Source organism: Taurulus bubalis (assembly GCF_910589615.1).
Source record: "Taurulus bubalis genome assembly, chromosome: 19".
NCBI classification, from domain to species: domain Eukaryota; kingdom Metazoa; phylum Chordata; class Actinopteri; order Perciformes; family Cottidae; genus Taurulus; species Taurulus bubalis.
The window spans coordinates 19,942,853-20,003,800 of NC_136607.1; the positions used below are offsets into that span (position 1 = coordinate 19,942,853).

Here is a 60,948-nt window from a genome sequence, read left to right on the forward strand (position 1 = left end):
CAGACACACACACACACCACAAACTACTGGCTTATTGCTTACTACTTTAATGGACCACAATGCACCTGAAGCTAGATTTGCTGTTCTCTGATAGGACCAGCATCCTGTCAGAAGAGGCCATTTTGCTGCCGCCTCCAGGTCATCTGTGCCGTTCCAACTCATCCTCCCCCAGACACGGTCGCCTCACTAACCTCCTGGATGCCATGTAACGGCTTCTCCCACGAGGAATGGCTGCCAGATCCACGTGTGTGTGTGTGTGTGTGTGTGTGTGTGTGTGTGTGTGTGTGACCCGTGTGCATGTGTTTCCTACATGAATGTGTTTTCTACGTGTGTATGTTTTCCTACCTGCGTGTGTTTCCTACGTGTGTGTTTCCTACCTGCGTTTGTTTCCTACCTGTATGTGTTTCCTACGTGTGTATGTTTTCCTACCTGCATGTATTTCCTACATGCGTGTGTTTCCTACGTGTGTGTTTCCTACCTGCGTGTGTTTCCTACATGTGTATGTTTTCCTACCTGCGTGTATTTCCTACCTGTGTGTATTTCCTACCTGCGTGTGTTTCCTACATGTGTATGTTTTCCTACCTGCGTGTATTTCCTACATGCATGTGTTTCCTACATGCATGTGATTCCTACCTGCGTGTGTTTCCTACATGTGTGTGCTTTCCTACCTGCGTGTATTTCCTACATGCATATGTTTCCTACATGCGTGTATTTCCTACCTGTGTGTGTTTCCTACCTGCGTGTGTTTCCTACATGTGTGTGTTTTCCTACCTGCGTGTATTTCCTACATGCATATGTTTCCTACATGCGTGTATTTCCTACCTGCGTGTGTTTCCTACCTGCATGTGTTTCCTACCTGCATGTGTTTCCTACCTGTGTGAGTTTCATACCTGTGTGTCTTTCCTACCTGCGTGTGTTTCCTACATGTGTGTGTTTCCTACATGTGTGTGTTTCCTACCTGTGTGTGTTTCATACGTGTGTATGTGTTTCCTACCTGTGTGTGTTTCCTACGTGTGTATGTTTCCTACATGTATGTGTTTCCTACCTGCTTGTGTTTCCTACGTGTGTGTGTTTCCTACCTGTGTATGTTTCCTACGTGTGTGTTTCCTACCTGTGTGTTTCCTACGTGTGTGTGTTTCTTGCATGTGTGTGTGTTTCCTATGTGCGTGTGTTTCCTTCATGCGTGTTTTCCTACCTGCGTGTGTTTTCCTACATGCATGTGTTTCCTACATGCATGTGTTTCCTACATGTGTGTGTTTCCTACATGCATGTGTTTCCTACATGTGTGTGTTTCCTACATGCGTGTGTTTCCTACATGCGTGTGTTTCCTACATGTGTGTGTTTCCTACATGTGTGTGTTTCCTACATGCATGTGTTTCCTACATGTGTGTGTTTCCTACATGCGTGTGTTTCCTACATGCGTGTGTTTCCTACATGTGTGTGTTTCCTACATGCATGTGTTTCCTACATGTGTGTGTTTCCTATATGCATGTGTTTTCCTTCATGTGTGTGTTTCCTACATGCGTGTGTTTCCTACATGCATGTGTTTCCTACATGTGTGTGTTTCCTACATGCATGTGTTTCCTACATGCGTGTGTTTCCTACATGCATGTGTTTCCTACATGTGTGTGTTTCCTACATACATGTGTTTCCTACATGCGTGTGTTTCCTACATGCATGTGTTTCCTACATGTGTGTGTTTCCTACATGCGTGTGTTTCCTACATGCGTGTGTTTCCTACATGTGTGTGTTTCCTACATGCATGTGTTTCCTACATGTGTGTGTTTCCTATATGCATGTGTTTTCCTTCATGTGTGTGTTTCCTACATGCGTGTGTTTCCTACATGCATGTGTTTCCTACATGCATGTGTTTCCTACATGTGTGTGTTTCCTACAAACATGTGTTTCCTACATGCATGTGTTTCCTACATGCGTGTGTTTCCTACATGCATGTGTTTCCTACATGTGTGTGTTTCCTACATACATGTGTTTCCTACATGCGTGTGTTTCCTACATGCGTGTGTTTCCTACATGTGTGTGTTTCCTACATGCGTGTGTTTCCTACATGTGTGTGTTTCCTACATACATGTGTTTCCTACATGCGTGTGTTTCCTACATGCATGTGTTTTCCTACATGTGTGTGTTTTCTACATGCATGTGTTTCCTACATGTGTATGTTTCTTACATGTGTGTGTTTCCTACATGCATGTGTTTTCCTACATGCGTGTGTTTCCTACCTGCGTGTGTTTCCTACATGCGTGTGTTTCCTACATGCGTGTGTTTCTTACATGCATGTGTTTCTACATGCGTGTAGTGTGGTGGTTGGCGAATGCGTTCAGAGCAGAGATGCACATAACAGTACAGCTGAGCTCTTTTTTTCATAGAGAATATTGGAATTATTTCAAGTATTACATTATATATGACTCTGTCTGTCTGTCTGTCTGCACCAAATCTAATCAGCCGTTATTGTAACCCTTCCCATGTTTAGACTCACATTGATCATAGCGATGCCGAGGTACTCCAGATGCTATAATGCATGCACTTCACCACCACTTCTGACTTCAAAGAGAGGCGCTTCACACCCTCTGAAACCTCTCAATAATGGACCAGGGCCCCTTAAGTGATCTCTAATGGAAGCTCTTAGGGGAGGAGGCACTCATTCATATTCCATATTCCCTCCCGCAATACCACCGCCACTGCTGCAAATTGGTAACACAAAAAAAAGAAAAGGGAACGCCGTCACACACAGGCTTTTGACTCTCCAGGGAATAGCCGCGGCCAGAGGGGATGAGGCTGCTGGTAATCCAGATTATATTGGGATTCTTCCCCTCCACCCCTTTCCTGATCTGCATTAATCCAAAACAAGCAGCGTGAGGCATTAGAACATGCCAGGGCATATGTGATAGTGTCGAGGAATATAGTTGCACGCCTCATGCCCAGACGGGCTGAGGGAACCGGAGTCGTTTGACATTTGAAAATATGCTTTTTCAAATCGTTCCTTATGTTCGTTCACGGCCGTGCGGTCGCTCCGCCAACTCCAATCCGCTCATGTGGGCGACTCCGAAATGCTCTCTGCAATTTGTGCATTAAGCCGTCATTTCAGACCAAATGAATCAACGCAGCAGTTACAAGGAACTCATTGAGAATTTTGACATGCTGGAATGAAGGATCCCTGGGGGAAATGTATATATATATATATATATATATATATATATATATATATATATATATATATATATATGCATTGCTAATTGGCCACCTGCAAACAGGCACACTGATTATCCCGCTATCGCTCGCACAATGTTGTGACTTGTTTCCTCCATTAAGCGGCGGCTCAAGCCTAATGCCTCATAATAGACACGAGCACAGTGGCTGTTAGGCCGACATGAACGCCAGCCGCCAATGTCACCCGAATACAAAATATCATAAAGGGAGACAGAGAGTGCATCAAATATTGATGTGCTTTACAACGACATCTGCTGTGTGCCATTTATGAAATATTCAGGGATACACACAGAGAAAGGGAGATACATGGTGGTTTGCCATGATCTGGGTGCTCCGTATTTTACAGAATATATATGTGTGTGTGTGTGTGTGTGTGTGTGTGTGTGTGTGTGTGTGTGTGTGTGCAACAGACACAGTGAACTCTCCGAGGTATTTTACGTCTTGAGTGTCGGTATTCTCATCTGCACTTTTATCCTCTAACAGCAACATAAGTGTGCTAGAAAAAACAACAACATTTATGTTGTGTTACAGCCGTCAGCTGTTGTAGCGAGAGCAGTGCTGCAGGAGACCAGAGAGGATCATGGGACGGCGCATCGTGATCTTCCAGTAGAAGCTTTTCTCATCGACACCGACAGCATCCATCTATCCATCCGTCTCTCAACCCTTCTCTTCTCCACCGTTTCCCTCACTGCCTCCTCTCCCTCGCTTCTCATGTCTCCTCTCTCCTTCCTTCCTTCCTTCCTTCCCCTCCGACTGTGTTCTGGGACCCGCTAATTCAAAGACCGAGCAGCACCTCATATCTGCCATCAGTCGGGTTTAACCGAACTCCCATAGCCTGTCGACTCATCCGAGTTCAAAGGAGACAAAGGGAAGAGAGGCTGTGGGAAGAGTCGCCCCTCCCCTTCTACTCCCCTAAATCTTTTAATCATGACACTGACGGAAACTATTTCCCCCCTTCTATCTCCCTTGATATGCCAGCATTGTCTTGTTCTCCTTCTCTTTCTTCTCATATATTTCACATCCCCTTTGCATCTCTCTCTCTCTCCATTTGACAGCCCTCCCTCTTCCCTTCCTACTGTAGAGCCTTAATGAGTAAGCAGGCATGATCTGTAAATTATTCAATAACTGGGAGAATAATCTCTGATTCTGTCTCCCTCCCCTTTTTGTTATTCTGAAAATAGCCTGTGTGTTGGGAGCGGATCACACGCAGCTGCTACACATGGAGGCGCTGGTCGTTCCATCCTGACGGAGCGGCACTTTGATTTGAAATATCGGGACGATTACCGATCCATATCGCTTTGCATTTCCGCAGCCGGCAGGAAGAGCGCCTGTGTCTTCGCTCCAAACAGATCAGAAAATATAACTCTCGTGACGTCATCAGGATAAATGATGATGTCATTCATCTGGGTGAAGCCAAACGTGCAACAGTGGACGTCCTTGCAGCCTCAACTGTAACGTCTGATGAAAGTAACGTCCACCGATTCACATATATTAGTTTTTTGGGACGGCAATGTCCGGCTTTATATTTCTGAAAACCACAAATAATCCAAGTGTTTTGCATTCGGTCAGAACAGGGAAAGAGAAAGAGACGCAGTACAAAGTACCTGCTACAATATTCATAAAGTATAATCAGTGGGATAGTTAGGTGCTAATGGCTGCTGGATGGGTCACAAACACAGGACTTTCACCCAGGAGGCTGCTGTTCATGTTCCGTGTTGAAACCCCCAAAAAAAGTGTTTTGCACAACGACTTTTTTTTTCTAGCAACATGAGGGACATTTTTTGAAGGTTGACTATACTATTCATGATAAAAATGACGCAAAAATGAGCACGTAGTAAACACTACAACTGGATCGCATGTGGGTTTTGAATATGCAAGGAAATTCCTGGGTGTATATTGTATTAGAAAAGCATTATGTGAACTTTCTGGACCCCAAAATACATCGTGGCTCTTCAGACGCTTTAAATAATAAACTGACGGATTAAATAATGATGAATGGCGGTGTTAAGGTACAGCTGGTGGAACAGCGCTGGAGCTGGAAAACATGTTTTAACACTTCAATATTTAGTCATTTGAATTTGCCTTAAAATAATTCTGGAAAATAACAAACTGTAAAAGGTGATGCATGTTTGTGATAAGCGATGTCTGGGAGGAGAAATGTGATGCAGAGAAAATGTACTTTAGTGTGAACAGTCTTGTGGTAATGGCATACTTAATTATTCATTTAGCAGACAGTAGAGAGTATAAGAATGAATATGTCGCATGCCGTATGTTAATATGGGAACGCGAACACAGCCGCGGTCTCGTGATGAAACATGAGTCAGGATATCTCGTCCTCTGCTGCAAGAGAACAATCCTGTTTCCAAACTGCATCCAGAGTTTTATTAAAATCTTTGTTTGTAATGTAGAATGTGTGAGCGATGTGAGATGTTTGTCTCCATACATAATACATTACAATCTCTGCTAAATGCTCCGTAATATAAGCCGGGCTGAAGCTATTTATTACTCCAAAAGTAATCAATAAAACCCTCTGGACTCCACAGCTGGCCATAATAAGGCCTTGAAAGTGGGAGATATGACCCCTTCATTTACAGATATAAGTCTGCTGCTCACGTTCATGGTCAAAGTAGTTCACACGAATACACGTGGATGTATACATATATATATATATATATATATATATATATATATATATATATATATATATATATATATATATATATATATATATATATATATATATAGCACATATACATATTTATAGTTGGCATCCTCCTGTAATTAAGATGTAGAATTGATTGATGTCCCATTGCAGGAACATATAACTCTCTCCCTCCCTTTAAACCTTGCTTAAGGGGGGTAAAGACACTGCATTGGCCCTGAACTATGATTAGTTTTATCATCATCATCATCATCATTGATCATTTTTATATGAAGAACGATGACTCCATACATTTTTTTCTCATGCAATATAGTCAGAAATATTATTTTTAACCCGATCATGATTGTAGGCCGATGCACTTGTAGTTACACACTCTTGTTAGATAAAAAGAGTTTAACAAAGACATGACATGTAGTTCCGCTCCAGCGGCTCTCCTGTGCAACTGACTTGAAGGCAACTGTCTCCCTTTATAAACATCTGCAACTTAGGCTCAGATAATTGGGCTCTTTTGGAGAGTTCCTGTCTCGTTTCGCCTCCCTAATTTCCCTCGTGGGGGCCCAATTCTAATCACTGTAATTTGTTTAAAAAGTCATCTGTGTTCTCTTTAGTTGAGATGTGCATTGGACAGGCCTCTGGATCAGGTGGTTGTCTACTTAATGACATAATGTAAAACCATAAGCATTTAAAGTTATAATCCTAAAGAGTTCCGTCCTGGTTGGTTTAGCGCCCTCTGTGGCCACTACAGGTAACAGCAAGTGTACTTGTATATCTGTGCAGCCAAATAGACTATAGTTGTTCTTAGGAGGTCAGACCATAATTGACCTTTCAATTCAGTGAGAGGAGCTGCAGCTTTCATCCAACAGCTTCTTGTTCCACTGAACCCTGCAATGCTTCAAACCGAAGCCATACACAGCCGGTGCTAACCTCAAACTGTCAAAACTGGGTTTCCAAATGTGGTTTTATACCATGAAATATGGAACTTTTCCTCCTGTATTGTCGTCTTCTCCTGGAAATGAGACGGTCAACTCAGATCATCAAAGAAATGCCAGAATCCACCGTGCCGAAGATCACCAAATGAATTGGCATTTGTTCAGGCGCAGCATATTCATCTCAACCATGATTGTATATACACACACACACACACACACACACACACACACACACACACACACACACACACACCTCCCCCCCCAGAAGCAACCACTCCATCATATGAGGTGTCAGAAGCGGATCAAGTATTGATGAAACAGCTTCTTGTGCCGTATATAAGACGCCGTGCTTTTTTGATCAGATCCCCCTCCTCCCCCCCCCCCCCCCCCCCCCCCCCCTCACCCCGCCTCCCCTTTTCCCGCCTGCTGCGACGCTCCTTTCACTTCAGCTGAAAATGTGCCTTCGAGAAAATGAAACAGAACAAACAAATGAGATTGGGTGTGTTGACCTCACTTTGTAATCCCCTCGTGAAATGTGACTGCGGATGCAGGCGGGCGCAGAGCTAAAGCAGGAGCAGCGCTTGGCGTGTGCGCCGGGAAAGAACATTCTTTTGTTGCAAGAAAGAAATTCATAATTCATGATTCTGGGATAAAATGTATGACCTGATTAATTAGTGGAGATACGGTGTGAGCTCAGAGAGGAGAGGAAGACGGAGACGTAGAGGGAGGGAGAACAAAGAAGATGGATGATCCTCCTTGGATGTGTGCAGACGGCGGCATCTTTATTTGATGTACTTTCCACTTTGTTTTACGTGTATATTTACACGTGTGTGTGTGTGTGTGTGTGTGTGTGTGTGTGTGTGTGTGTGTGTGTGTGTGTGTGTGTGTGTGTGTGTAACATCACCATTATGCACAGGAAACATCTCCCACTGCAAAAATTGTGATCAACTGCTTGACTTTTCTATTTCGCTGCTTTTTATTCCACACTTTCTTTTTCTTTGTCTGGCGCATATATTACCCACAATGCAACTCGAACCGTTGACAGCTAGGTCAGAGATTCGGGTGTGTCGTGCTAGTGGGAGGCTAACGTAGCCTCAAACCGCCGACCTCCAGTAGACCTCCAGTCTTCAGCTCCAGCCGCCATCTGACATCGTTTGAGGCCGTTCATTTGCATTTGGCTCGATTTTATTTTTTAATTTGTATTTGCTTTAAGCAAATTTTGGTGCACTCCAAAGTCTGAGACGAAATCTCAGAATCCAAGAAAATTAAAAAATGAAAGTTACGCCATGATGAGAAATATGTTTCGTTGTAATTTTAATAGACAGACACTTTTTAAAAGACCAGGAAAACATATTTCCTTAACAATAATTTCCTTTGAGAGATAAAAACCCAATATATAAATATATATATTTCACGTTTTTCCTTTTTGTAATTGCTCTTCTGAGCTCGTTAAGAAAACAGTGCCTTCTCTGAGCCAATCAGAATTGAGCAATAGCGTGATAAATTAATACAACACCTGAGGATGTCTTTTTCTAAACGTTGGCTTAGATTGTAACATTTTTAAAATGGTATTTTCAAGTAAGGTATTAAGAGGTGAATATATATATATATATTTTAAACCCACAATACCCCAGATATTTCTCTTATTAAACTTTGATTGCCTTTTTAGATATGAATATTTAATGATATTTGAAGCCAGGTTTTCAGGGGCTTTATTGTGAGGGGAGACAACAGAGACTTAAAATAAAACAAAGTTCTTGAGGTTGTTGTTTTCAAATAGAATCACCATCTAATCAGCTTCGCTCCTCTAACAATACATTTGACATTCACGTTGATTATTAAGAGTAAATAATAAAAAAAAGTGCAGCCTCAGTTCTGCTTCAAGACAAACAATCAGAGGAACAGATTTCTCTCTCTGAGCAAAGAGACGGAGACGTCGTGTCTCCGGACAGAAAACACAACCTCGTCTCGCCACCGCTCTGTTTGTGTGTCCGTCATTACGCCGCTTCATAAATCCATACCCTGAAGCTGCAGCTGACAGCAAGACGAGTCCGCAGAGAGCGAGAGACCAGTGAAAAGAGGCAGAAAGAGGACATGTTTTCTCTCCGCTTCACTCTTTGAACATTTACCCCGTGTCATGAGAGAAATCTCCAAAAACAAATGGTCAATTCAGATTATCCCCGTGCTCTTTGTTAGGAATTTGAAGTCTTTTAATGGGGAGACCAAATGTAGATTTCAGGATTTCCGCGTCGCTGATGAAAGAGGAAGAAATGAGCCAAAAAGAGGAAATGATGATTGTTCTACTTTGCATGAGAGAGAGAGAGAGAGATAGCTCTTTGTTAGCCTCTAAATGGTGCCGTGATGCCAATGCAACAGGAATAATGAACGCATATCTGAGGCTTCAACAATGTCATCGAGTCACCTGTGATTTTACTGCACAGTCGTCTTTTTCTTTTCATGCAGGTGCATGTGATCTAAGGGATTTTTGACTTTTTAAGAAACCTGTTTCAATCAAACGCAGCGGGCTGCTTTACTACTTCTTTTTTTTTTAGAGAATGTTCCGAGTCTACCGCCAGCGGTTTAAAGCCCGATCTAGACGACGCCATAAAACGCTGCTGCCAATTTCCTGTCCGGGGTCGTTGGAGGTTTTAGTGGAGACTTTGGCTGCCGGCGATAATGCGCATTAATTCACTTCTTTCTTTGGGATGGGACCAGTTTCTGGCCCCCAAAATTCCCCACAGAGCACGAGATAAAAGTAAATGTAAATCATTGATTAGTACAGACAAACACGGAGGTAAAAACCTACAAACAACCTCAACCCGTCGCTCTTCTGGAATAGCATTTCGTGGGAAGTGGTTAGTTTCAGTGTAGAGCTGTCAGCTCATTTCCTGTGTGAGTCCTTGGAGGTTTGTCTCAGTGTTCACACATCTGTCTGCAGCTCACCGCTGCTTCTCTTTCTTTCCCTGTAAACAGGCTCATATTCCCAAAAAAAATCTAATCTCCAGAATCATTGTTCATTTTAAATTTTATACAGCCGCCTGTACAGCTGAATCCTTAAATAATGCACTTCAATTTGCACTCAGAATGACAGCTAGAACTAATTCAGTGAGATGAATACAAATCTGCACACACACAACGAATGCAAGGCTCATTTATTGTTATTGTTGTGTTGCTAAAGCTGAACCAACATGAACCATAGATGTGTACAGCTAGCTTAGCGTGTGCACATGCATGTGTCAAACAGGCAACAGGCTAGCTTAGCATCTTCTTATATATAATGTCTGATTCTCCTGCCGTTAACTGCTTTGTTAGAGTAGTTTTAAAGGAAAGAATCCTCTCCCTCTATAGGACAGAGGGAGATTCAACCTTGAGCTGGAGAATTCAAAGCGGCGAGCGACTCCTCGTGCTACCCGGCTAATTAACCGCCAGCTAGCACCCCGCCGCCATCCGCTTCCTCCTCCTCCTGAGAGGGCAGCGGCAGGGAGCAGCGGGGCGCTGTCCCTTTAAACACGTATTAATTACAGTTTTTTCTGAATGCTTCAACACTAACAGTGATTCTTGAAGCACGATTTCTGAAACCATTAACACGTTTAGCCAATGCATCTACCAAGTGTGCCAAACTGAATGCACGTTCTCTGCTTTACACTCAGTTTATAATTTTATAACAAACTTTTTGCAAAACTGTAAACACAAACCACTGCTTTACACTCAGTTTGCAATTCATTAACACACTTCTAGCAAAACTGTAAACATTGGTCTCTACATTGCTACACTATTTTGCCAATTGATTTTCCACATTGACACATGTGAAAACACTTTTAGATAATGAGCTCACTTACAAATCAAAGCTTGAGCACTATAAATAGGCCACAGGTAAACATTTGGTTTGGACAACAATGGAGGCCAATATTGGACAGAGAGTAAGAGGGGTGAGAATTAGAGGAGGACGTGAAGAAGTAAGAGGAGGAGGAGAAGGAAGAGGTGAAGTAGGACGGGGGATAAGAAGAGGACGGGGAAGAGGAAGAGGAAGAGGAAGGGGAGTCAGGAACACTAATAATGTTTTGCTGGTTCGGTGTAAGGTTTTGTGGTTAGTGTGTAGAGTTTTGCAAAAATAGCCTATAGTTTCAAAGATAGTGCCAAAGCAATCAGAAAAAACTGTAAACAGGGAGGAAAAATGCAACAACTGAGAGGGAGCGCGGCACAGGAAGTTGAAAGACAGCTTCCACCTTTTGTGTTTTACGCTGAATGCTTTTTACTCTAATGAGCCGTGGAACTAAGAAGTTCAAATACCACAACAGCTACGCGTGGAACGGCCGGTGGCATTTGCATCGCTTCACCCTGTGGAGAACATAAGCAACCAGATGCTGGAAATCCTTCCCCTCGTAATCTCAGAGCAAGACAACGTTTCACACCAATGGGACATTTGGGATTAAGTAAACACAAAGGACTGCTTCTCTCAGACACATTCGGGTCGCTGCGTGCCAGATACTGAGGCGCTGAGTGCCACATTGGCCGATGGAGACACAGCTCACAAGTACATTTTGCTCCAATGAATTATTTTTTGGGAGCAAGACAAAACCCTTGGAGTCCCGCCTTACAGCAGAGGAGTCCCAGCCGGTCACGCAGGGTGACGCTCTCAGCTCCTCGGCGGCAATTAAAGGCTCTGTCTTTTACAGTTGGCTACATTTGTAGCAAAGTCCCACATTTATGATTCACCATTTTATCAGCGGATCTCCCCGTGGACCTTATTTCACCTTTAACATATCCCCTAGAATGTAGTGATGTTTACACACACACAAAAAGAACCTTCTCAGCCATTAGAGGGAAGTTTAATTTACAGGAGAGCTTTGATAGAAAAAGCCTTTCCGTTCCATTCGGCTGCTTTCATCGTTATCACCGCTGGACAGAGAGGAACTGCCTCTTTAAACTGTGCTCAATCATTCAGGAAATTAATTAAAGGCAGAGAGAGTAGCTGGCACTCAGCAGAGGACCGGCACGCGGTGGCGGCTGCTCAGGAAACAAAAGGCACAGCGTTGTTGTGTGCGTTACACACTCGCGTGCCGCTGTGAGCCTTCCCCGTTTATAGTGAGTCACACAGTGATTTATGAAACCGTCCATCCCTCGTTTCAAAGTGAAAAATGTTCCGTTGAAATATCTAAATGGTGTTGAGTCTTTATCGGCACTCAGTTGAAGAAACTAGGTGATGCAGAAACTAAATGAACACAATGAACCAGATTGGAATACGACAAAAGCATTCTTATTACAGGTGGGCGTGTTTTATTGAAGGTAGGCGTGTCTTACTGAAGGTAGTTGTGTCTTACTGAAGGTAGTCGTGTCTTATTGAAGGTAGGCGTGTCTTACTGAAGGTAGTTGTGTCTTACTGAAGGTAGGTGCGTCTTATTGAAGGTAGGTGTGTCTTTATTGAAGGTAGGAGTGTCTTTATTGAAGGTAGGAGTGTCTTTATTGAAGGTGGGCGTGTCTTACTGAAGGTAGGCGTGTCTTATTGAAGGTAGACGTGTCTTGTTGAAGGTAGGCGTGTCTTATTGAAGGTAGTTGTGTCTTTATTGAAGGTAGGAGTGTCTTTATTGAAGGTGGGCGTGTCTTACTGAAGATAGGTGTGTCTTATGGAAGGTAGGCGTGTCTTTATTGAAGGTAGGAGTGTCTTTATTGAAGGTAGGAGTGTCTTTATTGAAGGTGGGCGTGTCTTACTGAAGGTAGGCGTGTCTTACTGAAGGTAGTTGTGTCTTATTGAAGGTAGACGTGTCTTGTTGAAGGTAGGCGTGTCTTATTGAAGGTAGTTGTGTCTTTATTGAAGGTAGGCGTGTCTTATTGAAGGTAGTTGTGTCTTTATTGAAGGTAGGAGTGTCTTTATTGAAGGTGGGCGTGTCTTACTGAAGATAGGTGTGTCTTATGGAAGGTAGGCGTGTCTTTATTGAAGCTAGGAGTGTCTTTATTGAAGGTGGGCGTGTCTTATTGAAGATAGGCGTGTCTTATTGAAGGTAGGAGTGTCTGTATTGAAGGTAGGCGTGTGTTATTGAAGGTAGTTGTGTCTTATTGAAGATAGGCGTGTCTTATTGAAGGTAGTTGTGTCTTATTGAGATGCAGAAACTAAATGAACACAACCAGATTGGAATACGACAAAAGCATTTATCTCGTCTGACCTACAGGTTGGCAAACTCATCCTATTTAAAAGGTAAACATTGTTTTCAAGTGAATGGATTATGAACGTTGCTGTCAGCCGAGATAGAAAAGTTGCTTCCCTCTGACATCATCATCTGACGCTGTGACCAGACTTCAAGCCCTACAGCCAGGTGCAGAAATATCTATGTACAAAGTCTTTAATTCACAGAGTAACACCTGAAGTAAGCTTCACACGTTTGAGTTCCATCACTTAATCTCAGTGCCGATGCCAAACCCGCTCAATTACTGAGTGTGAAAACCTTCATCAGTTGAAGTTAATGTGATGGGACACTGATTGTGGCCAAGCAGCAGCTTGTAATTGTATAACACGACGTCTGATAGAGACTTCTGTCTCCTGATGAGTCCTTTTTGCAGGAGACGGGGGTTGAGGGGGATTTATTGTTTGCATCAGTTATTTGGTCGCTGTAAAGAAGGAGGCCGTGAAGAAAGGGAGTAAACATGTCTGAGAAGATGGGAATACATCCAGAGATATTTTGTTTATTTCATCCGACGTATTTAGTGGTGAATTCAAGTGTAAACAGATAAGATGTATAGATGCAATTTCATTTAGAGGGAACCATTGGATGAGTTTGTTAAAGGAAATCTATGCTTCCATTTAAAGGCAGGTCTTTTTTAATCTGAGCCTCGATGTTTTGCACAAAGTAAGTGTGATTGGATGTGTTGGCGATCACTAAATGAGAGCATAGAGGACAATTTAACAATTTTTGTATTGTGACTTTTCCTGAGAAATGTCTGCTTTCTGCAGACTTTCCCACCCACAAACTAATTGGAGGCAAACACATTGGAGAAGGAAGGAGCTGCTTCTGAAAATAAATGTATATTTACATCAGCAGCCTTACATGCCGGATCTCATCTCCACCGCAGGTCTCCCTTTCTCTTCATTAACAATCCAACAACGTCTTTCTTATCGCGCAAATTGAATTGCACCTGTTGAAATAAAATGCATGAACTGAAAGCCTTCTCTCTGCACGCTGACGTGACTCCACACCATCCTCGGTGTTTCCCTGCAGCTGCAGAGCTCCCTCTCTCAGCCCCGGGGCTCAGGACTCTGCTTGCCTTCCCTCATATTGCACATCTTTCAATCTGGGAGACTGATCATTCCAACTGGTCTTCTATCTCTCGCCAATGCCTAATTCTCTTCTTTCCCCTTATTTGTATGCGTCCGCTGCTTCCCTAGCGTGGGCTTCTACCTCCTGATTTGTAGCTTCCTTTCAACAAACAGAAAGCCTTGAGAAGCGTGAAAGGCTTCTTGTGAACAACTCGTGCAACAAGATAGGAGCTGAAGGGGAATCTTGCAGCTGAAGGGGAATCTTGCAGCTGAAGGGGAGGATGCATCACTTACCCGGAATAAAATAAAAGCTCTCCAGCATCTCTTGTTGACCCTTTAATCAGCTTCTGTGTGTTTACAGCACAAACCCAATTGCCGGGAATCCTGCGGAGAAAATTGAATCAATACCAATAAAGAGACTTGTCAGTCAACAATCTCACATTAATAATACACTACCACTTTAGCAGTGTTGGTCCACACTCAGAAAGATGATTGAATACTTTATTGAGTTTCTAATAAAGCAAAAAGGGCCAATCAAGTGGCTTTCTCAGCCGGCCTCTCGGAGACAATATAGAACTTAATGAAATTGACAGAAATTATATTTCGTGTCATATTTTCTTGGTGCATCGGCAGTCGAGTCGCACACACCAGACAACTGAAAGCATCTTCAGCTCTCTGAAGCTCTCTATGTTATAAAACCTCCATCTATTCTACAATAAGTGTGGGGCCATTCTGCAGGAATGAGCCGTGATTGCTTTTGTCTGAGTTGTGTGGGTCCTTGTGCAGCTTCATGCACAGACGATATTGAAGGTAGGTGTGTCTTATTGAAGGTAGGCGTGTCTTATTGAAGGTGGGAGTGTCTTATTACAGGTGGGTGTGTCTTATTGAAGGTAGTTGTGTCTTATTGAAGGTAGTGGTTTCTTATTGAAGGTAGGAGTGTTTTATTGAAGGTAGGAGTGTCTTATTTAAGTTAGGCGTGTCTTATTGAAGGTGGGCGTGTCTTATTGAAGGCAGGCGTGTCTTATTGAAGGTGGGTGTGTTCGGGTGATTTTCACCCGACATTAGTGATAGAGGGTGAAAACATTTGTTCATGTTTTAACATTGAAGGGAAACTTTTCCTTCACAGGACAAGACTTACATGTCCCAGGAACATGTGGACAAAGACAGGTTCATAGCTCCATTATTTATATTTTAATTCATGTTTTTTTCCCTAATTTTGCACCCGATCTCAAGCCTTTTTTCAGGGTCCCCCCATGATTCATGTTTTGGGTTTTATCAGAAGTTCTATAGGGTCAAATAACAGTAGAGTACTTCAATCGCCTTGTATTGTTGTATTTTAAAATATTTTGATTGATCAGGTACATTATACCCGACGTTACTGCTGTGTTACTACTTTTAACGTTAGTGTTCTAGTTTTGAAAACGGTTGTGTGGGGGTCCTGTCAGCAGCTGCTTGAGCTCGATAAAGGCTTCCACAGGGAGGAAATGGAAGCGGGGGACATGGGAGCGTTTAGGGAAGCTGACGGCAAGTCGAGACAGCGGCTCTGCATGAAACACGGGGCGCTAAAGAGAGTTATGGACCTGCTCAGACAGCTACTCTAGATACAGCAGCTGCACAGGCGTCTGAGTTCAGGCACAATCTGATGCGAACGCAGGATACAAATCTACCTGAAGGCTGGTGGTGTCGGTACTATTGCTTATTTTCTGGTGCCATAAAAATAAGGAGAAAACTCTTGTAATCAGACCTTTGTAAATTCTGCGCTAGAAATAGCTTTCCTTAAGCGGTTGTTCTTTAGATTGTATAATTGGAGTGCTCTTACGGAGCTTTTAGACCACTCTAATAAGCTATTCAGTTACTATAAATCCCACAAAAAAGAGGCGGATGTCCTTTAAAGGGCACCAGGTCATCTTATTAGCTGTACGGCTGAATTTGAATGAGGAATACCATGACTGGGCTGTCACAGAGACCACTGTGGAGCGTGAGGCGGGAGAACGAGGTATAGAGATGTAGATGGAGGAAGAGGACAGAAGAGACCGATGACAGGACGCCAGACATTCGCTGCGTAGAGGTGATGTGTGTGGGAACAAGTGTGGGAAAGAGAGAGAGAGAGAGATCCTGGAGTATGTGATTGGAGCTGTGCTCCCCTGTTGTATGCACCAGATGGTGTTCATTGATTATTCATTGCATGCGATGGATGTCACTGTCACCGCACACGGCTCGGCTCCATTCTGCTCTCTGCCTCGGCGCACCTGGGGGCAGGAGGGGGGGTGCTGCAGGGTTTCTGAAATATTGCATCACAGCGTCTCTATAAGCGCATGCACACGTATGCACACCGTTCATGCATGTGCATCTGCACAGACCTATACGTGTACGGGGATCAGTGGGATTTAGACTGGTCTGTGGAATTGGTTTAGGATTAGTGGTCTGAAGTATTAACCTGCACCGGGTTGTGCGTCTGGGCTCAGGTGGATTTTTGCATGTACGACAATGTCAGAGTGAGGATTGACGTCGTTTGTCATGATTTTGAGGCTAATCCGAGATTTATGGCCCGAGCTTATAGATGACATCCGTCATCACACATGTACCGAAAAAATGACAAAAGATGCTAAAAGAGTTTAAAATCACCAACACTCAACTTTCTCCCACAGATCACCATATTGTGTGTGTGTGTGTGTGTGTGTGTGTGTGTGTGTGTGTGTGTGTGTGTGTGTGTGTGTGTGTGTGTGTGTGTGTGCGTGCGTGTGTGTGTGTGTGTGTCTCTCTCTATGTCTCTCTCCCCCTCTGTCTCTCTCTCTTCCTCACTCTCTCCCTCTCTCTGTCTTCCTCCCTCTCTCTCCCTCTCTCACTCTCTCTCTTCCTCACTCTCTCCCTCTCTCTCTCTGTCTTCCTCCCTCTCTCTCTTCCTCCCTACCTCTCTCTCTCTCTCCCTCTCTCTTCTCTCTCTCTCTCTCTCTCTCTCTCTCTCTCTGTATGCATGTGATGGACTTCAGGATTGCTCTGTCACTACCAATTTGCATCTATTTCAAATTTTTTATATTATATACTTTATTGACGAGAATGCAGTACGACATAAAAGGAAAAACAGGAAAGTAAAGCAAACAAACAAAAGTAAAAATAACTAAAATAATTTAAAAAACAATAATACTAACGAATCAAAAAAACATCTCTCTCTCTCTCTCCCTCTCTCTCTCTCTCTCCCTCCCTCTCTCTCTCTCTCTCTCCCTCTCTTTCTCTCTCTCTCTCTCTCTCTCTCTCTCTCTGTATGCATGTGATGGAACTCAAGATTGCTGTGTCACTCCCACTTTGCGTTCCTGATGACGGCGAGAGAGATGAAATGTGGCGGCGGAGACAAGCGATGCGATTAGGAATTCCACGAGAGCCGTGGCGGGGGAAACCTTCAGAGCGTGTGCAGGACGCAGGACGCAGGATGCAGGACGCAGGACGCAGGACGCAGGACGCAGGACGCAGGACGCAGGACGCAGGACGCAGGACGCAGGACGCAGGACGCAGCCGGCGCGTGTGATTGAGGCGGAGAGGTCAGGAGCGTAATTATGCATCGGGCTGCCTGCAGGTATTGATCCGGTCGTGTCAAACGCGGTTCTGCAGGACTGCGTCGGGCCTCCAGCTGTCGGGTGGAGCCGAGTCTAATCAGACCGGCTGACGGGAGCTGAACAGCTCCAAGTGATGTTTCCAAAGTGAAGATATTTGACAAAAGCGGGGCTTTTCTAAGTGAGCAGGCCCTTGGGGACTAAAGTAATACTGACATGGCACGTTGGAGTCACCAATCAGGAGAGACACACAAAAACCTGCACTGCTGGAATGAGCAGCTGCACCGGGCCAGGAACCCGCTTGAAGTCCCTTATCGGTGGCAGGTGGTGATTTCGCCCTTTGATAGTCTGAAACAAGACGGGATTGAGATTGTTTGTCAGCGAGCGCTCTTTTTAATTCCCCCACATCGTTTTGATTTTGTCCGCTTGGTTTCGTTCCAGGTGAAACAGCCGACGCTGAATAATTCATTGTCCCCGAAACAGCCTGTCCTCACATCATCTGGATGCGGGGATTAGAAGCGCCTGTGGTGAATCAGAAGCCATGAGTCACCGCGCCGAAGACTCGTTTAGAGTCATTAAAGATCCTAATCGCACTGATTCTGTTACAAAAGGCCCCTTGGAGTGAGATTCACTCTTCTTGACTTTAATGACAAAAAAAAGAAATACTACCGTAAAAATCGGGTTAAAAGCCGCTACTGCCTTCGGTCGGTGTCCCCGTTGTAGCCAGCTAGCGCTCCTGCTAGCTCTCCGCTAGCTCCCCGACAACCACCGAAGGTAGCGGGACCAGCCCCGGCTCGACACCCGACTCGGGCAGAGGTGACGCGGTCAGTAGCAGCAGCAGCGGGGAGCTAGCAGCAGGACTAGCTAGCGCTGCTGCTAGCTTGCTACAGCGGGGACACCCACCGGAGATAGAAGCGGCTTGTAACCCGACTTTTACGGCATACAGTATATCCCACAACTATTTTTTGTGCATGCATAAACTAGAGACCATCTTACGGTGGGATCTGACAGCATGTTGCAGCTGAAGGAGTCCTCCACAGCCCCGCTTAATAAAACCAAAAAGAGGAGAGAGCCATGGCGGCCATGTTGCTCCTTGTGACCTCAAACAAGACCTTGCACACGTGTAAAGAGACACGGCTGGTAACAAGCAGGTAGAGGCATCATTCTCTCCATTCGTAGACCATATATATATATATATATATATATATATATATATATATATATATATATATATATGGCTGCCATGTGACTGCTAACAGGCTGGTGCTTGTTGCTCTTTGCTTCCCCGTGATGATTGGCCGGTGAGAATACTGGCACAACCTCGGAGATGAACAAGAGTGTGAAATCTCCTGTGTGCACAGATGGCACGTATTTTGTCACCACAGCTTGTTAGTAATACACACCCGCACACACCCGCACACAAATACACTTGCATGTGCACACACACACACATACAAAGCTTGACCCTCGGCAAAAGACCACCCTTAATGCCGAAATGGGTGTTCTGTCCGCGGCACAACTGTCATCGTGTCCCCGCTTATTAAGTGTGAAACCAAGTGCGTGCTCGGTAGGCAGAGTTAAGGGTATTACACACTAGAGTACATGTGCATTAAGCAACATTTGTATATAAAGACACACAAATTATCCACCCCAAAAATTCCCAAACACACATTGCCCAAAGCCTTTTTGACAGAGGTATAGAAATGGTGGGAAATATTAACAGTGCTTTTCTAATTAGTCCCCGGCCGCCTGAGGGCTTACCTTGGTTCAAAGCAGACGCTCTTTGAGTTTATTATACACAAAGAAAAGAAAACTGAGTAGTTTATGTTCATGTGCATTCTCAAAGTAATCATGTATGTATATATATATATATATATATATATATATATATATATATATATATATATATATATATATATATATATATATTGACTTAATTTATTTTCCATTTTCTAATCTGTTTTGTAAGAAATATAATGCTGCACAGATGAATTTGTTTTTGTATCAAAATATTCATATTGAATGCAAAATATTCATCAGCTTTTCACGGCTATGTGAGAGCAATCTAAAGCAGCAAAGATTGAGGTCTTGGATAAAGCGGATGATGATGATGATGATGATGATGATGATGATGATGATGATGACAGAAGACTATTAATGTTGCAGCGAGTCCCGGACAAACATGTTTCCTGTACTGGACAAACATGTTTCCTGTCCTGGACAAAAATATTTCCTGTCCTGGACAAACATGTTTCCTGTCCTGGACGAACATGTTTCCTGTCCTGGACAAACATGTTTCCTGTCCTGGACGAACATGTTTCCTGTACTGGACAAACATGTTTCCTGTACTGGACAAACATGTTTCCTATCCTGGACAAACACGTTTCCTGTACTGGACAAACACGTTATAAACATGTTTCCTGTCCTGGACAAACATGTTTCCTGTCCTGGACAAACACGTTACAAACATGTTTCCTGTCCTGGACGAACATGTTTCCTGTCCTGGACAAACATGTTTCCTGTACTGGACAAACATGTTTCCTGTACTGGACAAACATGTTTCCTGTCCTGGACAAACATGTTTCCTATCCTGGACCAACACGTTTCCTGTACTGGACAAACACGTTATAAACATGTTTCCTGTCCTGGACAAACATGTTTCCTGTCCTGGACAAACATGTTTCCTGTCCTGGACAAACACGTTACAAACATGTTTCCTGTCCTGGACAAACATGTTTCCTGTCCTGGACAAACACGTTATAAACATGTTTCCTGTCCTGGACAAACATATTTCCTGTCCTGGACAAACATGTTTCCTGTACTGGACAAACATGTTTCCTGTCCTGGACAAACACGTTATAAACATGTTTCCTGTCCTGGACAAACATGTTTCCTGTCCTGGACAAACACGTTACAAACATGTTTCCCGTCCTTGACGAACATGTTTCCTGTCCTGGACAAACACGTTACAAACATGTTTCCTGTCCTGGACAAACATGTTTCCTGTCCTGGACAAACACGTTACAAACATGTTTCCTGTCCTGGACAAACACGTTATAAACATGTTTCCTGTCCTGGACAAACACGTTACAAACATGTTTCCTGTCCTGGACAAACACGTTACAAACATGTTTCCTGTCCTGGACAAACATGTTTCCTGTCCTGGACAAACATGTTTCCTGTCCTGGACAAACACGTTACAAACATGTTTCCTGTCCTGGACAAACATGTTTCCTGTACTGGACAAACATGTTTCCTGTCCTGGACAAACATGTTTCCTGTACTGGACAAACATGTTTCCTGTACTGGACAAACATGTTTCCTGTACTGGACAAACATGTTTCCTATCCTGGACAAACACGTTTCCTGTACTGGACAAACACGTTATAAACATGTTTCCTGTCCTGGACAAACATGTTTCCTGTCCTGGACAAACACGTTACAAACATGTTTCCTGTCCTGGACGAACATGTTTCCTGTCCTGGACAAACATGTTTCCTGTACTGGACAAACATGTTTCCTGTACTGGACAAACATGTTTCCTGTACTGGACAAACATGTTTCCTATCCTGGACCAACACGTTTCCTGTACTGGACAAACACGTTATAAACATGTTTCCTGTCCTGGACAAACATGTTTCCTGTCCTGGACAAACACGTTACAAACATGTTTCCTGTCCTGGACAAACATGTTTCCTGTCCTGGACAAACACGTTATAAACATGTTTCCTGTCCTGGACAAACATATTTCCTGTCCTGGACAAACATGTTTCCTGTACTGGACAAACATGTTTCCTGTCCTGGACAAACACGTTATAAACATGTTTCCTGTCCTGGACAAACATGTTTCCTGTCCTGGACAAACACGTTACAAACATGTTTCCCGTCCTTGACGAACATGTTTCCTGTCCTGGACAAACACGTTACAAACATGTTTCCTGTCCTGGACAAACACGTTATAAACATGTTTCCTGTCCTGGACAAACACGTTACAAACATGTTTCCTGTCCTGGACAAACACGTTACAAACATGTTTCCTGTCCTGGACAAACATGTTTCCTGTCCTGGACAAACATGTTTCCTGTCCTGGACAAACACGTTACAAACATGTTTCCTGTCCTGGACAAACACGTTATAAACATGTTTCCTGTCCTGGACAAACACGTTATAAACATATTTCCTGTCCTGGACAAACATGTTTCCTGTCCTGGACAAACATATTTCCTGTCCTGGACAAACATGTTTCCTGTACTGGACAAACATGTTTCCTGTCCTGGACAAACACGTTATAAACATGTTTCCTGTCCTGGACAAACATGTTTCCTGTCCTGGACAAACACGTTACAAACATGTTTCCTGTCCTGGACAAACATATTTCCTGTCCTGGACCAACATGTTTCCTGTCCTGGACAAACACGTTACAAACATGTTTCCTGTCCTGGACAAACATGTTTCCTGTCCTGGACAAACACGTTATAAACATGTTTCCTGTCCTGGACAAACATGTTTCCTGTCCTGGACAAACACGTTACAAACATGTTTCCCGTCCTTGACGAACATGTTTCCTGTCCTGGACAAACACGTTACAAACATGTTTCCTGTCCTGGACAAACATGTTTCCTGTCCTGGACAAACACGTTACAAACATGTTTCCTGTCCTGGACAAACACGTTATAAACATGTTTCCTGTCCTGGACAAACACGTTACAAACATGTTTCCTGTCCTGGACAAACACGTTACAAACATGTTTCCTGTCCTGGACAAACATGTTTCCTGTCCTGGACAAACACGTTACAAACATGTTTCCTGTCCTGGACAAACATGTTATAAACATATTTCCTGTCCTGGACAAACATGTTTCCTGTCCTGGACAAACACGTTACAAACATGTTTCCTGTCCTGGACAAACACGTTATAAACATGTTTCCTGTCCTGGACAAACACGTTACAAACATGTTTCCTGTCCTGGACAAACACGTTACAAACATGTTTCCTGTCCTGGACAAACATGTTTCCTGTCCTGGACAAACATGTTTCCTGTCCTGGACAAACACGTTATAAACATGTTTCCTGTCCTGGACAAACATGTTTCCTGTCCTGGACAAACATGTTTCCTGTCCTGGACAAACATGTTTTCCGTCCTTGACGAACATGTTTCCTGTCCTGGACAAGCACGTTACAAACATGTTTCCTGTCCTGGACAAACATGTTTTCCGTCCTTGACAAACATGTTTCCTGTCCTGGACAAGCACGTTACAAACATGTTTCCTGTCCTGGACAAACACGTTACAAACATGTTTCCTGTCCTGGACAAACACGTTACAAACACATGTCCTGTCCTGGACAAACATGTTTCCTGTCCTGGACAAACACGTTACAAACATGTTTCCCGTCCTTGACGAACATGTTTCCTGTCCTGGACAAACACGTTACAAACACATGTCCTGTCCTGGACGAACATGTTTCCCGTCCTGGACACAACCATATAGTCTTCAACACCAGTCTCGTGGTTAAAAGTGTTTGTTTGACCCAACACACACACACACACACACACACACACACACACACACACACACACACACACACACACACACACACACACACACACACACACACACAACATGCTAATGAAAGGAGACTTCGCGCTACAGAGCAGGTGTTGCATGACTCCATTGTAAACCAAACCAGTGCACCGAGAACCGCAAATCGCGAAAATCGTACTTTGCCTTTTTTATTGCACCATAATTAAAATGAATTCTCTTTACTGCTGTTGTTTTTCTCCCTCGTTGATTTACTACCAGCTGTTAATCCAAACCACACCGGGCCGGTAATGGCTTCATCTCGATGGAAACGCGAGTCCTCGGCTTTATTCCTCTTTCGCTCCCCCGTGTGAGGAATCTGAATGGAACACATTTGTCATGCAACAGTAAAATAGCTGTGTTTGAGAAACAGCATGTGTCTCCTCGCATTAAATTGGAAAAGGGCTCACATTAATTGCTTGAGGTCTGAGGCTCCACAGTTTGGGATTAATCACCTTTTTATCTTAACCAAACCAAAAAAAATGTGTCAGCAACTTCTGCACAACAAAATGGCGCATTTATGGGAATAATCCAAACTAAAAGCCAGGGATGGATTTAATATTGCTGCAGTGTCACTGAAATTCTTCAATTTTGTGGATTGGTCTGACCTTTTCAAAGTCAAGTACTTGGCACCAACATGCAGGTTGTGATCTGCAGTGATTATGCTGCATCTCTGAATAAAACATTCAGGTCACACAACTGAATTCTCATGAACTAAATCTGCTCCTGACACAAAATAAAGAAGCGTGCGGCGTTTGCGTGTTCGTGGGCCAGCGTGCACGTTAGAAGTCACCGATCTGGTGATGCTCATACGAAAGTATTGATTATGAAGCTTCAGTGCTCTACTTTAACTTGTGTGTTGTCGGTATTTATGATCCCTGTTCCCCTTGCTGCTGTGCTAGCAACCTCTTCTGCTTGTTTAGTGCAAAGAGCGCCTCACAAATGTGTCATGTAAAGTTGAATATCAATTACCGCAGCAGTTTGTGTCGGCTTTAAAACACCAGTCTGACAGTCAAGAGTTCTCAAGGATGCATCACTCAACCTTCAAATGTACAAAGAGGCCACAGAGAAGCTGCCTGGGAGTCATTTTCAAAAGGTAACTGATGGAATGTGGCGCCAGGAAGCGTCTGCAACACTGACAACAATCTATCACATTTCTATTTTTTTTTGCAGCAACATAAAGTGTAAACTGCGGCGCTGTGCAGCAATTTTTTTGCAACCCCTCGTGTTGGCACATGCACAGTAAACGTCTATCCCCGGTAAGTGGTTTTGCCCTTGATGCACCGTACAGCTGGCCAAAGCAAGGTCAAACCTCTCACTGCGCGTCCCGTACTCCCAGAAGTGCTGCTCTGGGTGCTCGTGGCATTTAGAGGGCGCGCGCCAGATCATTAGCTCCGTGCACTTATTCAAGTCTGCGGTAAACAAGACAGCGGTGCAGAAATGAAGGGAAGGAGCCGACGTTCAAAATGATGAAATGAAATGCAACTGTCAGGCTCATGGGCGGATGCATGTGGTGGTGGAAGGAGGTCTGGGACTAGAGGGAGTGCTGTCACGTCTCTTGATGTGCCGATCACAGCTCAGAGAGATATTCCGCTCCTGACTGACAGCTCATCGGTGTCGGTTCCCGCCGAGCATGTTGTCTCTCCCAAACCCTTTCTCTGATTCTTTCTGGGGGAGCGGAGCGGCTCAGTGTTGGCCAAGCACCGCGAGCGAAGATAGAAGCAATCATTTATTCATCGATTGAAACATCAGAGGGCTGCGACGAGCTCAGTGTGGGAGCGAGGGGAGCAACAAAGAGCGGGAAAATAAGACGGGCTTGAGGATGAGGGAGGGAGGGAAAAAGATGGCGGCGGCGGTCGGGGGTGAAGGGAAATTGAGCGGAAGAACAAAGACGGGGAGAAAATTGTCGAGTGAAGAAAAAAGTGGACGGTTTTGCCTCAATGGAAAAACACAAAAGGAATGTCAATCGAGGGAAACACAAATTGGGTGTTTTCCAGTTATAACACTGTTAGATACCCAATAAAAAAAGTGTTTAAAACCTTTTGGAAACCAACCTATTTTTAGGCCCTTTCCTCGAATATTGATACCCAAACTAAAAAGGGTGTATCTCTGCAACCAGTAGGGCTATTTGGATCATGTTGGTGTTATGATAAAAGGTACACATGTGAGATGTTGTTCAGATGTGTAAATATCAGTCTATATGTTACTGGTTAAGAGTAAATGAAGATGACACATAGAAAAAAATTAAAAGGTTTCAGGTCCGCCTATAAAAAAATCACTTTCAGGATGATTATTTCTTTGAAATTATGCAGCTGTAAGGTCCAACTCTAACCCAAATCATAGCTCAATATGTGAACATTCTCTAACCCAAATCATAGCTCAATATGTGAACATTCTCTAACCCAAATCATAGCTCAATATGTGAACATTCTCTAACCCAAATCATAGCTCAATATGTGAACATTCTCTAACCCAAATCATAGCTCAATATGTGAACATTCTCTAACCCAGATCATAGCTCAATATGTGAACATTCTCTAACCCAAATCATAGCTCAATATGTGAACATTCTCTAACCCAAATCATAACTCAATATGTGAACATTCTCTCTGCAAAGGGACTTTGATAAAGTGAAGCAGAACAAAGTTAGAGGGTTTAGAACAGAGAACATTCAGGCAAGGACTCCAAAATGTTGATTTGAAAAGGTCTCAGAAGCCAGTAGTAATACATAAAACTGTAATAGCTCCAAAGCAGTACGAGCTCAGATGATCTATGCATTTAATACCTTACAATAAGCCTATTAAATGTCTAATGAACAGCAGCCAAGCTAACGTTAGCCACTCTGAGCTACTGGTCCTAAGTAAAGCTATAGCAGCAAAACCCCTGAGTGCAGTGAACTGAGACACAGTGCTGCTTATTGTGTGTGGATTCAGCTTCTCATGAAGGAGGAAGAATGTGTTATTCCTTCATTCAAAAGATGCAGATCATCGCTTTAAGACCGTGAACGCTTCGCCTCTTCCCACAGCGCCACAATGGGACGGAGCGGCAATCTTAACGAAGGAGATAACCCCCAAAAAAAGGCAGGAAATAAGCGCATCAGCTTTGACGTGAAAGTGATCTCCGTATGGACGTCGCATGGCGGCCGGCGGATTTATTTTAAGGCAACAATCCGAGCGTCAGATTTCTCTGTTTTATTGACACGAATCATTAACTATCTCATCTCAGATACAACACATGTCCAGCAAAGCGCAAAAAGGGTGAAAAGCTTTTGCCCTCTGAGGGTATACATTTAAACAGCATTATCCTTCACTAGCAGTGGGGGGGGGGGGGGGGGGGGGCATGACATGAGACAGGATTATCCTCTATAAATGAATAAAAGACCTCTCCCTACTACAGGCGCATGATGTTGAATAGAAGATCGGAGGACCGGTTTTCCCAGGATACAACACTCGATACATTCTGTTATTATTATTATTGTCATTTTTTTTTTTTTCTTCAGATGTGAGCTAGATAGATAGATAGATTCATCCCACGCAGTCCAAATAAAACAAAACACAGAACCGGCGGCGAAGCAGTTACGGTGATACACGAGAACATTTGAAAAGTGAAAATGATTGCGAAAGAAAGAAAAGAGGAGAATAAACAAAACAAGAACTGAATAGAAAGAAGCGGAGGAGAAAACAAAAGGAAATATCTTTGCAAATCCTCAAAAGTATTCTACCTTGTCCCCCGCCTCCCGCCCTCCTCTTTTTTTTTATAGTATCACACAGCAAAAGACATTCAGAAGAGCAGACCGGAGTGATAGAAAACACTCATGCAAAGAAAGCCTTGTTCACACGTAGTCACTAACACAGGAAATCATCTCAGACGACGGCGCTGTCAACAGTCAGCGCCTTCAGCTCTTTTTTCTTTTTTTCGTGGATGTTGTTATTGTTGTTTGCTGTTTCTCTACAGACGTTTTGATTTGCTACTGTTCTTGATAAAAACAATATGACCTCCCGATGTTGCGTCCGTCCACGGGACCCCCGGGGGTCCAGCAGTTTATTACCAGCAGTCTTTGTTCTGTGAGGAACCCCCGGCGACCCAGAGACAAGTTCTGCTTCTCGGGGAGGACTTCTGCAGAAGAACCGCAGCCACAGGAATGAGCGCAGGTTGATATTCCATAATATATATATTTAAAAAAAGGCGTGATGATTTTATTTTTTTGTTTTTTGCGTCTGTTCTTATTCTTTTTTTTAATCTGATATATTAGTCTACTTTTACAATCATGTTCAATGCGGCAAAACAATTGAAGAGTTTCATTCCAAAATAAAATACCTCTGACAGAATGATGGCAGCTATTAAAATAAAGTCTACTATGGGTAATTATGAAAGTTATAGCAAGACCTTTATTTACAAAACAGTTCTATTTTATTAACAATCTGTGATACTCTGATATTAACTGATAAAGCTTCTTCTTTTTTTTTCTCCTCTAACAAATAAATCACATTTTGGAATGAAACCCTTCAATTTTAAGATTTTTTTTTTTCAGTGTCGTGTATATGCACATTCAATCCATGTGGCATTCAGTGTTGATGCAGTCGCTCAGTAAAAGTTATCTGATATTATGAACTGAATGGTCTCTTCGTAGTCCTTTTCCTTTCTTGGATATATTTTCGTATAATATGGAGATCTCTACACAGACAATATGTATTCAGGCGCGTAATCCATCCTCCGCGGTTACAGTTCCTCAGAGCGGATGACGTGGAACAGCGTGACGTTGTAGAGGACCTGGTGGCCGTTGTTCCAGGCGTAGAGGGCGCGGTCCCGCGGGTTGTAGTCCAGCATGGAGATGTGCGAGTACTTATTCTGGAAGGCGATGTCGATGTACTCGTAGGTGGAGGAGTTGGTGGAGTAGGCGTAGTACACCTTGGTGCCTCCCGAGTACCCGTTGGTGACGTAGAGCGTGCCGCAGATCATGAACGACTCGCCGGCGCTCCTCTTCGGGTGGTTGGTGGTCCAGCTCTTGACGATCTGCAGGGTGGTGGGGTTCAGCTTGCTGAGCACGATGTTGCCGGCGTTCTGGTTGGTGGCGTAGACGGCCCACAGGCCGCCCTCGTCCACCATCAGGTCGATGTCGGAGTGGCCGCCCCAGGCGTAGTGGTACGCGTTGTTGAAGCCGGCGTAGTCCAGCTGCCGGGACTTGCTGATGGAGGAGGTGCGGAAGTCGAACTTGATGATGACGTGGCTCTGGAACTTGTTGAAGTAGATGGAGCCGTTGTAGACCACCTGGCCCGTCCCCGACCACGGGTGGGGCAGCCGGTGGGACGTGAAGTTGTCCGACGTCATGAAGTCCTGCATCGACTTGTACTCGCGCACGAAGCGGTTGTTGTGGTAGCCGTCCATGTACCAGACCTGAAACAGCACCGGGAGAGGGACGGAGAAGAATTAGAGTCCAATACAGCAGAAAAAAACCAACAGGATCTATCACATAAATAATAATCCCAATAACCTGTTAAGCCCTAGCGTCCCCCAATTGGGGGACCCTTTTATATCAGGAAAATCAAGAAAAAATCATGGTATAAATCCCTCCCCCCCAAAAAAAACAAACATGTTAGGTATCAAATTAAACATAAAAATCAGGGCTACAATAATATATAATCCCGTACAACCTCTAAACACAACTCAAACAATAAATAGGATTAGTGGTTAGGGTTATTAGGGTTAGGGTTAGGGCTTAAAGGGCTACCCTCTACAGCTCATATGACCTTGATATGACTACCATCCCATATTGTCCTTGATCTCTAAAGAATCAGCAACTCCTTGCCTTTAAAAAATATATAAAAAAATAATAATATTTATTTTCTGCATAAATATGATCAAAAGTCAAGAGTCATGCTGCACCTCTTTAGAAAGATTAAGACCTAAAGCATCCAAAATCGACATTTTTTCAAGCCTTTCCAGTCCAAAAATCTTGTTTTTCAGGTTCAGAAATAGAAAAATTAGCATTTTAGTCCTGAATCTTGCTCACACCATGACCGTCGTGTACTTCAAATGACCGTCTCCGTCAGCGCGTGTCATCTGACGCGGCCAATGAGATCGCAGGACCTCGAAACACGGAAGGAAAAATGGAAAAAAGTCCCGTTGCTGTTTCGCAGCTAGCGACGTCAATACTTTACAAACAGTGATCTACCCACGACTGGAAGATTCCTACAGTCTCTACGGTTGCAGCCGTAGTACTTTGAGTGCAATCCAGGGTTGTTAGGGTTACTAAATTAGTTAAGTCAGCGCGGAGACGTCCTCCGGGGGCCGACCGGAGCCGAGATCCACGAGCGGGGCCCCGCGGGGGCGATGCCCATCGTTGCGGATAAAAGGCCCGTCTCAGCTGCTTCCACCCGGCTTCCTCTGACTCCGGAAACCAGCGTCTCCAACGCCTCCTCTGTCTCAGAGGGACTGAGACACCTGGAGCTCTTCCTCTACCGGCTTCCGTGCACCGCTGTGATTGACTTGAAGAATGATCCATATCAGGGAAGCAGGTCTCCGAGGAGCCCGGAGAAAAGGTATGGAAACAAAGAGATGAAAGGAAATGACGCAGAACCGTCTGCTCCCCTCAATTCTGTTCATTCCCCCTTTTCTTTCTTCTTTTTCTGCGCCCTTTGATAACGCGGCACATCTTTCATGTGTTCAGTTCAAAATGTATTAGTTTCTACAACCCCCCCCCAAAAAAGTTGCCCTTACAGTATGCTGATATAATCTCAGTCAGCAGTCGGTTTCACCCCTCAGCTGCTGGAATATTTTTAAAATAATGCCTGCGTTGCCATGAAAATTAGCCTGCAGGAGGCAAAACTGAGTTTAGACAGCTCCTGCACCGGCGTGCTGCTGGTTTCATCCCCTTCCCTACCATGTGCAAAGGCAGGTCTGTCTCTTATTAATGGCTCTCATAAAGCCGGTGCACTAAGTTAAATAAATAAACTCTCTTTATTTTGGAGCGACCGCCCGTCCCTGTCCGCTTCCTGATAGGAATCTATAGATCCCCGGCATTTCCTTTTATCGTGCTTTAGTGCTGAAAGCCCAGAAACCACAATCGGAGGGAAATCCCGTTTCCATGTCATAATTATGAGATAATAAAGTCGAAATTATGAGATAGAAAGTCATAATTATGAGATAGAAAGTCGAAATTATGAGATAGAAAGTCATAATTATGAGATAGAAAGTCATAATTATGAGATAGAAAGTCAAAATTATGAGATAGGAAGTTGAAATTATGAGATAGAAAGTCAAAATTATGTGATAAAAAGTCATAATTATGAGATAGAAAGTCGAAATTATGAGATAAACATCATAATTATGAGATAGGAAATCGAAATTATGAGATAAAAGTCATAATTATGAGATAGAAAGTCGAAATTATGAGATAAAAAGTCATAATTATGAGATAGTAAGTCGCTGCTGTAAGTCAAACATAATTTTTTTTGCGGAAACGGGCTTCCATAGGAATCATTTGATCACCTGATAAAAGGACAGTGACCGATTAACACAACCCGCTATCTCAGTTTTCCCTCAGCGAGAGTCGAGCTTCACCCTCGATCAAGGAAAACTCTTCTCCTTTAGAGTCGGCATCCATCACTATTTGAGATGCCGATCTCCAGGGTCTTGTTGATGTTTACAGCCAGAGTGCTTGTGTTAATGCTCTCAATCTGTGCATATCAAATATAGTGACCACTATTATCATCAAAGAATAACCTGCAGGTTACTTTACATTGTCCCAAGCTGACTCACATGGTGTTGTTTAAAGCCCAATGATATCCAGTTTACCTTCATGCTGTTAGAAGACAGAGGCAATAATGGAGATATTTACATTTGAGAAGGTGGAACAGATCACCTTTCTGTCGATGGACTATAATAATTCCCGCTCTACAACACTGCTTTGATTGCTTGTCGTCCGCCTGCAGCCGTACTTACCCGAGTGTCTCCTTCCGGTGCCAGCGGGTCAGTCATCCAGGAGCCGAACCGGGACCCGGACGTCTTGATGGTGATGGGGTCGCTGATGCCCGTCAGCTTGCCACACGCTGCAAGGGAAAGAGGTGAGACAGGGACATCCAGAGCCACACCCCCAGCCAGGTATTTAAAAACCCACCTATTTTTAGGCCCTTTCCTGGAAAATGTAATCCCCAAACTAAAAAGGGTGTATCGCTGCAGCCACTAGGGCTATTTTAATCATTCTGGTGTTAGAATAAAAGGTACACATGTGAGATTTAGTTCAGATGTGTAAATATCAGTCTATATGTTACTGGTTAAGAGTAAATGAAGATGACACACAGAAAAAAATGAAAAGGTTTCAGGTCCACCTATAAAAAAAATCACTTTCAGGATGATTATTTCTTTGAAATGATGCAGCTGTAAGGTCCAACTGTAACCCAGATCATAGCTCAATATGTGAACATTCTCTAACCCAAATCATAACTCAATATGTGAACATTCTCTAACCCAAATCATAACTCAATATGTGAACATTCTCTCTGCAAAGGTTGACTTTGATAAAGTGAAGCAGAACAAAGTTAGAGAGGGTTTAGAACAGAGAACATTCAGACGAGGACTCCAACATTTGCATTGGGGCACATCTGTGACATTTGAATTTTTTCATGTACCAAACCATATATTTAATTTGTAGATTACTTATTGTGTTCAATGCATCCAAATAAAGCAGTTTGGGGCTTTGTTTCATGAAACAAGCTATGATTTACAGTGTTATAAAACAATCGCTCAGTCTGGATTGATTTTTAAAAGGTTAAAAAACCCAATTCAAAATCTATTACGAGGGATTTCATTTACTTTACAACACTGAGGAAGTCGCCATGCAGCTCGGAGGCTTTTCTCTTTGTGTCTCATTACGTGGTTCACACATGCAAATGCCAGTTTTAGCCTCTGTGTGAGAGGAAGAGGGAGCGCCGCTGTGTTCTGCTCCAGTGTGCTGCTAGTAAGCGTTAATTAGTGTTGATTAAGGTGTTAATGGGAAGTTGACAAAACTAACACTGGGTTCTGAGCCGCAGAGCATCCATTCCTCATGACATGGGCGGTTTTTCAAGACTAAAGTCTTAATTTCATCCCTATAATAAGTCGCTCTGATGTGGTAATTTAAGGAGCGGCACTGTGACGGGCGCCGGCTCACTTTAGCGTTTTCATTAGCATCCTCGGCTGTGAAGCATCGCTCCCATTACCTCCTTATTGTTGTGCTCATCATCCCTCTTTCGTCACAGCCTCTCTGTTGTTCTTCATCATTTTACTTTGAAGTCTCTCTCACTCTCATCAAACTGTGTAAAACGAGTGTGTGTGTGTGTGTGTCTTTATGTGCAGCATATGTGTTGCTGTGAGCGTGCGAGGGCATCACACCTCAGCGGCGGCGCTGGGGCACAAACACATGGTCACATGAGCAGCGTCTACTATGTTCCCAGTGGGGGGTTTGAGTCCCTTACGTAACACTCAGTGGGATTAGAGGCCGCAGTTGTACATTGGCCATTGATTTATTTAATTATTTTGCTCTAATCATGCCATCTATCTTTAGATGGCACTACCATTGCAGGCCCAGCTGATGGATCTACATTCTGGAGATGCACGCGGGGTCTAATCCCCTTTTGGCCTGGATTTGCCCAGGCCGGAGCAGAGGTCAGAGCCAATGGGAAACCTGATGGGAACCGGAGCTGATTATCTCCAAAAAACACCATCAGCCTTTATGTGAGGATTTAGATATAGAATGGACACTAAATTCCTGTTTTTCAAGGACAAGTTCGGGCAGTAATTCTTTATCGGTCATAACAACGAGGATTGATGAGATCTGGGGAACGGCACAACAAAGTTGTCATAAAAAAAGGACAAAGAGTGGAGAGGCGAGAGGTTTGTGACCATGAAACTACTTTACTCTGCCGTTTATGTTCGTGATTAATCATCTCAGCGTTTCGTGGGTCAAAGTGTCTCATCAGTTTTCTCTAATATGTGATCAAGAAACACCAGAACATTTACATTTGTCTTTTACAAAAAACATTATTTGATCATCAAAATAGTAGCCAATGGATTTTTTTAGCCAATCGAATAATTGATTTAATCCACTGATTCTTTGCAGCCCTAGTCAGTAGTAATCACGTGTGTCTGCACAACTACGGCAAGTATGATAGGTCAAATGTAGCCAGAAAGTCAATCTGTAAATGGTTTAAATCTACCGTTTCCCTTCTTTTTTTACCTCCAAATAGTTTTGGAAACATAACCTTCATCCTGTTCCTTCATGAAAACAATATTTTCTAGGTAGAGATTTCTGCATTTCTCTGTGCTTTGACGGGGGAGGGGGAGTGATGTCATGTACAATATATGTGGACTGCTGCAATAATACTATAATGCTAATAACACAGATATATGTTATCTCAATGTTCTCTTTTTAATCTATTATGTGTTTTTTTTTTAGAGAATTGACATAAAAGCTGACTTTGACTTTTTTGTGCAAACATAAACCAATCACTCTATTATGCAAACGAGGAGGAGGGGAAGCTAACTGAAAGAGACGCGTTGAGGTCGTCTTCAAAGAGAGAAATGTTGCTTCTGAGGCTGAACCTGGCTATGCACTATGCCGTGTACTTGCATTCTCTGCAGAGGACGCGTGAGAACAATGTCTTTAAAGCAGGTGTATCAGAGGGCTTTCATGTGCTGCTCTGACTCCCCCGGTCCATTCATCAGTGTTCTCCGTGTGACGGGGCTGGATTTGCCTGGAGCTCTCGGAGCCTCGGCGTCGCAGGGCCGCGGCACCGGGTGATTTATTTATTTGATTATCGCCCAGCAAGCTGCCGTGTCCCCTTGATCGATGGCCCTTGTGTCCCTGCAGCCGCCGGCCTGCTAGTCTCTCCAGCACAAAGCAGCTTGGAGGACGGCTCTGCAGGGACCCGAGTTACTCTCCTTCACTTTATCGCTCTTTCTCCTTCACCACCTATCAATCCCTCCTGTCACTCCATCTATTATTCAATACTCAAATGTATCCTGCCTTCTTTACTTTCTTTTTTTCCCCTCCACCCCTCCTGTTGATCTGCAGATGCAAATGTGTGCGAGTGACCTTTTGCAAGTTTAATCTCAATAACGAGAGTGCAGCGGAGTGTATTTGTGTGCACTGAGCTGAGTGTGAAGATGAAAGGAAGAGCCACCCTCTGTTCTGCCCGAGCCGGTCCCTCGCTGGGTGACCTCGCCTTTATCTCGTCTGATCTCACACACACTCTCACACACACACACACACACACACACACACACACTCACACACTCACTCCACAGTTCCCCGCTCTCCAATCTTTAGCAGCCCGACCGCAGATGTGAGCAGCGGCATGGGCATCGAACTGAGAGCGAAAACACGGACAAGACTCCGGCTTCAGTCCGCTTAGAGACAGCAGATGTGGCCAGATTTGTTTTTTATAACTGTGTGTGCATAGATAAAGAGAAATATTGCCTTCAATGGTAACTATGGAGCTGAGATTAAGTGTCTGCTTTTTTTTACTCTACATAAAAGTCTCTGTGTCTTGACTAGCGGTCCAAAATGAACAGTTTGTAAACCAAAAGCTTTTTTTAAATTCATTTTTTTTATCCTTTTTGTCATCTTCCACTGTGAATAATTGGAAACAGGAACACAATATACCCGTGATGTGCTGCGTGTAAGTGTCTCTGCTCTTGTAATGTATCTGAGTCACTGCAGAGTGGGTGTGCATCTATTAGCACTGTGGGCTGTGACAGAGGTGTGAAGAGACGGAGACGGGGCGAGAACCAAAGATACGACGGTGAGAGAAACTTCCTGTGGGCCGATCTCTTCCTAATCGTGTGTGTGTGTGTGTGTGTGTGTGTACGTGTGTGTGTGTGTGTGTGAGATGTCTAATCATGTTTAAACACGCCATCTCTCTCAGTTTTGTAGATTCATGCAGGTTGGTAAATTCCATTGTCGTGTATTATAATGCACTTTGCGTTAGTAATAAATAAATAACAAATAAAGCTAAACAGTATTAATGACTCACATCAATGAATGACTTATTCAATAAAATGTTCTCAAACTATGAAATAAACACTGTACGTTTGTTTTCTTCGATAAACAGTGACAAAAAAATGCCCAAATATTCATAATCATAATATATACAACAACAGAAAACAGAAAAGCAGCACAGAATATGTTTGTTTTTTGTGGATAAATGAATGACTTGAATGTATATGTTCTCCATAGCTGTAGAAACACAGACGATGCAGAAGTTACCTGGATGTAACTCCAGTTCTACGAGTGCACGCGTCGCCCTCTGACGGACCTCGCTGTCGCTCTACTTTGACGATGTCAGAGCGCACCGACAGCAGAAGCCTGTCGGAGGGCGATCTGGATGCAATGCGACCCCAAAGGGCGGCTGGCCATCGTGTCGTGAGTGGCGTGTAGCATGCATGCGGGTGCGACAGCTTTTCGGCCGCACGTCGTGTTCCTGTGATGTTCTGGATCGTGTGAGTGATGAGGATCTCTGTCTGGCCGCTCACAACATACTACATGTCAGTGGGGTGTTGGTGCATGCACATGTTTGAAGCAAAAGAGTGTGTGCCAACAACTTTCTGGGCCTACCTAATTTTTGCATGCATGCTCGGAGCCTCTCCTCAAGATTTGACACTCTGTTGTGGAGCTCCTCGTAGTCATAGGCCCCCATCTCCTCCTGAAGTTCGTTTAGAACTGACGTCAGATTCTGGACCTCCTCCTTAAACTGCAATACCAATTTGGCATCGGCCTTGTACTCCTCCAACACTGGTATCAACGGTCTAAGCTCCTCCATTTTCGCTTTTATGGCCTGAAAGGATTAGAATAAGCTCATTTGAGTGTCATGCGCGACAAAAAGGAGAAAAAGAAAAAAGAAAGAAATGAAGGAGAAATAAAAACACCTGTCTGAACCTGACTGCTCTATCTACCTCTATCCTGCCTCTGCACTGACCCTGTGTGTGTGTGTGTGTGTTCAGTGTGTTGAGTGTGTGAGCAGCTGTGTTTCATCTGTGCAGGTGTGTGTGTGTGTGTGTGTGTGTGTGTGTGTGTGTGTGTGTGTGTGTGTGTGTGTGTGTGTGTGTGTGTGCGTGTGCATGTCTGAGCAAACAAACCCAGGTAATTTGCTCCAGAGCAGGTGCTCCGTCCCGGCCGTTTAAAAAGCAAGCCCTCGGTACACCGACAACAATTTGGGAAAGCTCTTTATTGGTCATCATCGTTTAAAATGCAACATCGTATTAAGGGTTACATGCTTTTACATGTCACACACAACAAAGTGACAAGAAATTGTTTACGTCTATAGTGTTACGTATAGATTTGTTGAGTAACCAAATATGCAGAGACAAAAGCCAAAAAGAAAAATAGAATGAATAACAGCAATCGATAATAATAATAATAATATTAATAATAATAATAATAATAATAATAAATGTATTTACGTTTGAAAAAGAAAGCTTTTAAATGGAAAACGTTGACAGCAGTAACATGCAGGAAGAGATCAGTGGGAGGTTTCTTAGTCTCAATGGTGCTAAAGGTAAATTAACTGTTTGACGCCCAAATGCTCTCAGTACTGTGGCCCAGTTCAGGGGAATCTGGAAATGACCTGCCTCTTCTTCCCTGTGGCTCTCTTTACATGTCTTAAAGTTAGCCCTGCAAGCAAGAAGATGACAAACTGTTGACAGGGGCTGCAGCTTTCTAACCTCGCTGACAAGACACACAAGCAAACGCACAGGATATGCACTTCAGACAGGTTACGGGAAATTACACACGTGAACTGAATGTGGAGGCGGGGGGGTGAGCGGTTGGCATGCAGCGGGGATCACACACACACCCACACACACACACACATGTTTTGGTGCAGGTGAGAATACAGGTGGACTGATGTGTGTGAGTGACCGTATCGACCCGCGATGAAGCAAACTTTAAATGACTTCATACGTGGCTTGGAATGCGTCTTGTGTACTTATTATTTTTGTTCAGCACTCGAGAACTTCTTTTCGTTAAAGCTGAAAACGATCGGTCGATTGCGCAATCGCAAGATAATTGTTTTTGAAAATTGGTCGATCGTTAAATTTTTTCCAACGATAAATGCCCAAATTCCTCCGTTCCAGCTCCTTAGTTGTTGAAGACGTGCTGCTTTTGTACTTTGCTAATGTTAACCTTGGGCTTTAAGATGCTGTGGCAGTTATTTTTTCTATATCTCACACACAATAATCAGCATATGGATAATGAAAAAGATAAGTCAATCGCAGTCCTTTCGGGATGAAGAAAAGACGAAGCAAACACGAGGCATATCAGCACTAGTTTACAAAATATATATTCAAAATGTGCGTACTCTACTTTGACTGGACAGTCCAGCCCTTAAAGGGCCAGTATGCACAGCCCTTAAAGGGCCAGTGCGCAGCCCTTAAAGGGCCGGTGCGCAGGATATCACAGTGTCTAGCAGTGAGTTTGCAGATCGCTTACCAACTGAAACTACGGTGGCCTGTGTGCAACATTTCACCGTTATCTCCTAATTACCAGCTGATTTAATATTCCATCGCTTGGTTTCATGAAGTGAGTTTGGAGTGAAAGGAGGACATGAATCTCCGATTATTAAACCTCTTTGACTATGCATGCATTATGGATCTCTTAGTGTGTGGTGTGGTGGTTGTTGGAACAGACACACGATGGTGAGTGATGGGCGGAGCAGGGATGACAGAAGGGTGTTGGGTCAATGGCTGCAGGTCTGACTCCGTACCTTGTATTGCTTGGCAATGTTCTGCTTGTGGTTCTCCTCCACCTGCCTGAACTTGGTCTCCAGACCGCGTAGCTGGACCTCCATCTTCTCCACGTACTGCAGGTCCCTCTGGGTCCGCTGGTCCAGGACCTGGATGGACTGGGTCATGTTCTGGACCTGTGGTGGACATACAGGGGACACATTGGAGTCATGAAGTCATGAAGTCACTCTCTGACTTATGAGATGCAGGGGAAACGCAACAGACTGTCAATATGTTGTTTTGGCTTTATCTCTCAGTGACGCACAAACTCTGACATCAGGCCAACTAGTCAGGGGCCTCGAACACATGGTGGAAGAGTGGAACGCATACTGTTAAGACATTTGGTTTCCCCAAAACTCCAGAAACTTGGCACATCTTCTGTTTATTCACGACATAGCTGTTGATGTCTGCATTATTTAATGTGGATCCGCTAGATTAACTGGGGATCGACTATGTTTTTGGATAAAAAAAGGTTGTTTTTTTTCCATAAATGAGCTTAAATGTTCCTTTTACCGCCACCAGTCTGTGTGCATTGGGTTGCGTTGCATCATTATAGGTGTTGCTCCGGCTCTGTGCAACAATAGAAACTCACGCCGTGTTTCTGCCTCCCATGACGACGCATGTTAGGTTTCCAGGGAGCTCATTAGAGCACGATGCCTGCTCGTGTCCAACGGGCACACCACACACAGTGTGTGTGTGTGTGTGTGTGTGTGTGTGTGTGTGTGTGTGTGATGTACTAGTTTAAAAGGAGCACTCTGGGTATTGTACGACTTTGATGGCTACGAGCGGCGCTCACCTTCTCCAGCAGCTGCCTCAGTTGTTTGGTGCGGGCGTCCCGTGAACACATGGACTGCTGGGGCGCGACCACAGTGCACACACACCTCCCCTCGCTATCCTGGGCCGAACTGTACACCTGCCACGACTCCTCCGGGTTCGCCGGCAACACCTGAGGACAAAGGAGGGGACAAACAGAAGAGAAGGGCAGTTGGTACCACAGAAACACATCCTTTGCATCTTGTCTATAAAAACGACAAAGGTCACTTTGCTGCTATTTCTTCCCCCCATTAAGGGCACCGTGCCTGTGGGACGCTATAGAGCCGCATTGCATTCATCACCATCAGGACACCACAAGCCGCCAGGCTCCACCCGCTTTGCAGCATCACAGAGTGTGAAGCCACACAAAGAGAGAGAGCAGCCAATCACGCCAGCTGGAGCGACGCCCATCTCTCCAGCGGGCCGGTGTGTGAACGCGTGGAGCGCAACGTCTACGTCAGAGAGAAGGTTTTCTCTTTTCTTTCTCCCCGAGAGAGAAAGAGAAACCTGCTGATCAGATGAGACTGAGTGAGTGAAGATTTATAAATAATACAACCATTGGACAGATCTGCTGATTGAGTCAATTAGAGAGAAAGAGTGACTTCACTAAATCCCCCAAAAAAGGAGCAACCACAGCGGCTCAGTCGCTCTGCTTTCTTTCTGCTGACAAGCCAAAGAACATCACTATCAAGCAGCTGGACATGCCAGTGTGCATCTGGAGGCCTAAGTCATGCAATAAATGCTTGAATCTTCTCATGATCACAAAACAACACACACAGGATAGCTGAGTGACTATCAGTTCACTGCTTTGCCTTCAGCAGCGTTGTTCTAGATGTCAGCAGACCTCCACTTGACGGGGCGCTCGCATCATCACCCGGCTCAGAGGAACAAAGAGACGCTTCATCTTGACTCCGGAGCAGAACCGGGGGCTTTGAACGCCTCTCTCATTCACACAGGCTGGAGGAGGGAAGGATGAACGAGGACCGCCTGCTGTTTCAGACAGGGGAATAATAATAAACTGCTTGGAAATGTCTCATGTCAATGAGCTATTACTCTACCGTGGATCTACCATTTCATATAAATACCAGAGAGAAATGAAAGAGACGACCGATAACTTTCCACTTAGTGCCGGCTGTGCTCACACCAACAGGGCAGCTGGACTCTCCTCAGACAAGAACATCTATGATGCCTCTCCAAGTGGCGCTTTTTTTTTTTTTTTTTTTCCCACTTTTGCGTCCAGCTGCGCGTCACGTTGACAGAGCTCCGCACATCTGGCTGGCACTGGGTTTGAATTACAATGTAAGCATGCCACACCCCCCACTCCTCCATCCCCCTCCCGACCAGCCGCATAGGACAGATGCCAAACTTGCGCACTTACTCCCGTGCTCCGGTCCGGGTACCCTCCCTGCGCCGCCGTGAGCTTGGTGGTGTTGAGCCCCACTAGAGAGGGGAGGGTCTGCGACATCCAGTTGGTGATCATCGCCATGGTGCTGAGCACGACGCCGATCTTCAGCAAAGGAACCGACATCTTTGCGCGGCTGCTCGGGACTTTTTATTTCCTCTCTTTCTTTTTTATTTATGATTTTTTTTTTTTATTTAAAAAAAAAAAAGCCGTTTTCATTCTAAAGACCCCTCCGGTGAGAAGCGAGGTAGGCGCGTCATGGCCCCCGGAGCGGCTTGCTGCTGATCCACCACCCGGGACTCCGGCGCGCCTGGTCTCTTTTTGGACATCTCCGACGAAGCACTGAGTCGGACGCGAGAGAGAGAGAGACGACCTGAACGGGGGGAAAGAACAAAAAACCCAAAAGAAAAGAAAAACTGCAACGCGTTGCTCCAGTGGAAGATAAAGAAGAAGAAAAGCCTCTGCTGGGTGATGATGATGATGATGATAGCTCCTCTGCCTGCGTCGTCCCGCGCTCTGCCGCCGCCTCTCCGGGTCCCCGTTACTATCTCAGTGCGCTCTGTGATGAAGTGCCACCGACTACACACACGGAGGCGGCTACCCGGATGGAGGAGAGGAGGAGGGGAGGAGAGGAGGAGGTACTACGGATCCATCCGTATCGCCAGACGCAGTGATGTCAGCCAGGTTGCGCTCCTCGTGGTCATATCTGGGGTTGCGCCTTATTGGCTCATCCGGAGGGAATGACAATGAGCAGTGCGGCTGAGGTCGGCCGACCCTGATTGCTGGGGGGTTGCTTCATGGCGACATGTCTTCCTCCTCCTCCATAGAGGAGAGGATGCTCTCCATCACTGAGGAGAAGCTCACTCACTCTCATGTCACGAGTGCAGGAACAAAAATGTCGCATCTTGGCGACAGTGGGGTGTGAGGACTCCGGGCTACGTGTTATTATTGACGGGTAACCGGATGCCTCGAGCTCACACTGAGGGAGAGCTTTTCTTTTTTTCTTCTTTTCTTCTCATTCGCGTGACTCTGGCGCCATCTTGTCGCTGATTTGGGGCGTTGCAGAAATGCAAAATGCAAGGAAGCAACAACAAATATGCAAAAAATAATAATTATGTGCATATATGTTGAAAGCAAAACGTATCTATAATGAAAAGAGACTTTCTAATGACTCTACAGTGCGTTTATGCACCGAATGCATGGAGTCAGAACGGGAGTGCAGCCACATAGGGGCTGATTGTGTGAAGAGTAATATCTCTCAAAAATAACTAATAAGCCGGTTGTCATGGGGGCCAGAGGCTAATGCTCCAGACGAGGGCCCGGCATGCTGCATGATGCATGAGGCCCCCAGAATAGCACCAGTGGCTCTGTGTCCACAGCTATTTCTGTCGGCTCCATAATGCAGTTTTCTGGTAAACTGAAAGACAGACGGAGAGAAAGTATCTCTCTGCACCGCCTCATCTCCTCCTCTCATCCCTCGCTCCCCGGCCTCTCTTGTCTCTCCCACTTCTTTACGGCCTTTGAGGTGAGAGCTCGCGGTAGTGATGGCTCCACAGATTACTTTGAAGCCTCGGCAGGGGTCGTCTCACCGCTGTGCAGAGTCTCCTGTTAATACGCTGCCGGCCTCTAATCATCTTCATCTTCCAGAGAGTGCACTTTTCTTCTCAGCCTCACAGGTGCGGATCCAATTCTGCTTTAATGGCGGTGAAAGCAAATGAGGATAGACGCCCCAAATCAATGGAAGAAATCAATTAATCCATCAATCACCGGCTAGTTAGAGAGAGATGTGTCCTTTAAAGCCACTCATGAGGAGCCACTGCTCAGGAGGATTGATCTGTAAAGATCTCACATGTGCAAACATAATAAAAGCAACACTCAATGACCGGCTATGAGGTCTGACATGAACACCTTACAGCAATAAGACGTTGTAAGAGACGGGTCGATGAATTATACGGTGACTGAAGAGAACCTGTGGTGTGCTGGAGATGTGCCGCTCTCTTTACGCAGCTCGGAAATAGAGATGTAAGGTCAGTGAAACAATCTTTATAATATAATGCAAATAATAATACATGAAATTATAATAGTGTTTCTGGCTGATGTTGTGCAGGTGTTTAGACTGTATATATATATATATATATATATATATATATATATATATATATATATATATATATATATATATATATATATATATATGTATGTATATATATATATACATATATATATGTATATATATATATATACATATATATATATATATATATATATATACATACGTATGTATATATATATATATATATATATATATATATATATATATATATATATATATATATATATATATATATATATATATATATATATATATATATATATATTTATATTCAGTAGGATAACCACAGTGTCACACTGCAACCCAATGCAACATTTGATTAAACACTAAAATAAATCACATTTCCAGCCTGCAAGTGAACCACAAAAAGCACCGAATCTCTACCTACTCCTCTCTCTCTCTCTCTTTCTCTCCCTCTCCCTCTCCACTTGCTTCACCAACCATACTGAATAATAAATAGCTTCAACCCCAGCTGCCACGCGTATTGCAATTCAGCTCAACTCCATCTCAGTTTCTCACATTTAAAAAAAAAACAAAAACAGATTGATTCCTCTGGTTTCATACATTAAAAGCAGTTTTCTTTTTTTTTAATAAACAAACGAATGCATTCTTAATCGTGCATCTAAACCCCCGGCATGTGCAGGTGTTAACCTTTGCACGGCGTGTGTGTGTGCATGTGTGTGTGTGTGTGTGTGTGCTGGTATGTGGGTGCCATCTGTGCCGTCAGGTGTCGGTGCGATGCTGCAGGATGTGGAGGCCCTGAAGGAGCAGGAGCTGAGGAGCAGATGGAAGGTTCGCTCGCCGTCCTCCTCTGTGGGAACGCCGAGCCGCCGAGTCAAACCCTTCGGCGGCGGGGACGGAGGTGGGGAACAACGCGGGCGGAATTAAAGAGGAGAGCGCAGCTACTAATCAGACGCCTCTCCTGCTCCCTCGGCCAGATGCTGAGAAAAAGAACCGCAAGCTGTCGGAAACCGCGCGAGACTTTTTTTTGAAGGTTTCGCTCGTGAGCGTCACCGTTCAGAGGGCAAAGGTCGAGGCCGCGCTCGTGAGTAATCCGGCAATCTCTGTGTTTCTGTCTCTGGATACACCTCTCACTTTATATATATATCTGTCTTCAAACAGAGAGGAGCTGTGGAGAGGCCTTCCCACTGTGAAGCACACCGTGGGCTCCTACAGTATAAATAGAGCCTGTCAGTGTCTCTGGAGTTACATCGACTTACCTTCAAACAGATGACACAAGCTCTCGGGCCACCAGAGGAACGCTGTCACCGTAACGCACCTCCCCTTGACCCGACACCCGACTGTCACCAAAACCACAGTGAAACACGCTCTCGCTTCCTCTCCCTCCTCCCGGCCGATGGCTTCCATCAATCAGTGCATATATAGCCCCATTGTTCCACCGCGTCAGCATTTTTTGTGCGTGCACTCTCCCTCGGCTGCACAACTCATGTCCAGGTCAGATTACAGGCGTGCACATTATGGGATGCTTCAGTCTGCAGGGAGGGGAGGTAAAATGGCACCAGCAATAACCGTGTGTAATTCCACATGAATGCCGTTTGCTCTGATATGAAATGTTTCTGCTCACAGCACACAGACACTCCTCATGCTGGAATCAATATCGCCGGTATATTTGTGTTACATCAATATTCCTTCCAACACATCAGTTACCAGGGCCAGCAGCCATACCTCCAACACGTTTTATTGAGTGTGTCACTTGGAGATGTATTACAGACACTCTGGGAGCAGAGGATAATTTATTGATATACCTCTGTGGCAGATTTGTTGTTTTTTTTTTTTGTTGTTTTTCTTTTCCGGTCTCCAATTACCAAACACAATTGGATTCACACAAGAGAGAAGCAAAAAAAATGAAATGTGACTCTCTGTTCAGGCATGGGCAATTACATCGTCACATTCTTCAATCCGGTGGTGACAGGGCCTAAACAAACCCTCCACACACACACACACACACACACACACACACACACACACACACACACACACACACACACACACACACACACACACATAATGCTGTCTGTGAGGATTTATAAAGGCAACAGCTTCATGCTACACTAACTATTATATGCACTGCTGCAAATGGCCTCTCCGATAGCAGGAAGTCATTACCAGCTCCAGTAAAGCATCACAGAGATGCATTTAATTGACTGCTATATTTGTTTACTACTGCTGAGCTTGGTGGCTTCACATTGTTGGACTAAATGTTCTTTTTATTCCTCCCCTCCCTCTCTCAGCAGACAGTAAGTCACACTGTGGTCATGGAGCTCCTTTTTTCAAATGTTTAAATAAATAAAAAGGCTACAGGCAACGTATTGTATCCGAGCAGAAAGCCCTGCATGGGTTATTCTCACAGCTCATGCATGTAACCCCGCTCTCTCCTCCCCGTGGAGGGGACACGGTGCCGGGCTCTGGATCTGTCCGCGCCCGGCAAGCACATCATGTAATCCCGCCCGGTAATCTGGTTAAGCAGCTAATTCACGGGGACCCTGGTTGTTTTTTTTAAATGATGCGAGGTATAAGCGGGTAATCTCTCTCTCCCGTGGATATGAAGCCAATTAACCCGCTTGCTTTTTGTATTACAAAAAAAAAAAGAGGGTCAAAAATCAAAAACCTACTTGGGTGAGTTCTGTGCCCATGAAGATGAGGAGCACCAGACTCAGGAGCTTGCTCGCGGGCTGCATCTCTTGCCTCCGGTGAGTGGACCAGCGGTCTCACATGCAGATCCAGTCCCACAGCGGTGCGCTCCTCCCGGCTCTCTTTGCGTCGCGAGTCGCTGGATTCTCTCTCTGTCTCTCTCTTTCTCTGTGTCTTTATTACTATTATTATGATGATGAATATTTGCTCCCTCAGCAGCCCAGTGGCAGGTAGCGGCGGCTCGGTTTCACGCAGTCGTCTCTGTGCATATTCATGTCATAACGGGAGGCTGAGTCTCGGTGTCTCGGTGTCTCTGTATCTTCGGCGCTCCTCTCCTCCCCGTTCGGGTTCCTTCGTGGCCGCGCGGTGAGCCTCGCTGCGGCGGACCGAGGTGGGTGATGAGCACCGGGATGGAGACGCGCGCACACACACACTGCCGGACGCACGCACGCACGCAGGCACGCACACCGCGATCACAACCTGCGCTCTGGTATTGCCAAAAGTTTAGCTCCCCGCCTCGAGCCTGCCGTGGAAGCTCTCGATGGAAGGGAGAAAAAAAAATGAGAGTGACGGCGCTGTGGATGGAGCTGAAAACGGAAGTAGCATCAAGAGAGAGGGAGATTTAAACTGGCAGGAGAGCAGGAGGAGGACGCTTTGCTGTGAACTGGCCTTTCATGCAAAATATATAAAATAGATGAATATATTGCAGAGTCAACAGGATTATTTAAATTAAAAAAATGGCATTCTTCATTTAAATACATCACATGAAGCATCAATGAACTGTATCTTATGGCTCATGCATATGTAAGGAGAAGAACAAAAGTTGTATTTTCTGGAGCACTTTCATCTTCTTGAAAATCAAATATAAAAAAACATGCATCTAGAAATAATAAAAAATTAAAATTCACATGGTCAGTAAATTTAAAACCCTGAAAACTATTTTTTTTTTCCTCGACCCAACGTTGTTGTTTTGGGGGCTTGGAGATGAGATCTTCTAAAGTAAAAGTATAAAACAATAAATAAAACACAGTACAATACAGGCCAAAGTCATGCATTCATAACAGTACAAATATTCGCAGCAAAAAGTCTTGATCGACATGTTTCATTGGATATAATACCTATAATATTATAGCATTTGATTATTATACTAATGCATCACTATGTTGGCATTTGTATGTTTCCTCAGCGGTATATAGTCGTAAACTCTAAAGTATACTGCCAATTGAATTTGATGTTGTAAAAAGTATTCCTGAAATGTAGATATAGAAAACTCAAAATGTACAGTGTTGCTCTCCACCTGAATATAAAGAATCAGCTCTAATGTTTAGCGTCATTACAATGATTACTCTGTATTATTTCTGCAGGATTTCGACCTCTTCCGGACTGTGTGGGCGAGTGCAGAGTTTGATTGACATCTCCCTGACCTTGTTGCTCCTGTGAGGGCGGGACAAATAGCATGTGTAAATGTATCCTGTATTAATAACTCAATACACATTCCTCCCGTTATCAGTGCGCTGTGAGCCTCGCGTAGAAGACTCTGATAGCAACCACTCTGTGAGGGCGGGACGGACTGGATGTCAACGATAGGCTCTTAATTGGGCGTCACGTGGGTCTGAGGCCGGCCGTCTGATCCTCATTACGCGCTAATAGCTCAGTGGCCTGGAGATAGACTCTCAGCTGGAATGAATTCCCTTCTGGTGGCACCGAGATGCATAAATCACCTCAGTAATGGAACCGGGGCGTGTTCATAGATCTGCATCCCTTAATGTGGACTCCCATTTGTCTGCTAGCAGCTTTTTTTGGCTGCAAGTCTGGACATCTGAACGGAGCAAAGGAAGGTCAAACTCCAGGAATGATCCGTTGCTTCCCGTGTATATGCCGTCTTATTGTGTTTGCAACTCCCGTGATGCTTTCCACCCGGCGTGCGCTGCGTGGAAATCATCTCGCTCACAACGAGGATCTGATTCTGGCGGCGAGGGAACGGGCTCGGAGAGGAATGGAAGAGGAAGGCTTGTGTGTCCTCCTCTGCGTGGCCGGCACACGGCCCACACACCGGACAGCAGGAGACGCCGCTCGCCGGCTCTTTGGCCCATACAGCTAGTCTCTGTTGCATTGTGGGTACAGCATGGCAAGGCCTTCCATCACGACCGATGAGTCGTTCTGTTTATTATTAAGAGCTGCAAAGAAGAGCAGGAAGCGGCATCGTGTGGCTTTGTTTGCCTTGTGGATGTGTATTGATTGGAGAGAAGACACACTGCTACCGTTAGATTAATTAATACACCGCAGATCTTTTTTACATTACAGCTTTTGCACACAAAAAACAAACAAAAATCCAATTAAGATGACAGGTTTGGTTGATGTGCTTGCTAATCAGTGTGAGTGGAGGACACAATAACGTGTCTAATGGCTTCCTAATGGACTGACGCTGACGCAGACAGAGGATTGTGGAGAACAGGTGATCAACGTCGGGATTCTGGGGGAAAAGGAGCGCCGCTATGTGGAAGAAGTCGGTGAAAAAGCACGGCCGAGCGGGGAAGTTGATTTAATGTATGGATATTCCTCCTCGAGATGTGTTTCCTACCCGTTGAGCTCAAAATGCAAATTGCTTGGTTTGTCTTGTTTGCATGCAGATGTATTTAAATTGTCTTCATCGCAGGTGCATGGGAGTGAAATGCACGCGCCGCATTAACGCTCTGTGGAGTTGAATTGAATTTGTGTGGCGCCTGAGACTGTACACTCCCATTCACACACACTAATAAACACACAGACACACACAGGCCTTTACGCTTCCTCTCACTCACTTTGCTTCTCTTTCTGCTTGAAGAATGAACTAAACAGATGAAATTCGGCACATATTTTTTCCGAGTTTCACAGAAAAATTGATTAAACCTCCCCAAAATTTGCTTTTCGTTTGAGAGAGGCACAGTTTTTTCGCAAATTGAGTTGTTTTCTTCTCCCCGTTTTTCGCGAGTGTGCAGTGTGTGTGTGTGTGTGTGTGTGTGTGTGTGTGTGTGTGTGTGTGTGTGTGTGTGTGTGTGAAAGAGTTTAAATTTAGGTCCCAATAGATTGTGTGTCTTTCCTCTCGGGCACGCTGCCATTACTTCCCCCTTTCATCACCCTCTCCCTCTGCTCTCTGCAGGGTTGATGCTAAAGATGGCTATCAAAGATACGTTCCACTCGTCTGTTGCAGCTCCTTTCATCCAGTGAGCTGCAGCCCTGGTCTGCATGGGTCCAGGACCTTGATCTGTTCTGCGCTTAATATTATGCGCTTCACAGTGTGTTGCTCTCAAGTGTAAATGCATTGGATACCCACTCTATGGGCGTTCAGCCTTCAGACCTTGGGAGGATCAAAATGCCCGAGTGTTGTTGGAGAGGAGGACGAGGACGAAGGAGATGAGGAAATGAGTGAAAGAGGCTGAGCGAGGATGAAAACATCTATTTTGACAAATGACAAGTAGTGGTGTTAGTCAGATTGGGGAGAGAAGGAACAATTATCACTTGAATAGAACCAACGCCTCTGCACTTATTGAGATTCATGTACATGGCATTCATGGCACGGCTGCCTTTCAGAAACTGGAGATGCCCGTCAGACAAAGAGAAATGTCCTGGCACAAAAGAGTGCACATTCTGGATGCCTGCAATTGAAAAAGTGGTGGAATGAATCGTTCTTCTCTCATTTATCTACATCCGGGCAGATCTGTGTGAAATCCCCCCCAAAAGGCGCAGCCCCTTTGACTGTTACGCTGGCTGTCAAGCGCCAGATGTTAAACATGGTTTTGGGTCTGGAGCGATACAGGCAGCCATCTAGCGTGAAGCATTAGTTCAGTTGATTGCTCTCCGTGATTGTATACCAGCTGAGGGGTATTAGGCCGTGTTTGCAGCAGCAGGTGCTCACGGGGAGGCAGACGGTAATGTCACCAGACACACTGCGGGAGCCATCCAAGAACCATTCCAGGGCGACGTCGGGATGAAGTCAAACACATTATAACGGCCCCTCCGATCACCGCATCCAAAAATCATTAAAGCTTTTATGGGAAGTTCGGAATCACAGAGATGAATTAGGTCATTAGCGTCTAACGTCCGTGGCCTGACCTCGTCCATCACGGAATTGGCGGCTCTCCTTCTTTAAGGACGGACTAATATCTCGCTGAACGCCGCGGACAGAGCGCTGACATTTCTGCAATTGACACTTTGCTGAGCGGAGATCATCCAATCACGGCTCAGCAACCGTAACTAGTAATGGCAGATCAACGGATTTCCCCCACATGAGGCACGAGAGCTTTTTATTCAAAGAGTTTAGACCGTGGTGGGTTTTTACAGCCGGTACAAACCAAAAGTACAACAGCGGAAGTGTCAGTTTGTCTGTAGTACCGTACAAGTCGGGTTACGAGCCGCTAGTACCTTTGGTCAGTGTCCCTGTTAGCTCCCCGCTGTAGCCAGCTGGGGCTCCTGCTAGCGCTCTGTTACTTGCCCGCTAACTTCCGCTAGCTCTCTGCTAACTTCCGCTAGCTCCCTGAAAACCACCGAAGGTAGCGGGACCAGGCTCGACACCCGACTTGGGCAGAGGGGGTAGCAGCAGCGCTAGCTAGCAGCAGCACTAGCTAGCAGCAGCACTAGCTAGCGCTGCTCCTAGCTTGCTACAGCGGGGACACTGACCGTCCGTAGGAGCGGCTTGTAACCCGACGTTTACGGTAAGCAAGTATGAATGTGTAAAAACATCCGTAGCAAACAAAGCACAAAGCATCGGTGCCCTCGAGGGAAGACGATGCTGAAGCTGGTGTGGCAATGTTTGGCAAAGCCATTTACATACAGGAGCAGAATATGAGGTTCACCTGTCAATATAATGTTCTACACAAAGTACAACTACTACTCTTCAGACAGTGTGTGTACAAACTGAAAAATATGCATGAATTCCATTGCAGAGCTATTGTGTCGGGTTGCCTTGCACTTCACGCTTCATTTGGTGCATCACCTGCACACAGAGGAGGCTCCAAATGGGGGTTCATGCCGGGATTTTAAACATATTTTGCATGCTTCTGTTCTGTGTGAACTATTGCTTTAATATTCTGGTGGTAATTCTTCCACCAATATATCTGTCTCCACTGCATGCACCAACAGGAAACAGGAGCCATGTAGGAAGTCCAGTTCTGCCCCTGAATCCCCCTGTGCACGCTGCAGGTTTCCAGGCAGGCGGGTATACGAGAGCGCCGCGTTCACACAGTTTGCTCCGGTAAACACAGGCGACTCCAGCAGAAGCCTGCGGGCCGGCCCCCGGGCCCTGCCTTTGATTCACCGACTAAAGCGCTGTGATTTGACTAATACAGACGTTTACAACAACAGCACAAAACCCCTCGATCGACTGATGCTATGCACGTCACGCGCACACCTCAGAAAACAACACCCAGTCCAAACCGACCCGGACACAGTTGCTGTGTAGATGCTCTTTTATTCAGCCTGGCACACGTATTCACAGACGATTCAAAGTCTCTTTGTGATCCCACTGTGTCCATCTGGCTGCTTTAACCCTCTATTAAAACTACGGTTTGTGTGTTCCTCCCTTCGTCTCTTAATTATCCGTTCCATTTATTTCTTTATTCGCGAGGCCCGTTGTTCTGCGCCCAGATATTCTCAGACCGTGCGCTCTCCCTCTCTCCCTGTTTCTGCCCCCTGAATAGACTGCAGTGCTGTTGCTCGGGGGCTCGTGTCAGCGAACGACTGCCACGGCTCTGATTTATGCTCGTCTGTGTGAGTGTGTGTGAGTGAGTGTGTGTGTGTTTTAGTGACATGCCGCTGCTCACAGCCCCTGGAGGGACCCCTCTGCCGTAGATATCCCTGCATCATAATGCATCAGCTATATACAAAATTGATGAGCAGGGGTTATGTAGGTCACGCCGGAACGATGCTGCGGACATGCAGGGAGGGACGTGGACCGACAAGAGGGAGGCGGGGAGAGGCTGGACGGACTGGAGGCCATCATGGATGAGCAGAAAAACAGAAAGAAACACATCGTCGAAGTCTGGGGGAGACGGACCGCTGGACGGGAGACGGGAGGAGGAGCCCGGGTCGTTAGTATCTCCGTCGTACGGCACCGTCCTTTGTTTGATTACTGTGTTCACGTCAGAGATAATTATAGGACGCCGCCGCCAGTTGCCAGATCAGTCGCTAAGCGTCTCAGCGATGAGCTTCTCACCCCGCCGGGCTTCCACATCCTTGAATGTCTTTCTTTGCGCCGCAGAAGCTCGCAGCGACGCCTCAGCTCCTGCGTGTCCTCAAACATCGCTGTTGTTGGCCTTGAAGGTCAACGCCGTGCAGATGAACGCTCGCTCCAATGCGTGTTGCTGTCGCTGTGTAGAGCACGGCTTTCAACGCCATTGAGGTTTCACGGTACTCTGCCGTCGCTGTACATGTCACTATGTGGTGATTAACATGGCTGCAATCAATATGTCTAAGTTAACGTGCTCTATTTCAGCATATTTTACCTCATTGTTAGGGTTTTAAAATGAGCTATAAACATTACTGTATTGATTCTCATGCTGGGACTCAACTCTTTGTGTATATCTTTTGCAGCAAACGGCAGAAAACCAGCCTGTGAACACAGTGGAGCAGCTAAATAATCAGATCTGTCTCTCAGAAGAACACACAGGAGTATAAACATACAGTTTTATTGAATATAAATACTCAATTAAACCTCTAATTTTCCCTGAAGAGCCCATTGTTATCCTCTGCTGGTCGATTACACACAATGCTCACTATAAAACATGTGTGCAGTGAGTAGCAGGAGTAATATTAAGCCGTATGCAACCTTTAAATAACTTTATTCATAATTGTGTTGTTTAATTTGCAAGTTTGAACTTTGAGGAATATTAAAGTCTGACTCAAGATTCTTTTTATTACGTCTTTGCTCCGTTCTGGCCGTGCCTCCCAATTAAAGGTCATTCTATGCTTTAATAGTGCATTAAGTCTTAAACTTGAACATCACATGGTGTTCAAAGGGCCACATTGCATCCATTCTCCCGTCCATCACATGCACTCTCAGCCTTTGCTCACGGCCTATTGAAGCCATATTAATATGGATATATGTAAATAATAATTATTGTATGACTTTCTCTTGCTATGCCCGCGCGAAACAGAATTCTCTTTCAAACCTGAAGCATTTGTGAAGATAATTAATGTGTATTTGTTTTTTAAATATTTGTTCTTGTTTAATTTTAAATATTTAAAAACTAAACATGTAAAACTACATGTACCTTTTGGCAACCAAAGCCATTGGACGCCAGCACCAGGAGGTATGAAGAGGAACGATGAAGAGCTGGAGCGTGACAGTCACCTCAGGAGGCACCCACCCAACCAGCAGCGGCAGACGCCCCACCAGCAGCACCCTGAGGGGCAGCCACCCGAGGGGAGGCCACCCGGGCATGTTGCAGAGGAGGAGGAGGAGGAGGAGAGAAGCGGTGTGGGGCGAAGCCAAAGCTGTCTGACGGCGGGTGAAGAGGTTGAGGAGGCTTCTCTTACTCTATTCAGAAGAAAATGAAGTAGGATCTGTGTATGAGTGCATTCAATTATTCTAATTCGATGTTACTCCCATAATTCTAAATATGTATTCACACATACACACCTGGGGGGTCACCAGAGCTTCTGGAGGGCAGCTGGAGAATGCCCTCTTTAAAGGCCAGAGGTCTTTCATCGTTGTCATCTCCCACAGAGAGAAGGACCTCTCCTCTGCCTGCACGACATGGAGGCCATCAGACAGTTAGTGTGTCTCTCCGACTCAATTACCACTGAGCGGCCATGACACCAGTCTGATGCAGACCAGCTCCACGGGGAAAAACATTCACAACAAGCAACTTCTACCTTCTGGAAATACTTAAACCTGAAGCCGGGCTCGAGGGAGAGAACCCCGGACCGCTGGCTAAGCCCCGCCCCCTTCACAAAGCGATATATGCCTCTGTCCAAGGTGCTGAAGCAGCTCCATGGAGGAGACGGCCGCTTCCACCTCTGTGGTTACTTCTACTTGCCTCCAACTACTCCACCGCCCTGTGGTACGTGTAATGCTGCGTTCACACCAAAAGCGCGGCGAAATTTTCGTGAGAGTAGATTGCATGCAAAGTCAATGCACAGTTCAAAATGTCCAATTCTTGCGGAAAATTGATTGCCGAATGACAATCAGCGTTGAGATGCTTCGTCCGTCATCACCGCCGTCCGGCCGTTGCTGAATCAAACTGCTGCCGGTCCGCCCGAAGTAGCAAATATATGTATTTACGGAGATAGACAACTCCCTCTTTCCGGTGAGAATGAAGCGAATGAAGCGGATGAAGTACATACAGTCAAGCGAGCAAAGCGTTGTGAATGCAGCATAAATGATACCGTTGTAATCTCTCTGGGTGTGGGGACAGGTGTGGCTTGAACAGGTGTGGTTTGAATGGGTGTGGCTTGAACAGGTGTGGTTTGAATGGGTGTGGTTTGGATGGGTGTGGCTTGAATGGGTGTGGTTTGGATGGGTGTGGCTTGAATGGGTGTGGTTTGAATGGGTGTGGCTTGAATGGGTGTGGTTTGAATGGGTGTGGTTTGGATGGGTGTGGCTTGAATGGGTGTGGTTTGAATGAGTGTGGCTTGAATGGGTGTGGTTTGGACAGGTGTGGCTTGAATGGGGGTGGCTTGAATGGGTGTGGTTTGAACAGGTGTGGTTTGATTGGATGTAGCTTGAATGGGTGTGGTTTGAACAGGTGTGGCTTGAATGGGTGTGGTTTGAACAGGTGTGGCTTGAATGGGGTGGTTTGAATGGGTGTGGCTTGAATGGATGTAGCTTGAATGGGGTGGTTTGAACAGGTGTGGTTTGAATGGGTGTAGCTTGAATGGGTGTGGTTTGAATGGGTGTGGCTTGAATGGGTGTGGTTTGAATGGGTGTGGCTTGAATGGGTGTGGTTTGAATGGGTGTGGCTTGAATGGGTGTGGCTTGAATGGGTGTGGCTTGTATGGGTGTGGTTTGAACAGATGTGGCTTGAATGGGTGTGGCTTGAATGGGTGTGGTTTGAACAGATGTGGCTTGAATGGGTGTGGTTTGAACAGGTGTGGCTTGAATGGGTGTGGCTTGAATGGGTGTGGTTTGAACAGATGTGGCTTGAATGGGTGTGGTTTGAATGGGTGTGGTTTGGACCGGTGTTTCCTCTCCTGGCCTGATTTTGGTGTTGCGGCTGTTGGATGATGCTCCATAGTTAACTATAAATTCATTCTTGACAGTAAGTGTAATACTTCCACATCGTATGAGATTCATGAGGGATTCATGCGTTATCCTTATTGGAACCTCAGTCAGTACACAATATTTGGTTGATCCGTCAGCCAAACAGTACCTCGCGAGTTATTATATTGTCTGGAAATTGGATTTGCGAGTCTGCTGTGAAACTGTTTCATACATAAAGTGTTCAATTATACACCGCAAGTGAAATTGGTTGAACAGCACACGAGCCACGGGAAAATGAAGTAGAGATGAGTAGACAAGAAGAAAATGACTTAATATTCCAAGTTGGTCCAGGGGAAACATGGCCAAGCTGTTTGCAGTGATTTATGAGGCTGAATATGTCTGATTTGTTCTTGAGAGCAAAAACTGCCCTCTCAGTTTAATAGTGATTTAAATGCGTCTCTACATGAACATTATTACTCGCCGGCTCTGGGGAGTTCAGCTAAACACTATTCCAAAGCCCATCAAAAGGGAGCATTCGGATTACAGTGATGTATTTGTGACAGTGTGAGTGTTACAACTTCAAAGTGGAAAACTGCAAGTTGCAATGGCTTGTACACCACAGGAACCAGAAGAAGAAGAAAAGACAGAGCAGATCGTCTTCCGTGTGTGTGAGGATAATCTTCCGATCATCCAAGAGCAGCTCCGGCTTTTATCTGCCAACTCTTTCCCATTTTCGGGGGCTGTTTTAGACGGTTGATGTCAGCCGTGTGTGTACCTGCAGGGGCTGGTTCCAACCTCACACACACCTGTACACTCCTAATGCGCCTCTGTGAAGCTCAGCTTGTTTGCTTCTGTTTGAAAGAGTGTGTCAAAGAGAAGGTGGTGCAACTCTATTGTGTTTTTTTAGGCTCTTTGTGGTTTTAGAATGGATTTAAGTGTGTAAACTGCACTTAATATTTTGTCCACCTCATCTTTAATCAAGTTCAGACAACCAGGTATTCTTTCTCTCTCTCTCTCTCTCTCTCTCTCTCTCTCTCTCTCTCTCTCTCTCTCTCTCTCTCTCTCTCTGTCTCTCTCTCTCTGTGTGTTTCATAGTCTTCTTCTTGTGCTGTATCTGGAGGGGGCCCAGGCGGGGGAATTCATCATCCTAATGCGCCGCGTATAAGCACTTGTTAAAAACCCCACACTGCATTTTTTCGATATTCATCACGGTTGTAATATTTCTGCTTTCGGTGCCGACGGCAACTTGTGCAGCCGGTCAGAGAGCATCATTGAAGAAAAGTGAAATCAAGCAGTAACTCTTAGATATGAAAAGAGAAGGCTAAAGCCGATCACACTTCTTTTTTTTTTGCTGGAGGAGATGTCCAACACACACTCATAGCATGTCTAACAGTGAGGAAATACTATGAAATACTAAGTATATATATATATATATATATATATATATATATATATATATATATATATATATATATATATATATATATATTCATTCTACAAGCCTTTAAAAAAATAAAAAGATTGGCATGCATACATAATTAAAAAACATATCAATGTGCAGTAAAATAACACCAGAGCTACTATGAGAAAAATGTAGTCAAATCTGCACAAGCTTGCTTGTTTTCATGACTTTTGGGGACATTACATTAACCCACTAAACCTTACTGTAACCTTAAACCAAGTCTTCCCCCTTAAAATGTAATAATTTACTTTATGGGGACACATATTGTCATATACTCATATTGTCCCCATATGGAAGTCCCCACAATGTGATGTATGTCCCCGCATGACAGGTTAAACATGCCACACACACACACATAGTTTCACAGAAAGCCAGCAGCCTGTCCATCTAAATGTAATTTATTTTGACTTGTTTATCGCCTTTGTTGCCACACACAAACAGAGAGACACACACCTATATGCACTACAAATTAAATGAGTTTTCCTGGCTTCTATGAATGATAATGATGCTGTTTAACTGTTTGCTTTGTCGACGCCCCCCCTCCCCCCTTCCCCAGGCAATGCAGTCCCCTGTTGTGTGTGTGAGTGTCATTGAAGCATTAAAGCCAAGTAAATGTCATCTAGGGGGATAAAACACTCTTGCTTCCAAAAAGCTGCCTGACTGCTTTTGTTTTAATAGATGCATCAAAAGTAAAATCATGAAACAGATGTCAAAAATGTTCAGTCGGTTCTCTGATGCAACATCAATTTTTCACGTGACCTTATTTCCCTAAAACAGTTAGATCAAAAAATAACGTTATATAGAAAACTCTATATTTACTGAATGCACTTGAATGGTATCATGCAACAAAAAGAAGCATCATTTGAAATGTGTGGGCATTGAGTGAAGTTAGTATGAGTGCAGTCACCACAAAGTGAGCTTTTAAATGATGGAGTGACATTTTGAAGAGGTGGCACTGATTCATTCTGAATGCAATGTAAACTGTGGTTCTCAAAATGAGTCCATCCAAAGGCCTTTTAATAAAAACATAATCACTATAATCCTCGATAGAGACTCAAATTACATTTCTGAAGCAAAAACCCTTCAGTTAATGTCCCATGTTCCTCTTAATCTTTGTATTGCATCATCACTTATCAGCCCTGGGGTGTCAATACGTTGCTCTGCTAATCAACCAAAATGTCAACATGCTGTGTTATCGATTTCATATGAAGAGCGTGAGCGGCGTGGTTTCGGTTATGAGACTCCTTCTGAGTCCTTGTTAGCCGACCCATCATGCAGCAGCACAGATTAATGTCCATGTGTGTGTGTGTGTGTGCACAGTCTCATTACCAGTTTGAGGGTAAAAAAATCAATATGGAGCTCAGTCTCCCAGCTCTACCTCCCTAAATATTGGACCCTGGAGGGGAAGAGATCAATGACCAAACCAGAGGCAGGTGCATGACCCAATTACACCTGCGCAGCGGCAAGCATCCATCTTGCTGGTTGGCGTGCGGGCGGAGGAGCATTAACCCCCCCTTCACAGGATCTCACGTTAATGCCGTGATGGAGACCCGGTGCTTGAGACACAATCAGTCTCCTCCTCCCCCGTACTTTACTGCAGGCTACCACACTCATGCAGCTGTCCTCTCTAAAGATTAACGAAGACGCAAGCAAGCAAACAAGCTGTTTCTGTGCAACAACGCTGTGTTGGATCAGAAATATCTTTGTTTACACTGTTTGCATGCTTTATGTTTGTTGGTTGTTTGAGTTTTATTCAGTCAATAACCCTTACTGTAACCGTAAACAAAGTCTTCAGCCTTAAAATGTAATGATTTACTTCACGGCCCATATTGTCGCCATATGGAAGGCAAGTCCCCACAATGTGACTGTGGAAACAGATGTATGTCCCCGCATCATGGGTTAAACACGCCACACACACACACACACACACACACACCGTTTCACAGAAAGCCAGTCAATCATTACACAAAAGTAAAACCACAATCTAATGTACAGCAAAAGAAAGACTGAAAAGGTAGAAGTATAAGCATAATGCTTATATATTCATATCTTAAATTGTTATACAATTAAATCAGATAATTAATTTCATATGAAGAAAGAAAAAAAATAATAAATATATATATATATATATATATATATATATATATATATATATATATATATATATATATATATATATATATATATATATATACAATCCTTTTGAAAACCCAAAATGAGTTAGTTCCATAATTGAACTCCTACAATAGAAATACATCTTCTTTTAATCCCTTTTTTTTGCTTTTTGTACAGTAAACTTACAAACATCTCTCATATTTACACATGTATTGAAACAACCTTTGAGTCTGGCAGTGACTTTGCTTTAGCTCTGTATTATCTGCATTATTTTATAATATACCAAATCATTAAATGTCATCATTAAAAACATGATATCTGACAAAAATGGATTGGTGTGCTCATAGTCGGCAGCATCAGTGTTCCTGTAAATCGTATTTTTCACAGGCAATTGTCATCGACATTTCGGCATTGTGGAGGCAATCTTGTGCAATTTTCAGTTTTTTTGCCGATTGCATAATATTGGCATTGGAAATATATCCAATGGAGCAACAGAGTGTTTCATCAGTAATTTGTCACATAAAGAGTGAAGCAAATAGAATAAAGGTTTTTGTTTAGTATTGATTTCTTTCTTCCTGCAGTTCCTTCTCATATCCGAAGTGATTACTCACTCGACACGTCAGTGATTACCCGAATCAGTTGATTGCACAATGCTTTTCTAGGTCGGCGCTACTTAGACCAGTAGGGGTTGTTTGCACAAAACAAAAACGAAAAAATGAAGGAATAAAACATATGAATCCAGCAGATATTCTCTCATGGAGCTCGCGGCGTCAAACTGTTACGATTACTCCATAAAGTTATTCCAGGCGGCTGCGCTGTGAGCAGAGTAAATCAACACAACCCTGCAGAGCCTTCTGACAAGACACATATAGTCATTTTTTTCATTTTACAGGAGGAAGTTGTGTGTCTCTTCCCGACATCTCCGTGCATCAGCGCTGTCTGTGAACAGAGTGGCTGCCTCACTCAGATTTGTGTTGACAGATCCGCATCATGTTAGAGTCCGCTGGCTGGAAACAGATGCCTTTAATATCTATCGCTGAGTGAATACATTACTGGACAGAAACACTCTCTTCCTCTGTTTTATTTGTGTGTGATTGTTTACTTGATGTGCACTGGAACAAGCAGAAAGGACGGTAGCACTTTACAATAAATACACACTATTTAGCATCAGTAAAGCATGAATAAACACTTAGTTCATTCAAGGTCACAGAACATACTTAACTAATACTGCATGCATGATATATTTATCATGCATGCAGTATTAAAAATCATCTAAATCATTATATGCATGAATAAATGACATTTAAATTATGTTGGATCATTTACTAACACTTTATCCATCATTTATAAAGTATGAAAACCCAATCATGAAACGCATAGTAGTAAAGCTTATTAATCAAGAATAAAACATATAACTGTTTATGAATTGCATACTAATGAGTTACTAATGAGTGTTCATGTTGGAACATTGCTTTATAAATGATTAATTAAGTGTTTATTCATGCTTTACTAATGCTAACTAGTGTGTACTTATTATAAAAGCTACTGAAATGACTGCAGACAACCAAACCCCCAACGTTAAGCTGCACCGACACTCCTCTGGATGAAGCCTCTGAGCTCCATTTGCTGCTCCCCTCAGAAAGGGAAAGGGAAATTGTCAGCGTGATGATGAGTGGGCCGGGCGCCGAGGATTTTGAATTAGAATCGCTAATGTCATTTGAACAAGCGTCTGCGCGGCTTTCATCAGGATTTCCGTCTGTGTTTTATTTAGTTGCAGTGATGTGAGAAAAGGATATTGTGTTTGCGAGGGAGTTTAAACCCCGATGTAGAACAGAGATTCCATCCAAACATCATTAGGTCTGAACCCCCCCTCCGATCTATTCGAGGCGAAGCAGGCAGCGGCTATGAATGAGTAATTTGCATCACATTGGGCATCATTAGGAGCCCTTACGAATCTTTAGACAGTGAGTGCTGCTTGTTTTTATGTGTTTTTTTGTCTTTACCCTCAAACTCCGCAGGCAGGAAAAGATGCAATAACTTCTATTGCAAATGAGATGGCCTTTTTTTCCAAGTCTGAATAATTCATTGTGGTTTTTACCGTATAATAATATTGTTTGAGTCACAAGCATCGCGCGTAATTGACCGTTAGCTCAGAGCAAGCCTTCTCCGCTCTCTTCCAACAGGAAGAGGAAGGGGTAATTGAACATCCTGTCTGCTTCTTCTCCAGTTAAATGTAATCTATAGGCACTTAGACGTGTGGATGCGGGACCATCGATGCCAGTAACCATTTATACACATGATAACCATGTATCTCTGCAGAGTGGTAACCAGACCCCATTCTTGACTTGCATCATATTAAAAGGTCAGGGAGAATGTAATACTCATTTCTCTGGATGTTCAGTTGTAGCGTAAGCAGAGGAGCAACGCCTTTCTTTTGCAGGATAACGGGGCATCTGTTGAGGGGAGGAGACGAGGGTTTGAGTGGACTGAGGGTGGACCGTTCCGCCTGCAGGTAACTGGAGCTTTCCCCTCGGCCCTCGATGCTGCAAGCTTTCATCCGAGTAGTCTGGTGAAGTGGAGTTTCCCCACAGGACGGCACGCTGCCGATGCACGGACGTCGCATTACCCAGAGTTCACAGCACGCAGCCTGGGACTCATAACTGTGATCTAGAAGATACACTCTTATGAATAAAAATGGTGGTATCAGAGAGGACCCAAATGCAGATGCAACGGTTCTAAAGTAAATGTATTTAAGGCTTCCTAAAACACTGTCAAGAGGTTCACAGGAATCAAAAACTGGCATACACACGGGGATGCACACAGGAAGAACCACACACTTAAAGAAATGATCCGACAACGGGGGAGGGGACAAACAGGGTTTAAATACACGGGGAAGGTGCAATCAGGGACAAGGCTGACAATCACAGGGGCAGGAAGTGCAGGGACACAGAGGACACGAGAGACAAGGACTTCAAAATAAAACAGGAAACAACCCAAAACCGTGACACAAAACGTGTCTCTGTACTGCATCTCTGTGGATGAAAGGTCCGACAACAGCGCCCTTCTGAGCCAGAAGAAGAAAATGTAAAATAAATAAATGGTGAGTTGTGTTGGAAAAATATGAACAATGATCATACAAAACTAGCAATTGCGGTTTCCTTGAGAGCATCTCTTCGCCGGCCTGTTGACATGTCTGATCCGTGTTTCCTGAGTCGTAAAAGTCACCGGGAGAGCTTTCAGTGCAGAGCACGCAGAGCCAATTA

The 60,948-nt window shown here is 44.4% G+C and overlaps 1 protein-coding gene across 2 annotated transcripts; it reads right to left on the reverse strand.

Annotated features, from left to right (window-relative positions):
* Positions 1 to 27,038: 27,038 nt before the first annotated feature.
* olfm1b (olfactomedin 1b) lies at positions 27,039 to 44,978 on the reverse strand (the record flags this gene model as incomplete). Of its 2 annotated transcripts, none has more annotated exons than XM_079235346.1 (6): positions 27,039 to 28,587; positions 31,135 to 31,241; positions 35,786 to 36,005; positions 37,932 to 38,087; positions 38,747 to 38,896; positions 44,912 to 44,978. In XM_079235346.1, 6 exons carry the CDS (start codon positions 44,975 to 44,977, stop codon positions 27,913 to 27,915), a joined length of 1,374 nt encoding a protein of 457 aa, XP_079091472.1. In that variant the 3' UTR covers positions 27,039 to 27,912. The 2 variants fall into 2 exon arrangements, with proteins under 2 accessions (XP_079091472.1, XP_079091471.1); XM_079235345.1 differs by lacking the exon at positions 44,912 to 44,978 and adding an exon at positions 40,142 to 40,291.
* Between the last annotated feature and the right edge of the window lie 15,970 nt (positions 44,979 to 60,948).